Source organism: Cuculus canorus, unplaced genomic scaffold (assembly GCF_017976375.1).
Source record: "Cuculus canorus isolate bCucCan1 unplaced genomic scaffold, bCucCan1.pri scaffold_79_arrow_ctg1, whole genome shotgun sequence".
Lineage (NCBI taxonomy): Eukaryota > Metazoa > Chordata > Aves > Cuculiformes > Cuculidae > Cuculus > Cuculus canorus.
Window position 1 is genome coordinate 93,522 of NW_026527852.1, and position 69,310 is coordinate 162,831.

The following is a 69,310-nucleotide window of genomic DNA, read 5'->3' on the forward strand; positions in this document are numbered from 1 at the left end:
TTGGCCCTGAAAAGTCACGGTTCTGGCCCAAAAGCCAGATACTGTCAACTCCGAGTGATTATATAATTGCAGATCCTCTTTAGATTTTTCAATATAGACATTTAAGTCTCCAGGAAAGTTCAGCTGAGTGTAGTTCAGATCCAGACAGTGCTCTTCTATGGGAGAACATAGAAGAAGGTAATTCTCAACAGTGGGATCGGAACTAAGTTTCGCAACAAGGAAATGCTGCTGATTCTAGTCGTGACTTCACCACATGTATTTTTGAGATCAGCGGGGGAATTCCTTCATAGGTAAATCATATAACTTCTTTTTTAAAGAGAAAACATTATCAAGAAGAACAAAATCTATTAAAATCCAATCCAAAGCACCCCCTCCCAATCTCTTTTTGTCCAAACAGCAGTAAAAAAAGCCCTAATAAGGGTAGAATAGCTGAAGAATACTTTTTCCACATTAAGCTGTATGTTTATAGTCCTCCTTCGTCAGCACTAATCACAAAAATACTATCTGGAATCTGAAGTCTAATTTGAGATGGCACCGATAAAGCATCTAACATGGCTTTGAATTTTCATTACTTCATCTGTTCAAAGTTTAATTTAAAATCTGTATCTATCTTCAGGTTTTTAAAATATGCCCTATCTGGGCATACTTTTAAATTTTCTGACATGTAAGACTCTTGCGAGATTATAAGGTGAAGGTGAATCGCTCTTATACTATATATCACTTACTACATCTTTTATATAACTTGAAACAGTAAATGTCATGTTGCCCGTGACCGTCATATTTTTACCTTCACATTATCAATAACAAGTCTTATAATGAAGGAATTAAAAAAAAAGAAGAAAAGGAAATTCTGTGAATATTATTATGAGAGTTTTTACACAGCATAGTTCAATTATTTGGTTCAGTAATGTTCAATAATTATTTCAACGTGGAAAGACCTCACAATCCTATCCCTTCAAAACCTAAATGGTTTCATTACCAGTCACTAATTTACAAGGCAATTTCAAAATCTCATGACTCCTTGTCTGTCTGAGATTTACAGTCTCTAAGAAAAGGCCCTGGCTAGAAGATATGAATTAACAACTCATTAAGATGAGAGCACATATTCAGTCTCTTCGTTTCGCGTCCTCTCTCTCACTGCTGCCTCACAGCCGTGTTACTCATTCCCCTGTTGAGGGAGACGGTGATGTGATTCCTTTTGTCATCCTATGTAAAAGTGGTTTGGAGTACAAACCTGTGGCAGGGTTTGGTTTAGTTTTGTTCTTTAATGCCCAGAAATAGTTTATATTACAAAACACTTTCCATGGGTACTAAACTTATCTTTCTGCTTGATATGCCTGAGGACAAAATCTTTCTCCTGGCTAGATGTAAGCTACTTCAACATTTTTATTTTTGATCCTAGGAAGATGAATATTCCCTCTTGAGACTCGTTTGGGCCTTTGGGCTTTACTGTGTTTCTTCCTTAAGGGACTGAGTCCTCTTTGGAGACCCAGCATCTCTTTCTGGCTTCAGGTGTAACTTTATTTATGTAATTATTTATTTCATCCTTTAGAAGAGATCTAAAATCAGATTTCTGACAGCTTCAAAAATCCTATTTAGCTTCAGAAACGGAACCAGTAACCGTGGTGATTTTGACCTTTTCCAGTGTTCAAGTAGTATGTTCTGTCCACCTCTGCAATTTGTCTGCAGTTTTAAGCAGACATTTAGTTATGCTCTTCTTGGCAAAACTGCGGTAATAGTGTGATCTTTAATCCCTTTCACATCCCCAAATCTACGCTTAAAAAGCCAACTCACCCCCCCAAAAAACAACCAACCAACCAACCCCTGGTTTGATCTTTTAAGAGATTTGTCAGTTCTCAGTGATCCTAATTTTCTATTTCATCTGCCTTTGGGAGAATATCTTCCTTGGGAATATCTTCAAATGTATAACAGACTAAGGCCTTTGTTGTACTTTACTGTGTGGATCAAAAACTGTCTGAACAGCTGGACCTGGAGGATGATGAAGAGCAGAAAGCCACTTTGCAGTAAACGTCCTGGGGTTTCGTGTGGACTCCAGGTTGAAGGTGACCGTGCAGCGCGCCCCTGCCGCAGAGGCGCCAGCGGCATCCTGCGCTGCATGAGGGCAGCTGCTGCCAGCAGGTCGAGGGATGTGAGCCTTTGTTTCTCTCAGCATCATTGAGGCGACAGCTGGAGTGCTGAGTCCAGTTCTTATTTTAATTTCTAAGATTCATAACGCTGAAGGAGAGAATTTTTTGAAAGAAAATAAGGAATTAACAGAACTGTCACCATAGGGGACTTCTCTTCTGCTATGCCTATTCCACCAACCCTTCAGAGATGCTCTCACACCCCTCCTAGTATGTGAGTACATCTGTGAATGCACCGACTTGCCAAAAAATCGCTCAGTTCACTTGTTTTAGATCAAATAGAATCAAAGCTCTTTAGTGATTTAACAAAACAATTGTCTGACAATCAGTGAACTATACATTCAGGGTCAATATCAGTAACACAACAGAGCAAATGGAACACTAGTCACTTACAAAACATTAATAAAATCCTGCAGAGTTTGAAACACCCTCTATAATGTCAGAAAACCGCTCGTGCCGCTTGCCCACGCTCACCTTCACCGGTACAGCCCGCGCCTCATCCAGCCGAGGGTGTTACAGCCCCCCCGGCAGTGCTGGTTCCTCTCCAGTGGGAGGTGGTGGGCTCTCGCTTTACATGTACCCCCACTGCTTCCCGCCCCCAGTGACCCTCATCCTGTGTGGCTCTGCACCCCGTGATGCAGCCCCCTCCTGGCTGCACTCCCAGCCTTGGAGCGCAGCCCTCTTCACGCTTTAGTCAAGTCATAGAATCATAGAATAGTTTGGGTTCAAAGAGACCTTAAAGATCACCCAGTTCCAACCCCTACCCCCCGCCATGGGCAGGGACACCTCCCACTGGATCAGGGGCTCAAATCCCCATCCAGCCTGGCCCTGAACACCTCCAGGGATGGGGCAGCCACCACTGCCCTGGGCAGCCTGTGCCAGGGCCTCACCACTCTCATGGGGAAGAAATTCCTCCTTATGTCTGGTCTAAACCTGCCCTTCTCCCGTTTATCCCCATTGCCCCTCGTCCTATCCCCACGAGCCTTTGTGAACAGCCCCTCCCCAGCTTTGCTGTAGCCCCTTCAGGTACTGGAGGGTCGCTCTAAGGGCTCCTGGGAGCCTTCTCTTCTCCAGGCTGAACAACGCCAACTCTCTCGGCCTATTGTTCCTTAAGCCTCTCATTCCTCTGCCGTCTTTTGTGAATCCTTTGGTTACTGTTTATATGGTGGTTGCTTTAACCAGACTTCATAAGTGTTGAGTTCCTCTCAGTGATTCAAGTTTCTGGTCCAAGAGGGTCTTTGCCACTTTCGGTTGTTCCCATACTCTGGTGACAGAATCCCATCACATCCATGGATGCTTCCTGGGCCATATACCCCCAAGAGGTGACGTGAATCCCTTCCCACACTCCCGCTGAGTCCTTTATATCGTTGTATCCTCACTGACAGTCAGGTCTGAGCTCAAGAGCAGCTGCATTAACTCAGCCCACTGTCTGTTATGATTAATTTAGGGATGCTTGCAGAGCTACACAAATCCACTGGAAAACCACACTGCTGGCAGGAATGGGGTTTTTGATTCTTGGAGAGCTCTTTGCTTTACCATATGTAAGTGAGAACAATGACAGCCCAGCCGCCAGTTCCCTTGGCTTTCGGAAGGGGGAATTTGTGAGCGTGCCTGGCAATTCATTCTTGCTACCGTCTGGTAAGTTGTCTTATTTACAGAGAAATATCCAAAGCATCTGGAACAATGACAATAAAAAAGTATCAGCTCTCTGTACGTGCTAACGTAAGATGACTTTTAACTTTTTAGTGGACACTAGCACAACATCAAATAACTTCATCCTCTCAAACTGACTGAAGGATGAATTTCAAACCCATAATGGCATTAAAATGCATCAGAAATAAAACCAACATAAGGTTTTATCTTTGGTCAGAAAACAAAAGTGCTTTTAAACTATCAAGAGCACAGTGTATGCTATTCTCATTCTTTTTCCACTTCCAGTTTCTGAAATATTTATTAAGTAATAATCTGTAAAACAATGAATATTGCTTTCCTATAGAAGTACAGTATGTGTGCTATATTTCTGCTACAGCATCTTATTAAATATGGATGCTATGATTTTCTAGTCATTTGGGGGCCAGAGTTGTCTTTTAGCAACAAAGCTAGCTCAGTTCTATGTTTTGGTTATTTGGGTGTATTAGAAAGCTACATATCCGATAGGGTTGTTAAGAATTTCAATATTTCATAGATTCCACTGGTTTAGCACATCGCACTGTCCAAATAAAACATAGACTTAATGTTTAAAAATATTAAGTGTTTAAGCAGAAAGATCTTGTGGTTCTGTCAATAATTAAGCTTATCATTCCTTAATACAAAAGATGTATAACCAAGAACAATAAATGAAAGCATTTAGGATGTGTTCAGATAATATAAAACCATGACTTTTAATGAGCATCACTAAATTTCTGACTACAAAATTATAGGAGCAGCTACTTCAAAAAAAAAGAGAAAAAAGTGAATATTTGTTGTGTATCTGGGTATTTATGACTTTCTTCTGTCCTCTGAATGATACGCATTCTTCTCCAAGAAGGTAAATTGTGAAGTAACTCAAATGAAACAAAAATGCTTTTGAATAAGTGGTTTTACCCATCTACTGTCGATTGTCTGACCCACACCTGTTTATAGTTTTAATTCACTCTGAGGTTTCCAGGTTGCCATTTGGCAATAATAATGCCATTTAAAGTCATAATTAGAATACATAAAAAGCAAATGGTCCCCAGGATGACTGAGAACACTTTAAATTTGGATCGAGGCATGGAAACATTCTCAGTAGCGGTGACTCTTGCAGGTGGCCTGGCCGCGTCAGCCTGCGTTTGCCAGTCATGCAATGCAGTCTGTAGCCGGGGAAGATCCTGTGTGTTAGAGCATCAGTTAGTATTTTTATTTTGAGAAAACCATTATATGAATAGAAGAAATCATTCTTGGCAATGCAGTTGTCCATCTGTGCCAGGTCTGGTTTGTTCTGCCTTTTCCCTGGGTGTTACAAAGCCGTCTGCCCTCCCAAGCTGCGGGGAAGCACGGGCCACCTGCTGACCTGCACAAAGTGCCATTATTGTTACTCGGAGGGAGGAAATCACAAGATCTGGGAGTGTGCAACACTTTTGCTGGGTCGTCCCAAGACTGTTTTCCTCGTCGAGCCCCTCCGCTGTTTGCGCCGCTGCCTGAAGGCGTGTCAGGATTTTCCTACCCGGGGATGGTTACTTGTGTCCGTGGTGTCTGTGTGCTCTTAGCATCACTTTTAGGATCTGGAGCTGAACTAATTCTCATTCGGTTGTTCTTGGCCGCCTTGAATATCACATTCAGACTGCGGAAGGGTTAGTCTGTACCTTCAAATATTGCTGCCACGTCCTGCTGCCTGTCCACAGAATCACAGAATCACAGAATCACAAGGTTGGAAAGGATCCATTGGATCATCAAGTCCAACCATTCCTAACACTCCCTAAACCATGTCCCTAAGCACTTCATCCACCCGTTCCTTAAACACCTCCAGGGAAGGCGACTCGACCCCCTCCCTGGGCAGCTGTTCCAGTGCCCAATGACTCTTACTGTGAAGAATTTTTTTCTGATATCCAACCTGAACCTCCCCTGACGGAGCTTCAGGCCATTCCCTCTTGTCCTGGCCCCTGTCACTTGGGACAAGAGGCCAGCTCCCTCCTCTCCACAACCTCCTTTCAGGTAGTTGTAGAGAGTAATAAGGTCTCCCCTCAGCCTCCTCTTCTCCAGGCTAAACAACCCCAGCTCTCTCAGCCGCTCCTTGTAAGACTTGTTCTCCAGCCCCCTCACCAGCTTTGTTGCTCTTCTCTGGACACGCTCCAGAGCCTCAACATCCTTCTTGTGGTGAGGGGTCCAGAACTGAACACAGTACTCAAGGTGCGGTCTCACCAGCGCGGAGTACAGAGGGAGAAGCACCTCCCTGGACCTGCTGGTGACCCCATTTCTGATACAAGCCAAGATGCCGTTGGCCTTCTTGGCCACCTGGGCACACTGCTGGCTCATGTTCAGTCGGCTGTCAACCAGCACCCCCAGGTCCTTCTCTTCCGTACAGCTCTCCAGCCATTCTTCCCCAGTCTGTAGCGCTTGCATAGGGTTGTTGTGCCCCAAGTGCAGGACCCGGCATTTGGCCTTGTTAAACCTCATCCCATTGGTCTCGGCCCAGCGGTCCAGCCTGTTCAGATCCCTTTGCAGAGCCTCCCTACCCTCCAGCAGATCGACACTTCCTCCCAGCTTAGTGTCATCTGCAAACTTGCTAAGGGTGCACTCGATGCCTTCATCCAGGTCATTGATAAAGACATTGAACAGAGCTGGACCCAGTACTGAGCCCTGAGGAACTCCACTTGTGACTGGCCTCCAGCTGGAGTTAACTCCGTTGACCACCACTCTCTGGGCTCGGCCATCCAACCAGTTTTCAACCCAGGAGAGTGTGCGCCTGTCCAGGCCAGAGGCTGACAGTGTCTGAAGCAGAATGCTGTGAGAAACTGTGTCAAAGGCTTTACCAAAGTCCAAGAAGACTACATCCACAGCCTTTCCCCCATCGAGTCGAGTGATTTTGTCATAGAAGGTGATCAGGTTAGTTTGGCAAGATCTGCCTTTTGTAAACCCATGTTGACTGGGCCTGATCACCCGGTTCTCTTGCATGTGCTTCATGATAGCACTCAAGATCACCTGTTCCATGACTTTCCCTGGCACTGAGGTGAGACTGACAGGCCTGTAGTTCCCCGGATCCTCTCTGCAACCCTTCTTGTATATGGGCACAACATCAGCCAGCCTCCAGTCTAGTGGAACTTCCCCAGTCAGCCAGGACTGCTGGAAGATGATGGATAGGGGTTTGGAAAGGACATCCGCCAGTTCCTTCAATACTCTTGGGTGGATCCCATCCGGCCCCATAGACTTGTGGGCGTCTAGCTGGGCAAGCAAGTCTCTAACCGCCTCCTCTTGGATCACGGGAGCCTCAATCTGCCCCTCTAACTCTTGGATTTGTAAACAGAAGGAACAACTTTCTTTGCTATTAAAGACTGTCCAGCGTGTTCTCTGCATCTCTTTGCCATTTGGATAATCTCATTTGTGAGTTTTAGTCTCGATGGTAGTAGTCAAGTTAATGATTTCCTTATTTTAATAGTCTGGGGTTTATTATTTGGATTCTTAAACTGATATCAAAGCAAGTACTGCTAAGTGCTAACGCTAACTGCGTGCCTAAAAATGAATGCAAAATTAAGGACTTTGGATAAATCAAAGTGGTTTAAGTTGAATTTTGTGTTTTCCAAAATACCTGAGGGCTGCAGAAGGCTTGCAGATTCTTTTGGGAGCCTCAGGGCTACCATCCTTCTGAATCATACCTTCTGAAGAAAGATGATTGAACTCTGAAGCTACCCTGTGTCTGAGGATCAGGCGTGTGGAACGTGCAGCAGCTCCAGAGCGTGTCACGGCTCTATGCCCATAGTGGGATCTAATAATTCCTGTTAGGATTGGCAGATAACGTCCCCAGGGATTTCTAGGTACCAAAATATTCTCACAGATATGTCAGTAAGGTCTGTCTCCCTGAAGTCATGGTTATACCTCTCAGAACGTTGGTAGTAAAACACTAAAAATAGATATGGCCTTCTTTTTTCCAATTATTTCTTGCATAGACGGGGCATGTGTTGACTGACATTTGAAAACCTAAAATAAATGTTTGCTTCTATTTATGATTTAAATTTTTCATTATAATATATTTCATTTTTCCAAATGATAAACAGCTAAAGGAAGAAAGCAACCAATATATTACTTGGTATTTTTAAATTAACAGACTGGCTTATAGAAAGCATTATTAATGATGTAATTGGTCTAAGTAGATGCAAATATGGATCAAATAAGTCATTACGGCAGAGATGGGGATTTTGCTGTTTGTATTAAAGGTTCATTTTAGATCTGTGCCCATCAAGGCATTTTTAACTGCGTAGTTTTATATTGCTAAATTGGGTAAACACAGTTTCTATAGTTCTTTAGACAGCCCCTCCTTTTTTTTTTACCAGATGCAAATGTCTGATAGTTTGGAAAATCTGAATTAATGGTCCTGGTTTATCTACATATACTGTGGGAACATTGTAATTTAGAGCTGATTATGTTAAATCACGGTGTTATTCTTGTGGTAAATGCAGTTCGTTAAAGGGGTACTTCTATCAGTGCAAAATCCTCACTTGGTGTTATTCAGGGCCATCTTTAAATTGTCTTCATAAGTATCTGCTGTAAGAATGCTGCATCTGAGTGTGAGATATAGATAAGGACATCTCACAATGGTTTGTAGCCGACAGCTGAACTGCACTATAAATAATTTATGAAAGGCATTATTATTGCCCAGCAGTATTTTCAGGAAATTTCTGCAGTTATCACCTATTTAAAACCACCACCTTGTGGTCTCACCTCCAGTTTTTGAGTAGCACTTATAAAGAAAGGAGGGAATTCGAATACAGTTCAAATCTCCACATCTTTAGTTTTCAATAGTGGAAAACTATCTTTTTTTTTTCAATAGGATTTTTTCCTATACCATATTTTTTCAAACCGAGCTGCTTCTCGGCTCGGCTGTGAGGAGCTCCACCATTCCATTACATGGCCTTATTTGGCATTGGTTCCTGGCGAGAAGCCAACCATTCTTCCCCGTTTTCCACAACCACCTTCCAACGAGACCTTGGAGAGTACTACACAGCCCCCATGCCGAGGCTCCGCCCTTCCCTCGAGCTTCAGTCCCCTTTAGGCCCCGCCCCCGAGCCCCGCTACTCCTCCCGAGGCTCCGCCCCCGAGCCCCCTCCCCATACGAGGCACCATCCCCTCCACGAGGCCCCGCCCCCTCTCCCTGGTGGCTCAGTCACATTTAGGCCCCGCCCTCTCCTCGAGCCCCTTCCTCCTCCTCACGAGGCCCCGCCCCCTCCTCGCAGGCCCCTGGGCCGGTGGGGTGGGCGGGGTCTCCTGGAGGCCACGCCCCGGCCCACGCTGGCCATTGCACGAGGCCGCGTGGCCCTCGGTCCAGAGCGCAGTGCAACGCAGGGCGGCAGGAGGGGGGCAACGCCCGGCACCGGTAAGCGGGGAGCGCGGCTGCCGGGTGCCCTGGGAGCTCAGTGGCTGCGCCCTCACGGGCCCCGCAGGGTCACCGTCCCCCCAGCCCTGCTCCCCCCTCCCTCCTGCCTGTCCCCATCCCTCAGCTCCCCCTCGTCCCTCTCATCCCCCGGCATCTCCCTCATTTCCCCCACCCCCTTCCCTTTGTGCTCCCTCATCCCCGTCCACCCTTCATTCCACTCTTCCCCCATCACCCTCTTCATCCCCCTCTTATTCTCCCTCATACCCTCCCGTGTTCTTTTTAATTCCCTTCCTCATCCCCCTCCCCCCCTCCGGCATTCCCTTCCTTCCCTCCCCCCCCCCCCCCCCCCCCCCCCCGCATTCCCCTCCTCCTCTCTCCTCCCCACCCCCGGCATTCCCCTCCTCTCCCCCCCCCTCACCAGCATTCCCCTCCTCTCCCCCCCCCCCCCCCGTCACCGGCATTCCCCTCCTCTCCTCCCCCCACCCCCGGCATTCCCCCTCCTCCCCCCCCCGGGATTCCCCTCCTTGACTTTTGCCTTAGATTTTTATCTCCGTTTCTTTCCTCGAAAGAAAATTAGCTTAGAAACAGCTTCATCCTGCGTGGGGCTTTCGGGCCTCTGGTATTGAGAGCACCTTTTCCCATGCTTGTCTGTCACGTGCCTGCTGCCGGAATACCTGGATGTACCTGGCAGATCTCAGTTTGTAGGAGGGCATAAGCTCCTCTTTTACTTTCAGCAGTCTAGGCTTGAAGTGTTCCTAAAATGCCTGATTTCCCCCCTGAGCTGAGGTTCTAGATTTCAGAAACCACACTGTAGAGAGTTTCCTGCTCTTTGCTGGAATTTCCTGCCATTTCCTGGTGCACCGGGGAGAGGTTAGGATGCTGCAGCTACAGCTGAGGTGCAGGAGAAAAATGGACAACACGCAGATCAATGTGATCAAGTTGTTGAGGGTTTATTTGAGTTCAGATAGCATCTTATATATCTTCCCTGGGGTCATGCAGCTAGTTCTTACAGTGATTGGTACACATTTACATATCCTAAACAACTAAGCCATAGCGACTGGATAATGAATACTGTCACGTGAAGATCAAATGCTTGCTTGGTTAGTTAGCTTTGCATATTTTACATGCTTTTCCCCTAAGTTATCATGATTTCTACTTTTCTAGCTTACACCTCCCTCTCAGCTTCTGGGCATACAGCCATAGCTTACTGTTGCTCTCCGTTGTTTCCTCTTACCTCACTGTTCATGGTCCTTCAAGGGCATCGTGGTCTTCGTTAACATAATATGTTTCTACAGTTCCCCCCTTCTTTTCTTCGACAACTAGAGCGTGTAGTTGTTGATACTGGGTTTTTATCATTCCTTGGACACATTGTAGTATGCAAGGAATTATCCTTAAAGTCACCGTGATCACCAGTAAAATGATTCCAATTTTCATATCTAGTTCTTGGAGCCAACCTCTGATGCCCCATCCAGACAACAACTGCCTTAACCAATCTGGATCATTGTTATGTTGTAATTGTTTCATCAAATCCTTTAACTGTTTCAATTGACGATGTATTGATTCAGGGTGATCAGATAAATTAATTGTGCAAACATTTTTACTCTTGTTACAATCATCTTTGATGGCTGATTAGATAAAAATTGCCATTTTATAATTTAATTTGTCCAAATTGATTTCAACCTATTGCATTATTAACCTAACAGGCTGATAAGCGTTATTGATGATCAAAAAATCGACAGGCCACCCATATACTACACGATGTGCGTGTCTGTTGCTTACTGCATTTTCTATTTTTCCCAACATTTGTTCTGCTTCCTTTGTTGGTTTCCTTGGTGCTAATATATCCATATCTCCTTTTAACAACTCAAACAAAGGTAACAACGTTTGATTTTCTACCCCTATCAAATTCCTTATCTAATTGATATTACCCAGCAAGATCTGCACATCGTTAAGTGTTTGGATGTTAATTCTAAATGATACCCTTTGTGGTTTGATGGTTTTATTCAAAATTTTTCACCTCAAATACATCCATGGTGCAACACTGCACCTTTTCTGGTGCGATTTGCAGTTGATGTTTTTGCGACATGTCACATTATTCCTTTTTATACCTTTCCAAATTATCTTTCCCTGCCACTATTATATTATCCATATAATGATACGCTAATAGCTGTGGATATTTTTTCCGAAAACCTTGTAGGGCTTGGTCAACATAAAGTGAACACATTGTTGGCGCGTTTTTCATCCCTTGTGGTAACACCACCCATTGATATCTCTACACCAGTCCCTGTCTGTTTGTTGTTGCACCCGAAAAGGCAAATTTTTCACTGTTGCTGGGGTTGATAGGTATAGTAAAAAAACCAGTCCTTTAAGTCAATAACTAAAATGTTCCAGTCTCTGTAAACCCTTGAGGACTGACCAGTGGCCACCCTTCAGGCCAGTCTTTTTCTGCCATGACAGTGACATCCGCACCGGTATCCACCAACATAGTTATTTGGATTGTTTGATTTTCTAATATCAATGTCACCTTTAATGGTGGTTTTGGTTTTTGAATTTCTAATGCCCATGTTATCTGCTTTTCTTGTCCTGTCTGTAGATCCAAAGCCTCCACTTGCCCTTTCTTTGTTTTCAGTTTGGGGAGCTTTACTTTTAAAAGGTACTAATTGTGCTATTAGACCGAATGCCTGACACAGAGTAACAAAGCCAAATATACTGGGTGACCATCGAGTCGTCTGTGGGCTTTTCTGTGAGTGATGGCTTTTTCAATTTTGCCCAAAGTTTGTTATGCCTCACTCCTAAGAGTAGTCTGCCTTAAGAAGATCAGATAATGGACTTAGTTCTGCATTAGTAATACCGAGATAAGATTTAACTCCATTGATTGTTCCCAGGAGCTTTTGTAAATCACTTTAACTACTGTTTGCCATTTGACTTGCTGAGGTTCAATTATGGCATTCAAAATTTTCCACTCAAAATATTTCCAGATTTGAATTTTTATTTAGCTACATTATTTCCAGATTTGAACTTAGCTTTAGTTACATATTCATAATGGACGTGTTTTCCCTACAAGTTCTCCACCCCTGGGTTGCGCAGGCATAGTAGTTCTTCTAGAAGCTTCTCCGGTGATCGAGAGATCTTCTGTATAACAACCAAGCCCTTTACTACCTATGTGCAGTAACAGTAATTTTGTGCAACACAAACAGGTTGAACAGAAAAACACAGCAGACCCCTTTTTTCCCAAAATAGGAACCATATACACACCATCCTGCTTTCCCCAAGTCTGCATTGTACAAGGACAAACAGAATGGCTAAAAATTACATGTCACCCTGTGGTCCCAGCATTGCTCCACATTGACACGAATCAGGTGAACACATCTCACAATCCTCCATTTTCTTTTCTGTAGTATTGATTCATGTCTTTGCCTCTAATTGAGTCAATATTTGTCTAATCGGTGTCAACTCTGGATCTTCTTTTGCCTTTAATATCATCAGGGAATGAGTTCCCTCTTTCCTTGATTCTGGATCAATGGTATTGCAGTTATCTGCATTCCTTGTATAACCGAGTGTATTAGTCTAGTAAAACAAGGTATTAAACATGGAATTATTAACAGTCCTCCACATATCCCCAATACTATTATTTCGATTTTAGTAAGCCAGTTATCACTTATAAAGCTTTCCCATATCCTCCTAGATTGATTCCATTCCAAGTCTGAACTGGGACATGTGCAGTTTTCTTCATTTCTCTTATTAGTTCATGTACAGCTTCTCCTTCATCATTAATTTCTAAACAACAATTACTAAGGTTAAATTTTCTACAAACACCCCCTTCTCGTGCTAACAAATAATCTAAAGCTAAGCGATTTTGATACAAAGCAGTCCTCATCTTGGTGTTTTGTCTTGCAATTAGTCCAAGTGCATCTCCAGTTTTATTTACAACTATTTCTACTACAGCTTGTAATCTAATTATTCTATTTAACATATATATTGGTGTCCTATAGCCCCAGGACCCATCTTCTGCCCATGTAGCTGGATCATAGTAGGCAATAATTCTTTCAGGAGGCCATTCATTGTCTTTCCGATTTCCAATTTGTAGGCTTCGTTTATGGCGCCTTCTTAACTCGTCAGCTTCAGTATATACTTGGACCCCCAATCGCTTTCCCCGATTTATAGGTAACAGGAAAAAACTTGGCCTTATAGTTCCTAATACACAGGGTCCCACCCAATTTTTTGGCAAATATGCATAGGCTAGTTTACCACAAATCCAATAATGTCCTTCGGGAGTTGGCCAGCCCTTTGGTATGTTTTTCCCATTGGTCCAATTTTTAAATTGCCCATTCATTTTCAGTGGGTTTCCCCACTCATCCCATTTATTCTGAGTTTCATTCCATAGGTAACCTCCTTCACACTCCAGATTACCTCCTTGTTTTCCGTCTTCTTTTAAATTTTGCCAACAACTCCTCCCAATTATACTTGTTTGGAGTATCCATTGTTGTTTCCTATTACCTTTTCCCATTGTTTTCCATACTCGGGGATCACTAATGTTACTTTCCATAGCCTCCCGTGGCCATCGTTCACCTTGATTTGTCCCACCACAAACATAACAATTAGTGACATTCAATGACTTAGCAATGTTTTCAGCCAGATTTACAAATAAATTCTTAGCAACCGTGGGGATTTCATATTTTACTCCTGTCTCTATTTCATGATAAAATGGATTAAACAATAACCGATGTTGTATTGACTCTCTAGATTCTTCTCTAATTATTATCTGTAAGACAGCTCCTGGATCTTCTCCAGGTCCATAAATCAATAGTCCAATTCTTACATCTTGCTGTTTCCATTGTTCTGGATTCCAAATAGTCAGATTAACAGGGTTACAAGAATGAGCTGTGCAGTTGGAGAGGGCCAATCCCTTTTTTATCTCTGCTTTTAATTCGGTACCCCTGCATTATTGAGGCCATCCCCATCTAGGAGCTGTACTCCAACAGGCGCAATTCCATCCAGTCCCTCCACAATAGTAATAGCTCCTGGCAATCTCACCTAAATCACTGATATAACAATTGGAGGGTGGTGACAACTTAGGCCTGGGGCATATATACTTCTCACTTTTGCTATAATATTTTCTCCAGCCCATGTTTCCGCAATTAGAATATGGATCATCATCAATAGCGTCACATGCGTCAAAAGTCACTGACACTGGGGTATTTAAATTGGCTATAACTTTACTTGTTCCAATCAATCTACCTCCTTCAGAATTTGTCCTTATTTCTATCCAATACTGATAGGGGAGTTCTTTTGGATCATAACATACAGTTCTGTTCCCTTCTCTACACAGAGCATATTGGGTTAGGTTATGAATACAACTTCCCATTTTTTGGCCCTTACTATCATAAATAGTGTGATAAACCAAGGTCTGAGAGCTTACTCGTCCCCTCCTAGTAGTTACTACGCATTGACTACAGTTGTTTGCCATAACCCGAGTCCAGGAGCTTACCCCAAGTAGGACTAGAAGAGTCCATAGTGATCGGCGGTCACAGCCCGAAGGGGTTGCAGCCCTTGGCAGACCCTTTTTGAGCCACACCACCAGCACCCCTCCGGTCTTGCCCTCTTCCTTAACTTCTCAAGGAGTAATCTTTAATCAAAAAACACTCTCTGGTTAAGCTGACAACAATAAAACCTAACCCACAGCAGGTTACATAGGAGGGTGTTGGTTCCCACAGTGAATATACAAAAAAACTAAACCATTTCTTGGATTAGTACACTTTGCCCTTAAATCACTGGCCCTCCTCCCATTCACTACATATTACTCCAAAAATATTCCTGTCCATTAATTCTACAGGAGTAGTCAGTTCTAGCTTAGCTCCTATCCTTTCCAATTTTGCCTGTTCCTGAGGAGTAAACTTCTTCCCTGTCTCCTGTCGCCTTTCTTTGCTTATGTCTTCTTGCGTTTGTACTACATTAATTTTAGCGACTTGAGTCCTCAGGGCTGCTTCCTGAGCCTCTTTAACTGCTAGGTTATTTCCTCTGATTCGGTAATCTAGTCCCTTTTGATGTCCTCTCACATGTACCACTGCTATGGTTCTCTTAACGCCTTTAAAATTTTCACTATTAATTCTTGATGTATTAGATTTCTCCCTTGAGTATTAATTAAGCCTCTTTCTTCCCAACTTTTTCCAAAAGTGTGGACCACTCCATAAGCATATTTAGAGTCTGTAAAGATAGTCCCGTTTTTTTCCTTTTAATAATTCCAGAGCCCTCCAAAGGGCATACAGCTCACAAGCTTGAGCTGACCATGAGGGATTTAAAGGTCCTGATTCTGCAAGCTCTAGATCCTTATTAACTATGGCATATCCCGATTTTCTCCTCCCTTCCACCACTCGAGAGGAGCCATCTATAAACAGCGCTTCTCCCTTTTCCAATTCAGTATCTCTTAAGTCTGGCCTCACCTTAGTCTGAGTTTCAATTACCTCTAAGCAATTATGTTGTACCTCCTCCGATGGTTCTCCAAACAGAAACTGTGCTGGACTCTGAGCAGAAGGCACCCTCAGTTCTAAATCAGGGGAGTCTATCAGTATTGCTTCATATTTTAAGATCCGGCTGTCCGTTAACCATTTTTCTGCCTTCTGTTGTAACACATTTCTAACATGTGTGTGGGGTATACACCTTTAAAGGAGCACTAAAGGTAATTTTCCGAGCTTCCTCTATTAATAATGCTGTAGCAACCAAAGCTTGGAGACAAGCAGGGCATCCTCTACTGACTGGATCAAGTAACTTAGAACAATACCCCACAGGTTTTTTCACTCCTGCCCAATCTTGAGTAAGAACTCCATATGCTGTCTGGTTCGAAGTGTTCACAAAAAGATAAAAAGGTTTTTCTAGGTCTGGGAGGCTCAATACAGGGGCTTGTATTAATGTCTTTTTTATTTCCTCGAATTTCCAGTCATCTTCTACGAACCACCTGAGTTGGTTATTCGTTAGCTTTTCATAAAGGAATTTTACCTTTTCACTATAATTTTCAAGCCAGGGCCTACAATATCCTAATAATCCCAATATTTGCCGAACTTCTTTTTTAGTTTTTTGGAGGTCTTAAGGATAAAATTCCAGATACCCTGTCAGCATCTAACTTCTTCCTTCCCTTACTCAGCCAATGTCCTAAGTATTTTACCTCCTGTTCTACAAACTGTAGCTTTGATCGGGACACCTTCAATCCCTTCTCCCCTACAAAGTTTAAGAGTTTAACGGTGGCTCCTCGAGTCTCCCCCTCAGTTTCTCCTGCTATTAATAAATCATCTACATATTGCAATAATTTTACCCCCTGAGGTAATGTAAAATCCTGTAAAATTTTCTCTAAAGCCTGCCCAAATAGATTGGGTGACTCTGTAAACCCCTGTGGCAATACCGTCCATCTTAATTGCTGTTTTCGTCCTGTTTCAGGGTCCTCCCACTCAAAAGCAAAATAATCTCTGGATCTCTCCTCTAAAGGACAGGCCCAAAAAGCATCCTTCAAATCTATTACACTATACCAAGTATGCCTGGGAGAAATATGACTCAATAAAGTGTAAGGAATTGCCACTACAGGGAATTTAGTAATCGTCCGCTGATTTACAGCCCTTAAATCCTGTACCATTCTGTAGGACCCATCTGGTTTCTTTACAGGGAGTATGGGTGTATTATGAGGAGACATACATGGTTCCAAAGTTCCTTTTTCCAAAAGTCTGTCAACCACAGGTTTTAATCCTTTTCGACCCTTCATGGGTATAGGGTACTGCTTGATTCTAATCAGGCGATGTGTATCTATTATTTGAACACTTATGGGTTCCATTTTTAGTTTTCTAGTTTCCCCTTCTTTATACCATACCAAGGGGTTAATGGCTTCTTCATCTTCCTGTGTTAAAGTATACAATTTAATCTGCAGTTTGTTCCCCTGACTCTGGATGCTCAAGTTTAACTTCGAAATTAAGTCCCTTCCCAATAAATTGTATTCTGCTTCAGGAAGCAAAAGTAAATCATTGAAACAAATCTTCTCTTTTGTTTCTACTTCTACATCCTTTAGGATGGGTACTTTAAAGGGTTCTCCCTTTGCCCCAACTACTGACATATAACTCCTCCCTATCTCTATTCCTTTTGGAAGTGTTTGGATGGTTGATTTTTCAGCTCCTGTATCCACTAAAAATAAAACTTCCTCCTTATGGGGACCTATTAATAATTTTATCAAGGGCTCTGTTGATGTTGGAGTCCCCAAAAGATACAGCCCCTGACACCCCTATTCTTCTTTGAACATTTTCTCATCTTCTTCTCGCTTACAACAGTTCCTCTGAACATGTCCCCTCTTATTACAGTAGTAACAGATGGGAATTGTGAATCTCTCTCTCTGAGGCTGTCCCCTGGGTGCCTGTTCTATTCTTTTTTCCCTTTTCTCCCCAACCACAGTCTTAATTTCCTGACTTTCTGTCACAGCTGCTACAAAAATTTTTGCTTTCGCTTTTTGTTTTCCTTCATCCCTCCTAACATAGACCTTCTGGGCCTCTCTGAGTAACTCCTCTAATCCTCTTTCTTGTCAGTCTTCAAGTTTTTCTAATTTCCTTCTTATATCTCCCCAGGATTTGGCTCCCTCATATTTTGCCTTCCTAGGGGTTGTTGGTGATCCCAGTGAGGATCCACATTGGGCCATTTCTGATCTCCTGGGGGTCCCGCCTGATTCTGTCTTTCCCAAATTCTCATTCTAGCTTGTCTAATCATTCCCGTTCCTCGGCAGTAAATAAAATCCCTAAAATGGATTGTATTTCTTCCCAGGTATAAGTATTGGGACCTCAGAATTGGTGTAATTTTTCAGCTACTCCTAGGGGATCATCTAGTAGGGTCCCCATTTCTTTCTTGAAATTCCTTACATCTGTGGTATTTAATGGGACTGCCACAAACCCGATGCCTCCCTGATTACCTCCAAGGGGTACCTCTCGTAAGGGATATAGAGAAGCTCCCTCAGATGCAGCAGTCCTACTCTTGTACATAAAGCTGGAGGTTGATCTCATTCTGGTGCTGTTGGTGGTGGAGGCAGGGGTAGCGGTGACTCTGGTGGAGATACTACAGCCGCTGGAGGAGGTGGAAAGTTATCCAGTGGCTCCCATTTATCCTCTTTTTCCCTTCCTTTTTCATTCCTATCTCCCTCTTCTTCCTCAAACTTTTCATCTGTTTTTAATGTAAGTATTGAGGCTGGAAAGGGACGTGAAGTCCTAATCCATAATCCTGCATAATCACTTTCCTCCTGACTAAAAGGTTCCTTTGAATTAACATGTATATTTAAAGCCTGACAAATCCAGTCTTCAAAAGATCCAAAAATAGGCCAAAAACCATGTGGTTTTAAAGGTTCCTTTGGCCACTCAGTCATACAATATTGAATCAATTTTAATTTACTTTTTCCTTTTCTGGGGCCCCTTTTATTCCAATTCCTAATCATTATTCCTAATGGACTTTCTGGGGGTATATCTGGTAATTTGCTCCCTTTCTTCTGGTCCTGGGTCTTCGATTTTGTCTGACCCATCCAGGAATTTTATTGTGGCAATTCCTACAGCCCTTGGTTACCCGTAAGAGTGTCTTGCAGGGGGTTTAGGACCTATCACCCACCCACGAATCCTATAGGAATCGCTTCGGGGCAGTCAAGGGGAGAATTAAAACCTATGGCACTTCTTGGTACTCGCTGGCAAGGGTACTGCTCATCCTGGGCTGAGATGCTGTCCTGTTCCAGAGCATCTTTGCTGCAGGAGTCCCCAGGACAACAGCACTGAGAACCAGGCAGGATCAAGCCACAACAGCGGGTGCAGCAGGATACCCAGGCCACGTGCAAGGCAGGGCTGTCACACAGTTGTTTTAACCCTTGGGAGCAGAGAAGACCAAGGGAAAAGGACCTGCCCCCCCAGGGCAGGGTGGACATCCAGAGAGTTGCCACTGCCCCACTCCCCATCCCGGTATGCTCTGCTTTGTAGCAAATACCCAACGCTTCACTTCCTCCTCACTCCTCCTTTCTACTTAATGAGAGAGACTTTTGCATACAAACAGGTTCATTGCTGAGTGTTCAGAATTCCAGCTTTCCTGGCATTTTTTTCTGATCCAGCTTTAATTCCTAGAGTGAAGCTGGCCAGATTTGTTCACAACTTCCAACTCTTCCACACTATTAAACCACTTTTCTTTTCAGGAAAGACTGGAGTCTTTTCAAAATATTTAATTTCATTAAAGCCGTCGTGGTTCCTGAATGCTTTTTACATGCTCACAGAACACTAGAACATCTTCACCTTCTCCTAACACCCTGGAAAAACAAGGCAAACTGGAAATTCTCCAGCTGAACCTCTCCGAGGCCAAACTCACCACCCATGCAGGAGCACAAAGGACAAGTTCCGATTTGTGCTCCAGAGCTCTTTGGAGGAAATACCTTGAAAGCACCCGGCTTCCTGGACATGGTCTCTGCGGGCCGCACACCGCAACACTGTGCCCAAGGCAGGAGTGGCAGCCCTCAGCTCTGCCCAGGATGCTGAGCTGCAGAGAGGCCAATGGTGCTGCTGTCTTGCTGCCACTGTCCTCATCCTGCTCCCTCTGAACAGCTCCTGACTGCTGCTCCCAGCCCAGGATCTATGAGCTTACCCACAAGTGCCCTCAACCCCAACTGCTCATCTTATCAGCTCCTTATCATCACTCTGCTGCTCTCCACTGGCAGGGGTTCCCTGCAGGGGGGGGAGACCTGATGGGGGTGTAAATGGGGCAGGGATGGACGGGAGCAAATGTGGTGGAGAGGGCAGTGGCAGCTGCGGGGTTTAATGGGGACTGAGCTACCAGGGCCACCACAGGGCTTGATGGGGACTGAATCTCCTTCCTATGGGGCTTAGCGGGGATGAGACCCCCCCTCTAACACGGGACTTAACAGGGACTGCTCCACCAGGGCCACTGTGAAGCTTAACGGGGTCCCAGTCCCCCCCCTCAACGGGGCTTAACGGGGACTGGGCCGCCAGGGCCACCACGGGGCTAAACAGGACGGAGTCACCCCCACCACAGGGCTTAGTGGGGACCACCCCACACTGCGGGGCTGGCGCCACAAAGCACACAAATGGGTGATGATTTTCAGACAAAATGTTTAAGGGTTAGGGTCATTGTTAGGGTTAGGGTTAGGCAGAGAGAATAGAGACAGGGTGAGATATGGGCAGAGAGAACGGGAACAGGTGAAACACAGGCAGAGAGATCAGATACAGGGTGAGATATGGGCAGCAACAATCGGGACGGGTTGAGATATGGGCAGAGAGGACAGGGACAGGGTGAGGTACAGGCGGAGAGATCGCAGACAGGGTGAGATACAGGCAGAGAGAATGGGGACAGGTTCAGAGACAGGCAAAAAGATTGGATACAGGGTGAGGGCAGCGGGAGCTGCTGCCGCCGCTACAGGACGGGCTTGAGGAGGTGGCGGGCGAAGCGGCAGCCGCTCTCCCGGCACACGGCGCCCGGGAACGGCACCCGCCCCGGAGGACACGCCGCCCCCGGCTCGCTTCTGCTTCGCCCCGCCGCGGCCATCCAGGGCCGGGGAGAAGCCGCCTCCTGCTCGGCGCGGGGCGGGCGCCGCCGCTCGAACGGGCGCCACCGCGGGGCATCACGGGAGCGACGGGAAGGCTTCCGGGGCGGCTTCCGGCGCCGCGGCCGCCATGTCCGGTGCGGGCAGCGGCGCTTTCGGCCGGCTCGGCAGGAGGAGGGGCCGCCCCCTGCTCCGGTCCTGGGCCGGGCCGCCGGCTCCGCTCCCCGGCAGAGGCGCCGCCCGCGCTCTCCTCGCCCCGCGGCGAGCGGGACCCGCCGCGTTCGCGAACAGCGCGGGCGCCGCCTCCCGCGGAGGGAGCCGGGCAGCGGGGCCGGAGCGCGGTGCACACGGCCGGCAGGGGGCGCCCCCGGGCTCGGACTGCAGCTGCCATGGGCCCCAGCGGGAGGGCGCGCCTTGAGGGGGCGGGGGGGAGGGGCGGCGCGCGGCACGCCGGGAGCTGTAGTTCTGCGCCGTCGGGGCGCGCTGGGGGGACTCCATTTCCCGTGGCGCCGCGCGGCGGCCGCTGCCTCAGGGCATCTCCCGGAGTCCTGGAATGGTTTGGGTCAGGAGGAACCATCCAGTTCTCACCTCTCCACCGTGGGAGGCAGCGTTAGGGACACCTGCATGGCTCACGTTGCTCAAAGCCGCATCCAGCCTGGCCTTGAGCTCCTCCAGGGCTGAGGCATCCATGACTTCTCTGAGCAACCCGTGCTAGTGCCTCACCACCCTCCCGGGAAAGAATTTCCTCCTCTCTATAATCCAAATCTCCCCTCTTTCAGCTTCAAACCGTTCCCCCTTGTCCTATCCCTGTGCTCCCTGCTAAAGAGTCCCTTCCCATCTTCCCCGTAGCCCCTTCAGGTACAGGAAGGTCGCTCTACCGTTTCCTTGCAGAGAGAATGTTTACCAATGTTTGGCCTTCTATGATGTGATAAATACTTTAGACCAAAGCAGGATTCCAATCAAAGTCCACGATTTATTAAGTAAAGGCAAGCAAACAGCGCTGGGTGCGCCGGGAGTCTCTGCTCAACCACGACGCACACCCGACAATACAAGGCAACTTCTTTTATGACTTAGCTTTAGTTACATATTCCTAATGGACGTGTTTCCCCTACAAGTTCTCCACCCCTGGGTTGCGCAGGCGTAGTAGTTCTTCTAGAAGCTTCTCCGGTGATCGAGAGATCTTCTATATAACAACCAAGCCCTTTACTACCCATGTGCAGTAACAGTAATTTTGTGCAACACAAAGAGGTTGAACAGAAAAACACAGCAGACCCCTTTTTTCCCCAAATAGGAACCATATACACCCCATCCTGCTCTCCCCAAGTCTGCATTGTACAAGGACAAACAGAATGGCTAAAAATTACACGTCACCCTGTGGTCCCAGCATTGCTCCACACTGACACGAATCAGGTGAACACATCTCACGTGCTGTTTGCCATTTGACTTGCTGAGGTTCAATGATGGCATTCAAAATTTTCCACTCAAAATAGTTCCAGGTTTGAATTTTTTCAGGTGCAACTTGAAGGCCTATTTTCGCTAATACAATCTTTGAAATGGTATTAATTGAGCAACACAACTGCTTTGGATGACATACACAGCTGGGAAAGGCATATAAACCATAGCTTATATTTGTCCAGTAAAATCAGAATTGATAACACCAGGTTACACAAAAAGACTTTGCAAAGTAACACTCGAATGACCCACTAACCAAGCACTTAAAACCATTACTGACAGGACCAAACGCTTGGAGCGATACCTTGTGAGCGTATTAATCCCTTACTGTGATTGAGGAGGCTGTGAGCATTGGTTGGGAGGAGATGTGGATGTGACCCGGGTGAAGGAGAGCAAGGGTGGTGAGTTTGGCATTGGAGAGGTTCAGCTGGTGCCTGACCGGCAGCATGGACAGCCTCTGCTCTGCTGGAGCTAGGACAGGAGCTGGAGAATTTCCAGTTTGCCTTGTTTTTCCAGGGTGTTAGGAGGAAGTGAAGATGTTCGAGTGTTCTGTGAGCATGTAAAAAGCATTCAGGGACCACGATGGCTTTAATGAAATTAAATATCTTGAAAAGACTCCAATCTTTCCTGAAAAGAAAAGTGGCTTTAATAGTGTGGAAGAGTTGGAAGTTGTGAACAAATCTGGCCAGCTTCACTCTAGGAATTAAAGCTGGGTCAGAAAAAAATGTGAGGAAAGCCGGAATTCATCACTCTCCTGCTCTGCACTGGCAGGGGGGAGACCTGATGGGGCTGTAGATGTGGGGAGGGATGGACGGGAGCCAACGCGGTGGGGAGGGCAGTGGCAGCTGCGGGGTTTAATGGGGACTGAGCTACCAGGGCCACCACAGGGCTCGATGGGGACTGAACCCCCTCCTGTGGGGCTTACTGGGATGAGACCCCCCTCTAACACAGGGCTCAACAGGGACTGCGCTGCCGGGGCCACCGTGAAGCTTAACGGGGTCCCAGTCCCCCACCACGGGGATTAACGGGGACCACCACGATCATAGGGCTTAATGAGAACCGGGCTGCCAGGGCCACTATGGGGATGAAGGGACGCTGGATGTCCGCCCCTCCCCCCCCCACCCCGTGCTTAACGGGTCCCGATGGGTACGAACAGCCTCGCCTGGACCCGCCCCCCTCCGCACAACAGCCAATGGGAAGACCAGACTCGGCATCCTGGCCACGCCCCCTCGGCCTCTCAGCCAATGGGCAGTCGCGGCCACGCCCACTCGCTGCCCTGGCGACGGGGACGCGCTCAACCGTCTCTCACTCTGCCTCTCGAGGTGGAGCGTCCCGGACGCAGGAGTGCTGAGCTCCCGCTCTCGGACGGCCTTTGGCGAATTTGCGAGAGATACGCGGAAGCGCTGAGGTTCAACCCTCAATCGACGACAAAAGGAGTGCAGAGGATCCGCAGCTGCCGCCCTCGTTCCGTCCCAGAGGAGGAGCGACGAGGCGCGGGGGCTCTGCCCCCGTTCCGCCCCCGTTCCGCCCTCGAGAGGAGGAGCGAGGAGGCTCTGCCCTCTGTTCCTCCCTCTGTTCCCACCCCAGCGGAGGAGCGAGGGAGGCTCCGCCCTCGTTCCGCCCTCGTTCCCCCCTGAGCGGAGGAGCGAGGAGACAGCGCGCTCTGTCCCTCCCCCCGTTCCACCCCGGGAGGCGGAGGAGCGCGGAGGCTCTGCCCTCGTTCTCCCTTTGTTCCTCCCTCTGTCCCACCCCGGCAGGAGGAGCACGAGGGCTCCGCCCCGGGAGGCGGAGGAGCGCGGAGGCTGTGCCCTCGTTGGAGCGAGGGAGGAGCGCGATGCCGCCCCCTGTGAGCCCTCGTTCCGCCCCCGTTCCACCCCGGGAGGCGGAGCGCGGGGACACGGGGCGGGTCCGGTGGCGCCGGTCTCCCGTGCGGAGCGGCGACACGTGCGCGGAGCGGCGGCGACGCGGATCGGTGAGCGTAGCGGGGCGGTCCGGGACGGCCGGGACGGCGCCGCGGCGGCAGGGGCGGGGGGGGGCGGGGCGGGAGGCGCTCGGGGACCGCGGAGGGGACCGGATGGGGCGTCCGGGGGGCGCGGGGGAAGGCGAGAGGTCGGGTCCGTTGCCGTGGCCACGGGACGCAGCGCCCCGGAGCGGAACGCTCTGGCGCCCACCCCGCCCGCTCGACCGACCCCTCCGTTCCCCGCAGCCGCCGGGCAGCGCCATCGCCATCGAGGAGCATCTGGAGTTCGGCAAGGATGGGCGAGAGCTGCACCAGGAGCTGGCCACGCCGTTCCAGGCGCCGCAGCAGAAGAAGATGGAGGTGGAACCCATCGAGCACAGCACCTCCGAGCAGCTGAACCGTCTGCAGGGTAAGGACGAGCTGCTCAGCCCCTGCAAGGAGGCTGCTGACAGCCCTGAGCCTGCCCAGCAACGTATGTAGAGAGGGCGAGGGGAGCCCTCCCTGCAGCCCACACCTCGCCGCTCACCACCCATCTCTCCCCACAGGCAGCGAACATGTCCCAGGGATGCAAGGCGACGGGATCCCTCTGCCAAAGAAGGTGCTTTTCCCCGTGGAGCGCCTCTCCATGCAGTGGCAGCGGACCCACCAGATCGGCGCTGGGCTGAAAAACTTGGGGAACACGTGTTTCCTCAACTCCACCGTGCAGTGCCTCACCTACACGCCTCCGCTCGCGAACTACCTGCTGTCCAGGGAGCACAGCCGGACCTGTGAGTGGGGAGGAGTGGCTCTGGCGAGGGTGTGTGGGTGTCAGGACGTGCCTTGTCTGCTCCCTCCTGCCTCGTTTCTCCATCAAGAGGTCGTTCCTGTGTCCATCTGACTTTTCGCAGCCACAGCAGCATTGCCAAGCTGTGCCTCCTTTTGTCTGGGAAGGCGTTGACTCTGCTGGGCATACCCAGGACTAAGACTGGTCCAATGGGACCTGCTGGCTTTGTGGGGGCTGAGCAGTCTCTGCCTGTGGGGACTGCGTGAAGTCACCCACAGGGCAGAAGACGGCGCACCGACAGGCGCCGCTGGTTCTGGGGGACTTTGCCAGGGGGTGTCCTGGTGCGCACTGCTCCAAGCTGTGACAAAGGGGAGCCTGCGGCGCTCCAGCCCTGTCCTTAAGGCTCTGGTGGGATTGGCCCTGGGATCTGTTTTCCATCCACATGGATGTTGTCCCGCCTGGGATGTTGCAGCAGCCGGTGCTGCGACTGGGGCTGCGTCAGCTGGGGGTGGCATGTGCTGCTCCCTGCAAAGCCAGGATGGCCCCGAACTGCACCACAGCACCAAGCTCATTGGGAAGACGGAGTGTGGCTGAGCTGTACTGGACCAGAGATCCTCCGTCCCGTGGACTGCCTCCATCTCTCCTGGCTCTGTCCCCAACGTCTTCTCTCCTGCTTCAGGCCAGCAAGGGGAGTTTTGCATGCTGTGCACTATGGAGAAGCACATACTGCAGGTTTTCAGTAGCAGCGGCAGCGCAATACAGCCCACGTCCTTCGTCAGAAACATCAAGAGTAAGGATAGCTGTGCTCCCCTTTCATAGCCATGCAGGGCAACAGTGAGCGATGCAGGAGCAGAACCTTTGAGATCAGGACAGGTCTTGGCAGACTGCTCTTCAGAGCTGACGCTTGGAGCCTGCCAGAGGCTGCGTGGGGCTTCTCCCGTGGCCAGCCTGAGTCTGACATCTGGTTTGGGTTGAGGGGGCTCAAGCCCCATGTTCCCTGCCCTGAGGGAGGGAGAGAGGGAGGAAGGGAAGGAGGGAGGGAGAAAAGGAAGGCCTGCCTGTGTTGGAGCGCGTGCTGGGACTGAATCCTCCCTCTCCTACAGAGATTGCCACGCACATCCGCTTAGGCCGCCAGGAGGATGCACATGAGTTCCTGAGTTTCACCATCAATGCCATGCAGAGGGCCTGCCTGGATGGCTGTACCGAGTACGTGGGGCCCCTTGACAGCCCATGCTGCTGTTCTCTGCTGTCCCCTCACTGTTCCCGTGTGCCTGTGGGAGGGGACTGTGGGGTGAACGTGTCCCCCGGCTTGGCTTGGAGTGAGGTGCTGCCTCCGGGGCGCAGCTCTGCCCCACGGTGACACAGCTCTGGGCTGCTGTCTGCCTGCTCCCTTGCCCTGACTCCTCTGGCCCAGCATAGCTGAGCTCCTCTCACCAAATCCTAAGGGTGCGTTGGGTTTAGGATCCTGTCCCAGGTGCCAAGCAATCCAGGTGTGATTCCTAGTTGAGCCCCGTCTCTGTGGCTGCGGGTGGGAGGGCTTCCTGGGAGGCCTGTGTCGCGGGAAGCTGCGTTGCCTTTGCCTGCAGTGCCCAGCGCAGAGCTCCAGGCAGGGGTTTGTGCTGCTTTGAGCAGCCTGGTGCCACCCCTTGAGCTGTGCCACGCGGGGAGCAGAGTGACAGGGGCTGTGACTCGCCTGCTGCCAGCTCTCTGCTGGCCAGAACACAGCGGGGAGGTGTCCTGAGGGCACAGCGGTGGCCCGTGGGGTGGCCGTTGCGGAGGGGCGGTGTGAGATACGGTGCTGCTGTCTCTAGGTTGGATCAGCAGAGCCAGACCACAACGCTGGTTCACCAGATCTTTGGTGGCTTCCTGCGGTCGCGTGGTGAGTGCTGGCTGCCGGGGCCTGTAGCTGTCGGGGCTGCTGCTTCCCCGAGAGCCTTGCAGGAAAAATCTTTTGGGAAAATTACTAAGTATGTGTAAGTTATCTGGAGCTGCAGCTGGTCCATCGTGCAATCCCTGCGGGCCGTGATGCCTGTGGTGGAGATGGCAAAAGCTGTTGGCTGTGGGTCCCCAGCTCCTTGCCACCAGCAAAGGAACCCGTGTTGCCAGCTCTCTGGCAACTCTTGCTGCCCCTACACAAAGTGGAATTGCCGGCCTTCGTCCTTGCCAGGTGGTGAATCCTGGTGCCCAAAGGCGGAGAGGGGGAATCCTGCACTGCCTGCGCTGTGCTGAGATGGTGGTGGGTGCTGGCGTTGTGTCAGGGAGTGCTCATGGCTTTTTCTTTTGCAGTGATGTGCAAAGCGTGCAATTGGCCCTCGGACACCTATGAACCCTTCCTGGACCTGGCGGTGGAGATTGAGGTACTGTGTCAGGGTGGCGATGGGGAGGAGCTCAGCTCTCGGAGGGGCTGTTGTGGCAGCTGCACCGTTAGTGCCTCAGGGTTCCTTAACCTGCTGCTGTCAAGTCCCAGTGCAGGCAGCAGGGAAGCAGATGCTGTTGTTACGCTGCCTCCTACTGTGTGTTGTCTCTTGGGCCAGTGTCTGGGAAGGGAGCCAGGCTGTCGCGTGGACAGGCCGCTCGTGCCCTGACCTCTCCTCTGTCCTTGCAGGAAGCTGAAAGCATCGAGCAGGCACTGAAGTTGTTTGTGAGGCCAGAGATGCTGTGCGAGGAGAACGCCTACATGTGTGACAAGTGAGTGTGTGGGCCTGTGCCAGGGGGAAGCAGGCAGGGCTTCTCTACCTGCTCCATGGCTAAACCGGGAGGTACGTGGCCATGGAAGCGTTCACTGGAGCCGCTTGGCCAGGGCTGGCAACCACCTGGCAATCACAGTTCCATCTGCCGTGGAACAGCTGGAATAGCTCGAGCTCTTTCTGTGCAGGTGCAAGACCAAAGTGCAAGCCATCAAACGCTTCAGCATCCACCGAGCCTCCAGTGTTCTTATAGTCTCGCTGAAGCGCTTTTCCATCTTCAGTGGAGGCAAAATCAAGAAGGTGAGTACTTGGCACTGCAGAGCTGGGGCTGTCTCCTGGCCCAAGGCCCTGTGGCCCAGAGCAGGGTGGGAGGTGCACGGTGTGAGCTCTGCTGCAGCCCTTCTCCAGCTGTGCAGTGGTAGTTGAGCTGGTCCTGGTGTCTTGCTCACTGTGACCTCTGCCCGGGGAGAGCGAGCCCTCCTCTCTCAAGACAGGGGACTCGGAGGACAGCTGAGCTGTTGCTCCGGCAAGAAAGCGGTCTGTTGTGCGGGCTCCTGAGATGTCGTCTCTCCACAGGAAGTGACATACCCTGAGGTCTTGGACATCCGACCTTACTTGTCAGAGGACAAAGGGGACCCGATGAATTACGAGCTCTACGCCGTGCTGGTGCACTCTGGGTACTCCTGCCGCTCAGGGCACTACTACTGCTACGTGAAGGTGAGCCCAGTGCGCTCTCTTGGCACCTGCTCTGGGCTGGGTGCCGGTGGGTTCTCTTTCGCCAAATCCCCTTTCCTAGCCCTGAGCCACCTGTGGGTTTTGTGGAGCAGAGCTCTGCCACTGGGCGCCGTTCCTGCTGCTCTTCAGGCCAGGAAGGTCCCCAAATGCAACCCAACCCCGTTCTCTCTTCTTCTGCAGGCCAGCGATGGGCAGTGGTACCAAATGAATGATGCTGTTGTCTGCCTCACCAACCTCAAGGTGGTCCTGAACCAGCAGGCCTATGTGCTTTTCTACGTGAGGTGAGAGCACCCGGTGTCTCCCAGCCCCACTGGCCACTGCTCTCGGCATTTGGGACAGGGCTGGTAGCACGAGCCAGGGTGTGGGACGGAGCTGGCTCAGAGCAGGGAGGCAGGGAGAGGTCCAGCCCTTGTGGATCAAGCACTCTAGGTCAAGAGCAGCTCACCTCCTTGTTTCTTTTGTGCATCTCTGAGGAGAGTGTTGCAGGCGCCCCCCTCACACTTAACACATGCGCTTCTCTGCTTTCACCAGAACACCCGGCACCAGCAAGAGCTTTGAGGAACCCATTGCCGAGGCTGTGTCCATCGCGCCCAGCCAGCCAGTGATGGGCCAGGTGAGTCCCGGAGCTCGCTTCCTGGGAGCTGCTGCCACTCTGTCCACTCTGCAAGGGCAGGGGTTGCAGCTTTGGAGGAAGGTGGGCACAAGGGAGGACCGTTTGCAGGAGAGACCCTGCTGAGCCAAGGGTTCCTGGGTGAGCCGTGCCCCTTGAATTCCCTCCTCACTGAACTTCTGTCTGTCTTTCTCTTTGTCTAGAAACCCGAGATGCAGCCTGCAAACAAGCTGTCTGGGCAGGAGGAGGTTGGGGTGTCTGTGCCCTGTAGAACATGCAGTACAGGGCCAAAGCTTCCCACTGCCTCCAAGCTGCTGCAGGAGCTCCGAAAGTACCTCTCTGCTGTGCCTGGGGTCAAGCCACCTGCTCCAGAAGACTCCAGGCGGGCTAAATTGAAGAGGTCCCTGTTGGCCGTCAGTGCTGTGGAGCAGAGCAGCTCCACATCACCACCAGCAGCCAAGAAGCTGGCACTCTCTGCTGAAAAGGTGAGTCTGAGTTTCTGCCCAGTCTTCAGTAGGCACCTTCTGATTCTTCTTCTGCCACCTCTCACTTCCTTCCCCAGGCTGCCTGTCCCCCTCCCCTTTCTCTGGGCTCCCCTTTTTCATTTTCTCCTCTTGGCTTACAGAATCTCTTCTTTAGACCACCAAGTTTTTATTCATGTCCATAACTACAGGGCAGCACTCCGGAGGCGGTGAGCAGAGATGACCGTTGCACACAACTTCAGCTGCAGCTTCCAGAGCAGATGCACCCCACGGACACCACCCACCCTGACTCCACTTCCCAGCCTTCTGGCAAGTTGAGGTGAGTTGTGCCAGCTGCTCCCAGGCAGCAAGGCCAGTAGCAATCTTCCGATAGTCCATGAAGCAACTGCCTGGCCTGGCAGCTGGCTCCAGGAGTGATCTTGGCAGCCGGCTCTTCTGTTCTCCTGGGCTGTCAGGGCTCGCTCTGGATCCCGGAAGCAGGGCGGTGCCTCTGACTGTTAGCACAGGGTGGGAGGGAGTTTTGCAAGCCCTCGCCATGTTCTGGTGTCCCCTGGGATGAGGAGGCACCAGCCTGGTCTAGATCTTCCTCTGGGTCTCCCTTGTAACCTTTGCCATCGGCACGTGCTGCAGCAACACTTGCTCCTTCCCTGTCCCCCGTGGGACAGCGTGTGCTCTGTGTGGGGCTGGCGTGGGGCAGGTCATCGTGTGCGCTTGCAGCTGCTGCCCTAGAGCAGGGTCTAATTCAGGTTTTGTGGCTGTGATGGCAGCAGTTGAGTGCTGTGCTCGTGCATCTCGAGATGGTGAGGAAGGGAGGGGCTCCCACTCGGGGCCTGGCTTTCAGACCGTGTCCGCATCTTTTCCTGTCTTTCAGCACATCTTCATCTGCGCTGAAACTGCCGAATGCAGAAAAGCCTCCTTTGAAAATCATCATCAAATTATCAGCCCTTGGGGACCTCAGCTCCCCTCTGAAAAAGCGCCACCATAGGGCAGACGGCAGCCCTCAATCTCAATCTATTAATGGCGAAGATGACACCTCCAGCCCGCCCAGAAAGAAGAGTCGCACGCCCGGGAACTCGGTGTCCATCACGGGGGAGGAGGCAGGCAAGAGTGCCAGTGGTGGCCAGAAGGAGCCAGGCTGCCAGGAGTTGGGTGCAGAGCAAAAGAAGCACAAGAAAAAGAAGAAGGACAAGAAGAAGAAGGACAAGAAGAAGAAGAGGGAGAGGAAGAAGAAGGAGAAGAGGGAGAAGAAGAAGAAGAAGAAGAAGAAGAAGAAGAAGAAGAAGAAGGAGAAGAAGAAGAAGAAGGACAAGAAGAAGAAGAAAGAGAAGAAGAAGAAGAAGAGGAGGAGAAGGGCTCTGTCTTCCGGCAGGTGAGGGGCTAGAGTCTTTTCTGTTTGTACAGCAGCTTGTAGCTGCTGCCCTAGAGTAGGGTGTTATTTAGATTCTGTGGCTGAGATGGCAGCAGTTGAGTGCTGTGCTCGTGCATCTCGGGATGGTGAGGAAGGGAGGGGCTCCTACTCAGGGCCTGGCTTTCAGACCATGTCTGCATCTTTTCTTGTCTTTCAGCACATCTTCATCTGAGCTGAAACTGCCGAATCCGTAAAAGCCTCCCTTGAAAATCATCATCAAATTATCAGCCCTTGGGGACCTCAGCTCCCTGCTGAAAAAGCGCCACCATAGGGCAGACGGCAGCCCTCCAGCTCAGTCTGTTAATGGCGAAGATGACACCTCCAGCCCGCCCAGAAAGAAGAGCTGCACGCCCGGGAACTCGGTGTCCATCACGGGGGAGGAGGAGGCAGGCAAGAGTGCCAGTGGTGGCCAGAAGGAGCCAGGCTGCCAGGAGTTGGGTGCAGAGCTCAAGAAGAAGGAGGGGAAGAAGAAGAAAAGGAGGAGAATGGAGTCAAAAGAGTGCTTTTCGGGCAGGTGAGGGGCTAGCGTCTCTTCTGTTTATGCAGCAGCAATATGTGCCTGGCAACACCAGGCTGGCGATGGAGCCAGGCTCTCCACAGCTGTCCAGAGCCCCCAGCCAGACCATGAGGCCAGCACACCACCTGGGAGTTGCAAAGCATCCCACGTAGCGAAGGAACTACTTAAGGACTCCATGAACAAAGTATATGGCTGTGCCATCCCTGAAGCGAGGCGGCCTCGTCAGCCTTCTCGGGGCAGCGCATCCCCTGGGGCGAGTGGGAGAGGCGATGCCAAAGCTGGAGAGATGCGGAGTTGCCTCCTCCCTGAACAGCAGCGCGGGTCCAGCCCTCTGGCTGCAGGGAGACAGAAAACCCTGTGCTCTGACCCCAGGACACCTCCTGCCTTTGCACGCCTAAAGAAGACTAAAGGAATGATGAAATGGACTAGGAAAAGAACATCTCCCTGCCAGCAACTGAAAAACCAGCGGTGGTTCTGAAGCAGTACTCCCCTGCCAAGGGAGCCAGCCAGAGACGTCAGATTTGAGCTCCCTGCGCGGTTCTGTCCATTGTTCGTTCTCTCCACCTCCCATCTGGACAGGGCTGGTACCCACCGCCCTCCCCCCCTTTGAGTGTCAATGGAGTTTTTATTTACCTACTCCCCTCCCCACCCCCTCCCCTCTGCCTTTCCTCCTCGTTCCCTGGCTCTCCCACCCTCCTTTTCCCTTCACCCTCCCGCTTTGCCCCTCGCTGTCGTTTTCCCCTCGCCGTGTCATTTTGCCCTTCACTGCATCCTTTTGCCCTCTGCCATGTCATTTCTCCCCTCGCCATCTCCTTTCTCCCGTCTCCATGTCATTTTGCCCCTCACTGTGTCCTTTCAGCCCGGCTGTGTCCTTTTGCCCCTCGCCCTCTCATTTCATGCTCGCCATTTCCTTTCCCCCTGCCATGCCCTTCCCCTCGCTGTATCCTTTCCCCTCGCCGTGTCCTTTTGCCCCTCGATGTGTCCTTTCCCCTTGCCATGTCATTTCATGCTCGCCATCTGCCTTTCCCTTCACAGTGTCCTTTCTCCCCTCGCCATCTCCGTTCCCCCTCGCCGTGGCCTTTTGACCCTCGCCCTGTCCCTTTCCCCTCTCCATGTCATTTTGCGCTTGCCATATCCTCTCCTCTCACCCTGTCCTTTCCCCTCACCATCTCCCTCTCCCCTCGCATTTCCCCTGCACTCTCCCCTCTCCCCTCTCTCTCGTCCCTCTCCCCCCTCTCCCCTCTCACACCCCGGGGGTGGTGGATCCCATCTGGACGCGCCCCTCGCCCATCACGATGCGGGCAGGGACGGAGGAGCTCTGCGGCTGCGCTCGGGGCGGCCACGGGGGAGCGCGGGGGGAAGACGGGACACCCCGCACCGACTCGTCCTGCCCCGGGGCTCGGACACAGCGCTCAGGGGGGACACCGACCTGCTGAGCGCCACATCGGGGCCGCGCGGCTCGGGGAGCTGCGGGCTCGGGGACTGCTGCCTGCAGCATCGGGGCTGCGGGTCATGGGCCGGGGATCTGCCGCCTGCCCGGGGATCTGCCGCCTGCCCCGGGATCTGCCGCCTGCCCGGGGATCTGCTCCCTGCCCGGGGATCTGCTCCCTGCCCGGGGATCTGCCGCCTGCCCAGGGATCTGCCGCCTGCCTGGGATCTGCCGCCTGTCCCGGGATCTGCTGCCTGCCCGGGGATCTGCTCCCTGCCCGGGGATCTGCCGCCTGCCCGGGGCCCTTTCTGGCTGTCAGCGTGTCTGCCTGGTGCAGGAGCACCCGGGCTGTGCCCAGGGGCTGCTCCCGGGGGGGCTGAGCAGGGCCGGGCGGCTCAGGGGCTGCAGGTGCCCTCTCTCATGCAGGTGCACTTTGCTTTCCCGCTTTCCTGCCTCCTCTGTGCCTGCAGAGCATTCCCTCCCGTTGCTGAGGAGCAGGACTGGGCAGGAAGGCACTGCTGAGCCAAGAGCTTTGAGGGCCCCATTGCCCAGGCTGTGTCCCTCCCGCCCGGGCAGCCAGAGATGGGCCTGGTGAGTCCCGACGGGCGCTTCCCGGGAGCTGCTGCCCGTTTTTGTTGATTGCAAAGGGGATCCCTTAGATCCCGCAGAAGCGGTGAGTGAATGCTGGTGTGGAAGGGGGTGTGTGTGCTGGATGCATTGCTGTTATCAGTAGGATTGTGCTGGGCTCTTCCTAATAGAGAAGAGTGTGAAAAACTGTTTCATTATCAGTAGAACTGTGCTCCCTGAAAAAGAGGAGCTGGGCAGGAATGTTGCATCTCTACAGCCCCTTAGCTTAAAGATAACAGGTATCCAGCTGCTTCCTCCCCTCCCTCTCCCTCTCCTGGGACCCTGGCCATATTCTAGGGGGAGGAGGGGCAGTGAGCAGCTGGGGATAGGCTCGGCATTTTGAAGTGATGTAATTTGTTAGTTCAATGATATAAAAGCTAAGTCCCTCACAGCAGTGGCTGGGAGACCTCATCCACGAGTTGACACACTGCGTGGGCTTCCCAATTGCCTCTCCAAATCCTTGCTGTGATAAAGAAAATGCTCCCCCTCAGCAACTGCAGATCTGGATGATGATAATAAAAGCAGTTGGTGATGTACCTTTCTTAATCGCCATACTTATTCTCTTACGGTAATGATCAGACACCTTGCCTTTACAGGCTGTTGCTGTTAACTTGTTGTTGATCACTACTCCTCACTTGTTTTCTTTCTTGCTGTGATAATATGACTAATACTTGATTTTACAGAGTATTCGAGGGTCTGGGCTTTTATGATGATTTTGTCTAAAACCTCCTTTATTTCACAGAGTTTGGGCTTTTATGATGATTTTTGCTCAAAGCCCCTTTTGCCGTGTCCTACTCCCAGTCACTTGTCCCTGGAAAGACTCCTGTGTCATCAGGTGGTTCATCATTGGACACCTCTTCAACAAAATTCGAGGGGACGAATCCTCTGGTGCCGTCAGACAACTCTCCCACATACCAACCGTCTTCATCCACATCTCCAAAGACGTAAACACATTGTCCAGCAACAAGAGGCAGCTCCAATTCAGGCCGCTCATTGGGACCATAGAAAGGATCGTAGCTGTATCGAGCTATGAATGCTCGAAGCTTTGCTGGCTGTTTTCTCATAGCCTCCAGGAGGATGGACTCTTTGTCTGCTGCCAGGGTAGCATCGGGCAGCCTGGAAGCGATACGGTTGGATCTTTCCAGCTGTTCCAGTTCCTGAAAGAGCTGCGGGCATTGTTCATTATGCTCCAGAAAGCAATCGTTCCGTTCACTCGGCTGGGCTTCAGTCACTTGCAGGGCTCCGTGCTGTTCCGTGTGTTCTTCTGTCTGAGCCCTCTGCAAACAGTCGCCTTCTGATGTCCCCTGGAGCACTAACTTTGCCTCCTAATGCTCCTTCTCCAGTTGTCGGTTCCTTTCTGCCCTTTCTCTCATGGCTTTAAAATCCTGCTCTGCCTCTTCCAGCACCTCTGCCACACACGCGAGTTGCCTTTTCAGGTCAGCATTTTCAGCTTGAACCTTTTCTGTCAAATCCATCAGCCTACAGAGGAGAGCATTTTTTTCAGCCAGGTGGATGTTTGCAGTTTTCATCTCCATGAGCTGCATCTTCAACACCACACACATTTGGCAGTGGGGGCTGCCACAGGAGTCCTCTTCATCTGCAGCCACTTGGGCCCAAAGCTCCTCAGCAACCTCCTGTGTGAAATCGCCCTGCTCGTCCTGTGATGCTCCAGTCGCTTCTGCTCCTGCAAGCTAAGGGCAAATATTCTCTTAGATCTCAAGGCCAAGGCTCAGCCTGCATCGTTTGTGCACAGGGGCAGTGGCAGGAGGCCAAGGGTTCAAAGAATCACAGACTCATAGAATCACAGACTCATAGAATCACAGAATAATAGAATAGTTTGGGTTGGAAGGGACCTTAAATATCATCTAGTTGCAACCCCCGTGCGGTGGGCAGGGAAACTGGATCAGGCTGCCCAAGCCCCATCCAGCCTGGCCTTGGACACCTCCAGAGATGGGGCATCCACAACTTCCCTGGGCAACCTGTGCCAGTGCCTCACCACTCTCATAGTGAAGAAATTCCTCCTTATGTCTAATCTAAATCTGCCCCTCTCCAGCTTATACCCACTTCCCCTATCACTCCAAGCCTTTGTAAAGAGTCCCTCCCCAGCTTTCTTGTAGCCCCTTCAGGTACTGGAAGGTCACTACAAGATCTCCTCTGAACCTTTTCTTTTCCAGGCTGAACAACCCCAACTCTCTCAGCCTGTCCTCATATGGAAGGTGCTCCAGCACTCCGATCATCTCTGTAGCCCTTCTCTGGACCCACTCCAACAGCTCCAGATCCTTCTTACATTGAGAATTCCAGAACTGGACACAATCTACCAGATGAGGTCTCACAAGAGAGGAATAGAGGGACAGAATCCCCTCCCTCGACCTACTGGCCATGCTTCTGTTGATGCAGCCTAGGATACGGTTGGCCGCCTGGGCTGCGAGCACACATTGTGGGCTCATGTCGAGCTTCTCATCGAGCAGCACCCCAAAGTCCTTCTCTGCAGGGCTGCTCAATCACATCATCCCCCTTCCTGTATTGGAACAGGGGATTGCCCCGACCCAGGTGTAGGGCCTTGCCCTTGGCCTTGTTGAATGTCATGAGGTTTGCACAGCCCCACTTCTCCAGCTTGTCCAGGTCCTTCTGGATGACATCGTGTCCTTCTGGTGTGGCAACTGCACCACTCAGCTTGGTGTCATCTGCAAACTTGCTGAGGATGCACTCCATCTCTCTGTCTATATCATTGAGGAAGATACTAAAGAGCACCGGTCCCAGTACGGACCCCTGAGGGACACCACTTGTCACGGATCTCCGTCTGGACTTTGAGCCATTGACCACTGCATTCTGAATACGACCATACAACCAATTTCTTATCCACCGAACAGTCCACTCATCAAATCCATATCTCTCCAATTTAGAGAAAAGGATGTTGTGGGGGATCGTGTCAGAGGCTTTATAGAAGTCCAGATAGATGCCATCCGTTGGTTTTCGTGTCCACTGCTGTGATTACCCCATCACAGAAAGCCACTAGCTTGCTCCTACAGGCCTTTCCCCTGGTGAAGCCGTGCTGGCTGCCATTAATCACCTCTCCGTCCTGCACGTGCTTTAGCATAGCTTCTAGGAGGATCTGTTCCATGGTTTCCCAGGCACAGAGGTGAGGCTGACAGGTCGGTAGTTCCCAGGGCCGTCTTTTCTACCCTTTTTAAAAATGGGTTACCCTTCTTCCAGTCACCAGGGACTTCTCCTGATTGCCATGAGTTTCCAAATACCGTGGAGAGTGGCTTGGCAACGACACTGGCCAGTTCCCAAAGCCCAACAATGCCTCACCCAGACCTCTATTAACAGCTCTGCAACGTCAGGAAGGTCCTTCAGGGCTCCCTTCTCCTCATCCTCCAGGCCTCACTGTTGTTTCCCCACTCAGCCTCTCCCATAGCATCCATGCCCCTCGCATGGCTCCGGCTGCTCGATGCTGCAACAGCTTCACCGGGAGCTCGGGAAACCTCTGGCCTGACCAGGAAGCGGGCTGGGAGGGAGCCAGTCTTGCCCGGTGGATTTGCTTCCCAGAGCTCACTGCTCAGCTCTGCACTGAGTCCATTAAAGCACCCAAAAGCATTTCCAGGCCACGATCCTACATCTCTTAACTAAGTTTTCTACAGCTCTAAGACAATTCCATTCAGAATGAGTGAGGTAGAAACACACCAACAAATCAACAACAGGCCTGAGGATGCCCTTCAGCCCACGTTTTGCCAGGGAACACTTGCTCTCCTCAGCCAGAGAGCGCACAGGCCTAAAACCAAAACCACCTTGCTGAAAATTGCACTGAGCACGGTCTGTGTGGGGCTGTTTCTTCTGGCTGTGGACAACAGCCTTCTTTTTAGTAGATCTCGAGGATGCTTTTAGAGATTGGATGGCAGTGTACAAACTGCCTTTCCCTGCCATTATCAGCCTCGCAAGTGTCTTCTGTGGCAGCCGGAGGGTGCCAGTAACTCACAAGGCTCAGGCTGTTTCTGAGAACGATGCCTCATCTGCCTGAGCGCTCCCCAGAGCTCAGCGCCCGTGGGCTGAAGGCCAACATCAAAGGCTACATCAACCTCCTTGGTGGCCTTGGGCATCTTCTCTGGGAGCCAGTCCCCTCCGCTCTGCTGTCTGTTAGCACACAGTGCAGAGAAGCGGGCAGAGCTCAGGCTGTTGGAACCCTTTGCTGCCAGAGCTGAGCACTGGCAATGCTTCGGCAGCTCTGGAGGAGCGACAAACACAGCCCGGCACATCCCGTGCAAGGGAAGAGCCAGGAACAGCAACCCCCAACTGTCTGGGGCCGGGCTGGCGTCAGTCGGTCGCTGCTGGCCTGCAGCTGCCCAGGAGTGCCCAGGAGTTCCCTGCAGGGCACGGCATCCCCAGCAGCCCAGCCCTGAGCGGTATTTACCTGGCTGTAAAGTTTCTCTCTCCTCTCTCTGAGGGTACCGGGCATCATCGATTCTGCCGACAGCAGGGAGGTCGAGGTTTCATTATCTGGGCATTTCTCTTCCAAGGAGAGCGGCAGGCTCTGAGGAACGCCTGATGCTGATTCAGGTGATGAATCCTTCTTATTCACTTTGTCCTGGTTCTCCTCTTTAGGGCCGGTTGCTCTTTTTTTGTGGCCATTTGCCTGCTTCTTTCTATGGGAATAGATCCAGCAGCAGCCAAGAAGTCCCACTGCTGCAGGTATGGCATCGAGCATAATATCGTGGAAACAGAAATGCATTTTACAGACCCTCAGCCAATCCCTAGAAAGAGAAACAGAAACCATGGTCAAACAGTCCCAGGGAAGGTTAAAGTTGAGAAATGCCGTCAGGTATTTCTGTTTGCATGAACAGGCTGGTTTTCCAGCCGCTCTGGAAATTCCCATCTGCTCTGGCAGCAGAGCACACAACAAGAGCCCCAGGGATCCCCAGACACTGGTCACCAGGGTACTCATCACTTTCACCTCACCCTGATGCCTGAACCAATTTCCCCTTCTTTCTGTGAGTGCTCTGGATGTTCAGGCATTCCTACACTCAGGAAGGTCTCTTCTGGGCACGGGCTGCTTCATGTCTCCCCAAGAAGAGAGAGGAGGACAACTCCCAAGTGACTGAGCCCCCGTGCTCTGCAGGGCCAGACCCGACCGCACTGCTGCTCCCTGCCCTCTCCACCTCCCCACGGCAAAGCTTACGCTGCCAAATCTCAGAAGCAGTGGCAGTCGAGGCTGGAGTTGAAGACCATCCTGAAGGATCACAGAGCAAACGAGCAGGCAGCTAAATTGGAATGGAGCTTCAGCTGCCAGGCCAGGATGCCTCCCTACAAACCCTGGAGTCAGCGATACAGGGCTCGGGCAATAAATGTGATCGGGGAGACAGAGCACTGGGCAAGGCTGGCAGAGTTAAACCAAAAGGGGAAACCTCTGGGCTCTGGACATTTCCCAGCAGAATTTATCCAGAAGGCATGAGAAGAGGAGCTGACAATATTGTGAAGAACGGGAGGCCCTACCATGGAGATTAAAATCCGAGTAATGACTGCACAGAAGCAGAGACAGGCAGACTTTACCTACCCTCCACGCAGACAAATTCTCTGCTCCGGCGGATCTGGCACCGGGTACTGCAACATCCAAATCACAGCCAAAACGCTTTGGTTTTCACACCCTGAGAAAACCGCAGGCAGCTCCCAGTGGAGAGCCCACCTGCCTTCCTCCAGATAGTCCTGGAGAGTGAATCCAGAGTGTGCTTTGCCCTGGACACCAGAGACGTCTCCGAGGCAACAGGTCAGCATCACAAAGGAGGCCACGGCCAGTGGCCAGCGTGTCACTGGCCCACAAGCCCGTGCATCCCACACTCCGGATCAGGAGTTGCTGCAGAGGGGACCAGAGCCCCACAGCTCCGAGTCTGCGGGCGTAGAGGCACAGAACAGGCACCGCGTGGCCCTGACCATGCCGTGCATCCATTACAAGTTCTTCTCCAGGCTGAACTATGATACCGTCAGCTTCAGCGGCCTTGACATCTCCCTGGGAGACCTCAAGCACCAGATCATGTCTCGGGAGAAGCTGAAGGCGTCCAGGTGTGAGCTGCAGATCTCCAACGCCCAGACTGGAGAAGGTGCGTTGGGCGGTGGGTGCGGGGCTCAGGGACCCCCGGCTGGCAGCATTGCAGATGCCGCGCAGCAGCCACGGCTCTGGGAGCCACACTCTGCTCTTTGCTGTCGTCCCCAGACAGCGTGAGTCAGCCTGGGGCCCATCCCACCGGCGGGCAGAGGGACGGGAGGGCAAGTGGTGCTGGGGATTAAGTGCGGTGGGAAGCGATGATGGGATTGGGCCACGACCAGGAGCTGTGACTCGTGCTGGGGCCTCGCAGAGCTGTTCTTTCCTGGCTGCTCTTCTGATCTCCAGATCTTTCCGTTACACACAGGACCGGGCATAGAAGAACACATGGATGCTGTGCGACAGGGATTGCTCACAAAAGTTTTTATCTCCTGGCATTTTTTAGGTGAAATGATAAGGAAAAGTTGGACAATATAACAGCAAACTTGCCAGGTTTCTTTGAAATCTTGTGCAGAAGGCAGGAAGCGATGGAAATAGAAGAGATGGCTGCTTGGAGGCAAAACAAAAGTGGTTTTGGTGACTTAATTTTGTTTTCCACTTGTTCTACTCCTCTGCATGGGAACCTGGCTGTGTAGCTGTTGCAGACACTGCTCCCCGGCCCCTTCAGAAGATAAAGGGAAAAAACTAGACCAGGAATTTTACCTCAATGGGATGTTTGGAATTCTTACATGTGGACATAAAGTGTTGGTTCTATAGAACTTTGACTCTGCAGCAGACCTCATGAAATGTTGCGATGATTTTGGAAACCCAGTGGATCTTGGGCAGCGGAGGCCAATTTGTTCTGATTGTTGGGAGTCCTTTAACCTGCTCCTGTTCCCATCAGTTGCCGTCCTTTCTCCTAGAGTTTGTGACTGCTCTGTAGTCCAGAGGGAGCTGGCGTGCGGTTCCCGAGGGGGAAGAGCAGGAATTGGTTTCAGCTCAATGATTTCTCTGTTTTGTGAAGAAGCACTCTGTCATATGGAAATGACAGTGAAATGTGCATTTCAGTGTTGAGACGGTGTCTTCTGGGGGGGGTGTTTTGGTCTAAGAGGGGTTCCTGCTTGTAAGAACAATGTACTGAAAAATGGGGTACAAATTGTGAAATGTTCCTGTTTTGTGTGTAATCCCTGAGCAAAGCCACCCCGACAGCTCGGCTTGAGAGACAGTGCCTTTGGTTTTCAGCCCCTCGTTCTGATTCAGTTTGTGAAGGTCAGGGCTTGCAATATTTCTGACTGTGAGCCGATCCCAGGAAATGACTGCTGACGGTGCTTTCAAATATTCCATCGTATCCAGCCTGTGGGATTGCAGCATAAAAGGCGTTCTTCTGGAGAGAGCTCGGCATTTGAAGCAAATGCAATTTCAAGCCCAAGGCTCTCAGGCTGTTGTTTTCTTTGTTTGGGCTGTGTGTAAATAAGGTCAGAAGGCTTTCCGCCTGCTGAGATGAAGATGGTGTAAGCCAAGGCAAAGCCTGCAGAGCTTCAGGCCCACACTGTTCCCTAAAGGCTTTTACAGACTCATCATCAGTGATTGCGTTTGAGTCTCTCTGCTCTGCAAACTGTGAATGGGAAGAACTCACGGTGTTTAACTGGGACAGATGATTGGCTGAAGAGGGGAAATGCCACTTCAGTCTGAGCAAGTGTTGCCCACCTTGTCGAAGCAGGCTCAGAAACCTGCAGAGTTGCTGAGATCCAAAGTGCAGCTCTGCCAGTTCCGTTTCCACAGAAATGCAAAGCCCTGAGCAGCGGAGCAGTGCGGCTGTTGATGGATGAAGCTCCAAGGAGTCGCCCGAGGCGGCAGGCTTTCTGCTGTGTTCTGCCAGCCTCGGGTGCTTGCAGCACGGCTGAATCGGGTTTAGTTGTCAGCTGGGGAAGCCAGGGCACAGAGTTTTCAGGCTTTGGGCCAGGGCTGGTTCTGCTGCAGGGCAAGCTGGCCGGGCTTTAGAGTCTGCTTTGTGCAGGTGAGACTTTGAGGGGTTTCTTTTTCTCCAAAGATCTGTTGGGTGTATAGACGAACCAAAGCGAAAGCACCTTCAGGCGGATCAGGAGAGAACCTCCTGTGCTCACAGACTCCTTCGTGGCCTCTGAGTCTGTCCTGCTGCTGGCGTTCAACTCTTTCACACATTACAAAGCTTTTGCTGCTGGTGTTCATTCAACGTGAAGATCTCTTGAGAGTCTCTGTCCGTGTGCTGAGATGATGAGAGCGTGACGTGACATCAGATTGTGCTTCTCTGTCTGAAAAGAGGTTCTTTGCTGTGCTCTGGAATTACACAGTAATAGACATTCTTACAACCTGACTGATTTTTTTCTCTGTATTTATGTTGTTTTCAGAATACACAGATGAGAACACCCTGGTTCCCAGGAACTCATCGGTCATCGTTAGAAGAATCCCTGCTGCAGGAGTTAAAGTTGCCAGGAAACGCTGTGTTCCGTGAGTTTCGGACAGGATTCCCTTGGGTTCTTTGTGAGGGGTTTCTGTGTTACCTTTCTGTATGGAGATGAGTTTCCAGAGGTGCTCCCACTGTGTCTTTCTTGCTAAAGCTGCTGTTAATCGTTGCTGTCGTGGAGAAGATTGTAATGGATCTCTCCCAAAGCAGACTTACATTTTCAGTCCTGCTGGGGCATGGGGTGCAAACTCCAACAGTGGTAACTTTTAAGATGGTTGTGTTGGGTTTGTTCTTGGGATTGGTTGTTCTGAGACCCAATTGGTAGATCCCGTTTCCTCTGCGTGGAGAGATTCCTTATTATGTGTCTTGGCTTTCTTGCTTTTATAGTACAGACAGGTGGGCATTGGAGAGTCACCCTGCCATTCGTTCCCATCTCGGAAGAGTCTCATTCTCGTGTTTGGCTGTTTCTGCTCGTGGGGGAGGGGGCAGGGTTTGGCAGGTATCCCTACACCCCAAAGCAGGGGGGTTGCATAGTGACTGTAGAGGAAAGACCAAGGGCTGCCAGCTGGCGAACCACGCAAACAGGAACTTTCATTTGTGAGGCATTCCTGTGAGTTCCCTAAAGACAATGTGATTCAGACAAGAGAAACAGCAGCCCGAAGCGTTCTGCCTTTTGTGCCCGTACGATGGAGGAATAGGGCATCCTGTCTGAACTTGAAACTCACTGAGCAGTTTAGCACCTTGCCAAGTGCTCCTGGTTATCTTCCTCAGCTGTTTGTACCCTGAGCTGATAGCTGTGCTCCAGGTTTTAGCTCTGTATTCCTGAGATTTATAGAGGACAGAGGATCGTGTTCTTGACTGGAATTACATATATTCAGTGCTGAGTACCAGATTGCTGCTGTCAGTGATACTTTCACGCAGCCTGGTTCTACATCAGCAACACCAGCAGGGTTTGTACGGTGCTGTTTTCCAGACTTCTGACAGATCTCCCCTTTCCAACACAGCCAGGAGATATTTTTGGCGTGCGGTTTTGCCAGGTCTTAGTGAGGTGGGTTCTCAGTCAATGAAGCCTCGAGATGTGGGTCTCTGAATGTAAACTGAGGGCCTGTCACTGCAGTGGTTGTTGCAGTGCTTTCAGGCACTCCCTAGGAAGTCTCGACACCACCGCGTTGTGCTTACAAAGAGAGCGTGGCTCTGGGGGTTAATTTCAATCGGCGTGCTCAGCGCTGTCCTGTCAGTGCATCCTCTGGGGCTGTTGGATGGCCCCTCTCCAGGCACTGCAGCGCTGCCCTGAAATGCGAGGAGAGGCGCTGCTGCCGTCAAAGGTGCCTTTGTTCCCTTAGGCAAACCTGCGTTTGGAAATGTCCAGACCACCACTGCTCTTTCTTGGGAACTGAAGGGCCCTGCCTGGTACCTCTTTGTAATGGTTGATGATTTGAGAACACAAACTGTCGTACAGACTTTGTGGGTTTGATACGAACGTGGCAGAGACAAAATATCGGAGGGCTTCCTCTTGCACTGTCGTCTTCCGAGTCTGTCAGTCTCAGAGTCATTGGTGAAAAACCAGTAATGGCATTTGGGTTTGTTTTGTTTTTCAGTTGCACTGAATGCACCAAGAGAGAACAGTTTCTGTATGCGAATGAATTTCCACATTCACTGCCCTATCAGAACACCATGTTTGATGCTTAGGCTTTGTAATCGCTTTTCTCTGCTTTACGTTGGGTACGAGTGGGGACTGTATTTTCAGATCTGATTGCCTTTCTTTCTTCTTTTTAGACGTGGAACGGAGGCAGTACGTGGAACACCAAAAGCGGTATGTAAAAACACAGCCTCACACTTCTCTCTGCACTCGGCACTTATTTCTAAATAATGAAGGCATTCTCCAAGCGTGAACTTAATCTGTTTTCCAGTAAAACACAGAATATGTTGTAAATAGAATAGATTTGATTCAGCACCATAGACACGGAGAAATGGCATCATTTGCACCGTTCTCATGGGAACAGTGGTGTTTGTGCCTGGCAGTGCATTGTATTTCACCCAGAATATGCTGGAACATTCCCTGCATGGCTCTGTGTCGCACAGGCAATGTGCGATTGTGTTTAGCTCCTGCGGGTTCAAGGTTTGCACAGCTGAACAGTGCCGTGCTCTGCATCTGTCTGTCTGCATCTGTCTGTACAGCTTCTGCTGTGCTTTTTGTTTCTGGCCATTCAAATGGTTTGGAGTGGACTTTTGCCCTTTGCACACTGTATCACTCCGCTCTTGGTTTTCAAGACTACTTTTGCAGGATGCTTTTTGAAAAGGATAACAGACCCCACAGAGGAGCAGTTCTTGTTGAACTCAGTGCCGTTTCCTCTTAGTTCCTCAGCGTGTGTTGGAACACCGATGCCATGTTCGTAAACAAATAAACTGAAATATTTTTAAAAATACTTTTTAGCTGAGAATTGGCAGCTGCCTCTCCCCTTCGACTCCAAAGCTGTTGTGAGTGTTTGACTGGGTTCCTTCTTTGAGCTGTTCTGGAGCAATGAGCTGATCTCAATCCGGTGTGGTTGTTTCCACCTCTTCTCATTAACCTCACGGCACTCTTACGCTGCCGTAGGTTTGGGCTTTGTTGTGAGCAAATAGAAATCACACCAGGCTGGAAATGCCTCTTTCAGTCCCACACGGAGGACACGGTGCAGACTTTCAGAGTACAGCAGAGGTTCACTGTGGCTGCGTTTGGGTTGTAGAACTTGACTCTGTGTTTGATTTTCTCGGCACAGGTTGATGACTCCTCTGCACCGATGACTCTGGCCCAACTTATTAAGGTAAATAGAGAATATTCTCATTAACAACTCAAACCAGTGTTTGCTTAATATTTTTAGATCTTATAGTGTGCTCTGTCACTGAGAACTGCTGCAATGTGCACAAAACTTTATATTTTTTATGATTTAAGTTATGTGTTTTAACTTTACAACGAGTGTCTGTTCTGAGCCGGCCCTGTAAGGAGCAGTTCCAAGGCTGGGAAGAGAGAAGGGGAGCACCTTCTCAGCCTCAGTGTCTGTTGCAGCATTCCTTATCTCCAGGACACAAAGCAGCAGCACTGCAGAAGCTCTTCATTAGTTTCATTACTTTTGCATTGCAGAAGAACCCAATTTTTACAGCAGAATTGAATTGGCTGTGAGTGATGGACATTTCCGGGGCGGGGACACTGCCCAGCCCGAAAAGAAGCGTTGCTGGAGCTTGGACAATGGCATGGCTATTTCTGAACTTCTAGTCATGACAGTTCTAGATCCCTTCTTGGAATGCTGCACGGTTTCGTCAGCTGTAGGACACAAACTGCGGACAAGGCAATAGGATTTGTTTGGCCACGCACTCTTTGAATTGTGTCCCTGTCCCTCATGGTTCTCAGGAATGCGCCTGTGTGTGTGTGTGTGTGTGTGTGTGGCGCGTGAGCAGATGTGACTGCTGAAACTGCTGTGGCGCCGTGTTTTGCTGTGCCACCGATTGTGGTTTTTGCTCTGCAATGTGTAACTTTGTCTGGGGCAGCCCCAGTGATCACTCGGCGAGAGCAGGCACAGGGCTGGCGCGTTAAATGACGACTCCGTCCGGTTGCAGAGATGAGAGAGGGCAGAGCTCAATGCAGAGGAGCGTTCCTCCTGCTGAATAGAAAGGCTGAGGTTCTTTTCCAAGACTGAGAAATCTCTTCCCAGTGGAAACTTCTTCCCTCTCTCACTGCAGAAATGAGATCGGGTCCATTCTGGGGAGACAAACAAAATTAAGTATTTCAGACAAATACAGGGGCAGAAGATAAAGCGGCTGAAACCTGTGAGTGCCTTTGCCCTCTCAAGCACGAGCTGGCTCAGCGAGAAGGCAATGGGTTGTAAAAGTTTTCTGTTTCTTATTCTTATGTATTCAATGCCATCTTTCAATTTGGGTCTATTCCCAGTGATGTTTTATGGGTTTGGATGTGTTTTGCAAAGCGATTGTGTTCAAACAGATCAGTCAAGCACCTGTAAGGATTTCTGTCAGTGTTATTGGAATGATTTCCTAGATGTTGATCTGGGTTCTGTTACTGCTGAGGAAAAACGGTGTCTATGAAACCACAAGGTATAAAATGTTGAAAGGCGTTGCTTGCTTTTGTGAGTGAAGGCAGACAGAAACCAAACCCAGAGTGGTGGGTGTGAAGGAGCGGTGCTTGAAGGTCCAACTAATACGCAGTCGTGCCCTCAGCCCCTGCTTGTACCTGGCCTGGTGTGTAATAAAAGCAGCTGTTGAACACAGAAGCCTTTAAAGAACCAGCTGGCTTCAACAACTGGAAGACCCAGATCTGCGTAAGGTTTCTGTTCCACTTTGTGTGTCAGAAGGACACAGTCAGCTGGAAACAGCACAGGTTCTGTGGTCTGTAGTTAAATGGCTGAATAGGATGAAGTTTGTAGAGGAGAACGTGCCCTGTGGGCCGCCTGCAGCACCTGGTGGGCAAATTGCTACTGAGAGGAACTTTTGTCTTGCTGAGAGGTTGTAAAAAGTGTGATTCCTTTTAATGCTGCTGTGTCTGAAGCTGAATTCCAGCAAGGAAAACAACTCCCCCGACTCCTCAGTTGGATCCTTTGAATGCTGCAAAGTGTAAACACTGACAGTTGCACACGTCTTTCTGGGTTAAATGCGCAGTGGGTATCTGCTCCCTCAGACAGTCCGGAGCTGAACGATCAGTGTGAAAGTACTGGATCGTATCATGCTCTCCACATGTGGCTCCAGTCCTCTTGGAAGAAGCCAGAGTTGGTCACACAAGTCTTTATGGAAAGGGCAAACCCGGCCTGAGGTTCTGAGTGCCCAACGATGCTCTTTGCTCGTAGGTGAGCAGGAATAGAACCATCATGAAATGGTGTGAGGGCTCCCAGAACCTCTTCAGGACATCTCTCTTTCGTGTCAGCAGCTGTTTTCACACAACTTCAGCCCACGCTGTGCTGCTCTTTACAGGATGGGGTGAATGGTGCTGTCTTTGTCCGGGTATGTCTAACGTGCGTGTCCAATGATTCCCTGTTACACAGATCGCCGATCTAGCCGGAGCCGATGTGCCTGAAGCAGATAAAATAAAAGCGATGATGATCCAGTCTTCCCAGGACTATGACCCCATCAAGTAAGTGTTGATAAGATCCAACCCATCCTTTGAAGATGAGGGGAAAATGGTGGAGATGTTTGTTTGAAGAGGACAGACATATAGACATCTTTTCTTTTTTTCCCCAAACCTTTTAGTTACGTGAAGACACCTCCGTCGCCATATACTTGGTTACGTGATGGAAAACCTGGCCACTACGTAAGGAACGGCCCAGACAATGGGGTAAGGCTGTGGGGCACTTATGGGGTCACCGAGCTTTGGATATTCTTACCTGGGCAGGGAGGTAACAAATCCACAGCCTGTCCTGGTAAGAACTGTGTCTCCTGGGGTTGAGGATGGAGGTTACACAGCGATGCTGCAGAGCCCTTCAAAATTCAGGGGAAACCTTGAACCTGGAAGCGTCAATTTTTCTTTATTCCACAGGTCTTCCTGTGAGCTTTCATGGGGTTCTTAATCTATTTCCGTATTCCTGGGAATTGGTCTGGTTTTAACTCTTTAATGACAGTTCAGGGTATTAGTATTTCTTGTAAAGCCAAGATGTTTCTGTTGACCCCGTGTACTGAATATTTGTATGTTTTAATTACCCAAGTCCTCAGTTGAGTATCGGTGCCATTGCACATCAGTCACTGACTGCAGATGCACGAGGTACGACCTCAACCTTCGTACAGAGACGGGGGATATCAGTCCCTCCCGGGGCCGAGTTAGAGCCTTGGTTTCAGCTCTTGCTCTGAACTGCGCAGTGGAGGAGGCGCAGGTTTGTGTCTCTGCTCTGAGGGGATGATGAGCTGAGGGATATTTCACCCTTAAGAACATGACGTTAAGCCAAGGAACTCGATTGAGTTCAAAACACTGCTCAGGGCTTGGGCACATCCTGTCTGTATTCATTCAGGAAAATAGGTCTTTCAGTGGCGCAACCCCTTGCGCTGGGTAAAAGGAGAGGATTAAGGGCTTTTGCTGCTGGCAGATATGATTGAAATATCATTTGCAGTGTGAGTCTTAAGACGAGATCTGTCTGCATTTCTGTTCTGAACAGGGCAGACATTTTGGATCTGTTCCCAGAATTAGAAAGTGCACAGGAATTCCGAAGAGTTTCCTGAAGGAGGTGGAGGATCCCAACACAAAGGGGGCTATGCTGGCAAACACTGGGAAATACGTCATCCCAATCCTTAATGCGTAAGTATGGACTTGATTGGACTGAGCAAACAGGGAAGGAGAGAAACCATGTGCGGATGTCTGAGTGGCAGCGCAACCGATTGTGCCAGCGTCTGTAACTGCAGGGGAGGAAGCATTGGCGTTGTATCTTAACCTGGGAACCCGGGACACCTTCTGATCTTACAGGCGCGGGGGCTGCTGGGGCTGCCCTGGGTGCTGGGTAAACTCGTGGGGTGCTGAGAACTATTTCTGCAAAACATGCCAGTGATGCTCACAGTGGAGTCGCTCTCTGGGAAAGCACATTTTGCTTCTGGTTTGTGTTTCAAAGGCGTCTTGCAAAATGTAACAAACAGCTACGGGACTGAGATTTCCTCCCCCTCCGGCTTCTGTCAAATCCCACACTGAAACAGGCAGAACTGCTGTTGCTTCTACTCTGTGCTAATTTCTCCGTTGATCCTCTGAGTGGGAGAGTTCTGCAGAGGGAAAATTGTTTTCTGCTCCCTCTTCTAGTGCTGTGGCTCTACAAAAGGAGGAGAAGCTGCCTGCCTGTGTTTTCACAGGCTGATGTAGAGAGAGAAGAATCCCATCTATTCTCTTCCTTTGGTAAATCCAGAGCTTGAAGAAGTTTTCCTTTACGTATCTTGAACCTTTTTCCTTTTCCTCCCCGACCCTCTCCAGGGAAGTTTATGCCAGAGAGAAGAAGAAAAAGCCTCCCTTGTTAGCGGTGGAGCCATCGTCCAGCTCCTCAGATCCTGTTCCAGAGGAACAGCTGCCACTGACACCTCCTCCCGCTGCTTTCATGGCTGTCAGCCCTCCTGCTGCTCCGGTGAGTGCCCCTGGACTTTCTCCACCTTCCTCTCGGTCAGTCAGACATTCGTTGGATGACAGTGGAAGTTTTATTTCAACACATGCAGTGATTCTTGTATTTCAGCAGAGCTTCTTTTCCAACTCTTTGCATTTATTCCCAAGGGCTGTCCTGTCCAAAGCCAACCGGCCGCGGCGGCACCAGTTCTCCCGGGCCCCCAAGGACAATCCATGCCCACAGCTGGTGAGTAACCATCACTGCAGGATTGCTGTAAAAACATTCTCTTCAGTTCAACTGAATGCGATCTTTTTCCTCTCCCCAAAGCTCATCCCAAGCGAGGCGGGAAAAGGCCCTCAGCGGGTGGAAGAGCAGACTGGGAACTGTGAGTACCTCCAGCCCCTCACTCTGTTACTGCTTGTGAGCTGTGACAGGAGGCCGTAAGACAGAGCCTCCACCGCAGCTGAGTTAGAAGGGTATAATTGTGCACAGAGGGTTGTGGAGAACGCAAGCGGTGATTAATTTTTAAATGGCTTGATTGGAATTGGCTTTTACAAAGGGGAGCTGTGCTTGCAGTAAGAGTATTCAAAGTAAACCTCCGGTGCAGGACCAAGAAAAGGACTCTGAACAATGAAGGCTTTTTGAGGAGACTATCGTTACTTACAAAAACTGCCTAGAATTAAAGGATGAGATGGGAAGCCACGCCTTTGAATATTGGCTCAGTAGGGCTGATGAGATCAATCTCCCGATCAATAACTTGGTTGATACTGATTGAGCAAATAGCTGGAAAAGTCAACGCTGTTCTTTTAGGAATAGTTTGGATTTCTTAAATTCAGCCATTTCCAATGGCCAAGCTGCTTTCTCTCCGCTGGAGACGGAGGGTCTGGTTTATCTGTTTATTGAGGTGTGATCTCCCCTATGCTAAGTACAGGGGGGGATCCTGTCCCTGGTCCTGCTGCCCACACCGCAGCTGATGCAAACCAGGATGCTGTTGCCCTTCCTTATCCAGGGAGAGGACAATGGAGACGTAAAGAGGAGACAATATTTTCCTCGATGAAATGGCATTGTTTTTCATATTCTATTCTGATAACGGGTCGGGCTGCAGTTACAGTAACGTGCGTCTGACATAACCACAAAGGATTCAGTCTTTTTCTCAAAATTATTTTGTTGCAGAGGGTGAAAATGCCAAACTGAAACTGGGTAAATGTCACCCTAAACCTTTCCCTAAAACTGATAGGAATTCTAAACTGGTTTTGCTTAAACAGGATCTTCCCCTTTGGCATTTGCAGGCAGGAGACAGATTCTCCTATTGGCCAGGTTTTGTTGCTTGGTTTTGTTTTTGTAATAAAGGTCCATCTTATTTTAACAGGGAAACAAAGAAGTCCAAACTTGACCAATTGACAAATGAGTTTGCTGAGGAATCGATGGAATAATGAAAGATTCCAAAGGCGCAGAGGCGTTCAGTTTCCAGGTAACTACTCTCTGTGTCCATAAAAGAGAGGCAGAGTTTCTGGAAGAATCAGGAGTCGCCTCACTCTGCCTCTCGATCGTGAGATGGAGTGGATGATCCAAGGGATTAGCAGGGACAGGCGTTTCCTATGGAGGTTGCCAGCTCAAACACGGCAGAGGTGACGGCTGATGGAGAGTTCGAGCATGGCAGCCGTTGTTAAGGAGCAGGCGCCTCTTTTTTCCTGGAGCTTCTCTGTAACAACTGCCAGGAGCTGGAACCGGAATAGGGGCAGTTACTGCATTTGCCGTCTCTCCCTCTTGTGGTTGTAACCATGACCTCAAAGCACTTTGGAGGAATCACGTGAAAGTGTCTTCATTTCCTTTATCTCCTGTGGTTCTCTGCTGCTCTGTCTCGTAAGCAGAAACTGAAACGTTATTGAGTTCTTCAGTTGGCAGCAGCGTTACGTCAGTAGCTGAGAGAAGCTTTGATGGAGAATAAAAACCAAAGGAAACTTGGGAGGCAAAAAAAATGGGGAGAGGGACTGTTTGAAATTAACTTTATTTTTTTGTGTTTTTTTTTTTAAGGTCCAAGTCCCCATCCAGCGCTTCATCTCGCTGCAGAGATTCAGCTCAGTAATACAGGAGACTTCTTTTGGTTTGCATTTAATAAAAGTATTATTATTCAGATATTTTGTTAATTAGGCCCTGATTTCAAACAACAAACAACACACAAGAGAAAGAAACCCGATTTTTTGTGTTTTTAATTAGCTGCGTTGTGGATGACAAGATTTATCATGTCACTGGGAATCAGCTTGATTGGCCAATGCAGTCGACAGCTTCTTGTACCTTTGTTTTCTTTCTCCTATTGGATGCATCAAAAAGCTCAGGGAATGAATGGTGAGGAAAACACTTGGAAGGTAAAAGCAAAAAAGAGGCAATAGTTATTAAAGACATAAAGCTACGAGAATGCACAGCAGCTGAGTTTCAGGAGTGCATCCGCTTGTTCCTTGACTGAGAAATAGCGGGCAGCTGACAAACTCAGGATGCAGCAAGGATATTCCCTCTCCATAGTTTAAGGTTTCTCACTGCTTGAAATGAGCCTTGAGAGTTCTCTATGGTTTGTTCCTCCCAAGGCTCCAAAGTGAGCTCTTTATCACTTCCTCATCGCGTTGTGCTGCAGCGCTTTGAAGAAGGAAGGAAAACTGAGGGCTTTGCAAGGCTCTTTGAAAGGAAAAATAAATTGCTTCTTTGCTCCCATGAGCACAGGAAAGCACCGCGTCCAGGGAGGAACCAACGAGCCTCGGGAACTCTTGGACGCTGCAACTCTGCGTCCTGAGTCGCTAAGGGTTTGGTTGTGGGGGGACAGGGGCTGGGGGAACATCGGCCACGTCCCTTGGGCTGGCAGAGCCAGGTCACCGGTGCAGGCGCAGCCACGACACTCTCGGTGCTCACAAGCGCAGCCACGGTCAAGGATCCCCTGAGTGCTGGCACGGCCCCTCTGTCCCCAGTGCCCCTGCCTGGCTCCCAGCGCTCTCCCCCACCCCACGGGTCCTGCTCGCTGGCAGGGCCGTCCTGCTGCTCCCTGCAAACGAGCAGCCCTCACGCGTTTCTCCCACAGGCACCCCACGCTCGCCCATCTCCCCAGGGGCCGGAACGGACCCTCTGCCCACCTGAGAGTCCAGCGCGGACCCCAGTCCCTCTAGAGCCCAGCTGGGCCAGAGTGAGGTTTGCTGGTGAGTGCACACACTCAGCCCATGCGCACCAGTTCTGGAGAAGGTGCAGACACTCACAGAGCCTCTCACTCCCCTCACTCAGGCCGGGGCCCGGCATTAGGTGGTTTGCAGGGGACACAGACCCCCACTCGCTCCAGGAGCCGCACTGGGACTCACCCCCGTACGTGGCACAACGAGCCAGGGGTCCCTACACACTCTGCTTGACTCCAGCAGCTGGCACCCAGTCCATCCACGCCAGACCCCAGGAGCTGCCTCATAGTCCTTTCACTTCACAGACACACACAGGACAGAGCGAGATTACGCAGGGAGATCATGAAGAAAAGGTTTAATAAGAAGCTGTGAACATCATGAGATTCAACAAAGCCAAGAGCAAGGTCCTATACGTGGGTCGGGTCAGTCAGAGGTTTAACGTGTAGAATCATAGAATGTCCAAAAGAGTTTGAAGGGACCCACAAAGATCATTGAATCCAACTCCTGTCTGAGTGCTTTGGTCAAATGCTTCTTGAATATTGTCAGGTTCGGCACTGTGACCCAGCGGACAAAGAAACACGTGCTGCTACCTGTGGAGTTCCTAAGGTGGTGACTGTCTCTCATCTCTTGGAGCTGGTTTGATGTTAGGTTTGACTCCAGGAAACATTAGGGCTCCGGGTGCTGTTTCAGTTCAGCAGATTGTTCGCGTTGGCAGCGCTGCCATTGACAGGCTGTTCCGGTAACTTTTGTGGCTGCAGCTTTGCCTTCTATGCTCTGTCTCGTTAGGGTTGTTTGATCGTTTGTATCCAGTGATTTAAGGCCATGCATCTTGTTTAATAAAAGATCCAGCGTACACCTCTACCGCTGAGTAATTCTGAATTGCTCTGGCTCTGGGCTGGGATAAAGAACTCCCTTCTTTTAAAGCGGGCCGCGACACTGCTTCCCTGGGGAGCTGTTCCAGGGCTCCACCAGCCTCTGCGAGAAGAACTTTTCCTGATGTCCAACCTAACTCTCCCCTGCCACATCTTCCTGCCATTCCCTTGGGTCCGGACATGGGTCCCCAGAGAGAGGAGCTCAGCGCCTGCCCCTCCTCCTTCCCTTTTGAGGAAGCAGTAACTGTGAGGAGGTCTCCCCTCAGTTTCCTCTTCTCCAGGCTAAACAGATCAAGCGCCTTTAGCTGCTCGACACAGGACTTCCCCCCTAAACCCTTCACCAACTTGGTGAAGCGTCCTCTGGATGCTCTCCAGCAGCTTTAGAGCCTTTGACACCCAAACGTGCGCCCAGTGCTCAAGGTGGGGCCACACCAGTGAGCAGCAGAGCAGGACAATCCCCTCCCTCGCCCGACTGGCGATGTGCTGTGCTGATGCACCCCAAGGCGCTGTCTTCCCTTTTGTTTGGGGAAATGTTCTTCATCGCATCACCAGGCACTGAAGGGACACTGACAGGCCTGTAGTTACCGGGGTCACCTCTAGTGCCCTTCTCAAAGACTGGGACAACATTTGCCAGTTTCCAGTCAAGTGGCGCCTCTCCTGTTTTTCAAGAGATTTCACCCCATCACACCTCTTTGCTCCCCCCAAACAGAGAGGTTCCCTCTCCGGTGCTGATGGCGTCAGAAGTGCCCAGCGTGAGCGTCACCGCCCCAGCTGTGCCACCAGCGGCCACTGCCTGGGTGCTGCCCTCTGTCCGGGGGCTGCCGGTGTCCTGTGAGCCCATCCAGCTCCAACCTGGCACCCACCAGCTGGACCCAGCCGGCACCCAGCAGGGGAAGCCAGGTCCCACGGGGGCCCCGGGACAGCTGGGGCATCTCCTGACCACGGGCCAGGTCCGCTGTGGGGAGCAGCTCCCTGTCGTGGCTGCTCCCTGTCACCCTGCCTCTGACTGGGGACAGCAGGAGTTGGTGGGGACGCCAGTGCCCCCCCAGCTGATGGGGCTGGGGCCATCAGCCGTGGCCGAGGGAGAGGCACTCTGTCCCACAGCCATGGCTGATCAGGGGCCAGGCACCCTCGCCAAAGCCTTTGCACAGCAGGACACCAACACCGACGCTGTGCTCTCCGGACTCAATCCCGCGGGTGGCACAGACTCTGTCCTCGATGATCTCAGCAGCCCCAGTTGATCACCTTTGCAAACAAACTCCCCAACCTCTCTGGGTACGTACTGAAGAACAGCTGCCCCAAGGAGGGAGCGGTGGCTGTGGGCCTGGGGGACGGCAAGGACACCGTCCCTGATGTCCCCAACTTAACCATCACCCTCAACAAGCTCCATCACCTCTCTGAGTCCAGGGCAGACAGCGGCTGCACCGTGGCAGGAGCGGCAGTGTCGATACTGGGAGACATCGACCCCTTCTGCGGTGGGGGCCCATGTCCCCGTTGCAGGGCGGAGTGGCGGCGGTCCTCCCCTCCCTGCTGCCAGCGGGTCCCGTGGAGCCTTCTCGGGAGAGTCCTACGGAGACTCCAAAGGAGACTCCTGCAGAGGGACCCCGGAAGGCTCCCCTGGAGGCTCCCCTGCAGTGGCCCCGGCTGAGCCCCCTGTGCGTCCCGCTGCCGAGTCCCCTGGCCAGCCCCCCGGCTGCCCCTCAGCCTCTTCCACCACGCATGGACCAACTGGGAGAGGAGGAGCTGTGGAGGCAGCCCCGGGTGGGTTTGTCCTGCGTGCCACTGCCTCCAGCTGTCACCTCCAGCCAAGGGGAGCCCAGACTGGGCAAGGCGGGTGGCAAACAGGGCAAGCGTCCCGCGCCAGCCGTCAGCCGTGAGATGCAGGAGACCTCTCCACAGGAAAACATCCAGTTTTGCCAGGTGGCAAAGCACCCCCAGACCCTGCAGGAGGGGAAGGCAGGCAGGGACGGGGCAGCGCTGGGCGGCAGTGGGCAGCCAACGGGCAGCAGAAAGCAACAAGCAAGTGGCAGCAAGTGCGGGACATCTGAGGACACCAATGTGCCCTACGTGGCCCTCAAGCGAGTCAGAAGCTCAGAGGACAACGGGGGACAAAATGCTGGGAGGCGTGCTGTTCCAGGGCACAATTCAGGGCAGGCCCAGGCAGAGACTTGGCACCTACATGGGGCTGAAGGACCATGGAGGAGCGAACTTGAGCAGACAACAGGAACAGCAGTTCTGGAGGAGCTGGGGAGGGGTGTAGCTGATCTTCCTCCATGCTGGGTGCCCTGATGGCCAGAGCCACGGGCTGCTTCCAGCCTGAAGGTGACTTGGGGCAACTTGTGTCTGCCGTCCACAACTCAGTTTCAGCACCTATGAAGTTAACTTTCTGGTGACTTTTTAAAGGACTTTGAGCTCTACAGGTAGACGGAACGAGCAATTGCTCTGCTGATGCTTTGTAAACCATTAATTAATCTGTAATATTAGCAACACTTTATGATGTGATGTACCGTTGTGTTGGTGGGGGGACCTGCAGAGGAATCCAAATGAGAGTTATGTTTTCCTGATCCTCACTGCTGCATAAAGTCTGCCTGAAAAAGTCGTCATTGCAGCTGCTGGCAGATTTCTGGTTTTGAATTTGCTCTTCTTTTATTTGTTTCATATTGGAAGCACAGTTCTTGTCAGCACGGGAGCTGAGGAGAGCTGGTGGCATTTGGACCTCTCAAGGAAATTAAATCCAAACAGTTTAAAAAGCAAAAGAGGATCTTTAGCCGGGCTGATGGATGGTCTGGGGGGTTCTGTTTGCTTTTTAACCCCTGAACTCCAAATTCTTTTTCAGGCCTGAGAGAAGGGACATTTAGTAAATTTAGCATTCCTTTTGAGAATTCCTCCCCTGAAACTCTGAGCTCCCCCATGAAATACAGGGCAATCTCATGACCTTTTTTGAAAGAGATAAGGTAAACTCTTTTTAAAACCTCTTTTCAAAAGTGTTTCTTTATGCCCTGCAGGGAAGGGCACTAAACAAAGAGGGGGAAAGAAGCCATGTGCCTGGTGTACTTGAGTTTTTCCAAGGTCCTTTGTATTTGTATTTTGCAAACCATCTGTTAAGTGCTTGTGCATCATCATGCTTCTGGGCTGGAGGCACCAAGGGAAGGGGCGCACATTAAAGTAATGCAAGGATGAACCCACACATGCAATGTCCTCCACAAAAGGATCCTTGTTCTTAGCCTGCTTGTTAGCCCTTGGTTTCCCGATGCAGCCTCCCACAGAGGAGGAGAGGCTCTGTGGTTCCCAGCTCGCATGGGGCCCAGCTTTGGCCCCAGCTCACCTTTGGATCCCGTTCCCATTCATGCTGGCACCATCATCCCAATCCCAGCCCCCTCTCAGGCGGGGCAGAGCCCTACCCGGTGCTCCGTGTGCAGCAGCTGCCAGAGGAGAGCTGGGACATGAGGAGGGGGTACCTGAGGGGTGTCCCACCACTCCCTTTGGCTGTCCCAGGCCCCTCACACCAGTGCCGTGAGTGCAGCTCTGCAGCCGGGGGCTCTGGCACTGCATAGTCCCGCTTGCAGAGCCTTGTGGGTGGGAAGACCCCCCCTGCCCAGTAGAGCTTGGTGCCAGCCCTGCTGCACACCAGGCAGGGGGACACGCAGGATGCAGGACCGGGAGCCATCCCACCCAGCCCAGCTTCCCCCTGCCAGGGGGGCAAATGAGAGGAGTTGGTGAGGCCACAGGGCATGCAAACACCTCCCAGCACATCAAGAAATCAGAGGCTTTGGATGGGAAAACGTAGAAACTCAATCCAGGCCACATTGGACACAGAGCTGACAGTTTATTCCATCGTGGCATCACTGTGGCACCAGGCATCAAAACTTCCTCTTGGTGGAGGACACCTTCTTCTTGGCAGCATCTCGGAGAAAGGGTCCCGGCTGATTGCTGCCCTGGCAGAAGGGAACGAGGGCTCGGATCCGCTTTACAGCCAGGGGAAACTGTAGAGTTGTTTTTCTCCTTCCTGGCGGGGCGTCGGGCGAGTACCTTTGTGCCCCTGGAAAGCCTGTTCCCCCCAGTCCTTGCAGGGTGCCCTGGGAAGCACAGACCCCTCAAGCCCCGCAGATGGGTCCCTGCTGTGCCCCTGCCCCTAGAAGGAGGCTTTGCTGAGGGATCCGGACAGGCTGGATCCATGGGCTGAGGCCAATGGGATGAGGTTCAACACGGCCGAGTGCCGAGTCCTGCACTTGGGACACAACAACCCCAGGCAGCACTACAGGCTTGGGAAGAGTGGCTGGGAAGCTGCCTGGTGGAGAAGGACTGGGGGTTTGGTTGACAGGTGACGGAACATGAGCCAGCAGTGGCCCAGGTGGCCAAGAAGGCCAATTGCATCTTGCAGCAGCAATCTATGTGTATGTTGTACATTGGAAGATATCAGTAGGAGTGAGCTGAGCTCTAGAAGAAGGGGTGAATGTTCTGCTTTGAACTAAGGCAGAATTACTTTTCTAACTTTTCAGCCTCCTCTAAGGAACCTCATTTTCTGAAAGTTATCCACATGGCTTTTCAGAGAGTCTGTCTCCAGAAGGGATAACACTTGGAATTCATGATTCTCACCAAAGTCACAGGCCATTGCAATGCAGAAAGGCCATTCTTCAGGTTTATTTCCTACGGAAAACAGGCTTGCATGCAGGAGTTGGAGTCCTCCACCCACAGCACGCTGGGAACTGGTGGTGTTCACTCTATGGCATGCTGGGAACTGGTGTCCTTCACCCCTCAACATTCTTAGAGCTGGACATGGTCACCCAATAAAAGCTAGGATCAGGAGTATCTCTCCCCATGGCACGCTGGGAGCTTGACTCCAGCACCTGCAGACACAGACAGCTTGAGACCCTCACCCCAAAGCACAGTGGGAGCTGGATCCCTCCCTTGAAGCATGGTGGGAGCTTGAGACCCTCACCCCAAAGCACGGTGGGAGCTGGATCCCTCCCTTGAAGCATGGTGGGAGCTTGAGACCCTCACCCCAAAGCACGGTGGGAGCTGGATCCCTCCCTTGAAGCATGGTGGGAGCTGAAGTCTCTCACCCCAGCAGAAGGCGGGCGAGGGGCAGGTTTGTGAGTGGTTTGATGGAAAGGAGCTTGGTCACCTATCAGAGATTAAAAGCCGTGTCCTCATTGATGGGAGATGGCCGGCTGGGTCCAGAATGTGGTTCCGTGGCACCACAGAGCTGGGCAGGAGCTGGAGGAGCCAGGGATGTGTGGTACAGCAGCCCCGTGGCAGGAGGGAGGGCATTCGGTCCTTTGGGTTTAGCTCCGAAACTGAAGCCTGCAGCGTAACATCCTGTACTGGGGTTTGGCCGTTAGCAGTGGTTATCCAGCTGGTCAAAACCAGACTTTTTCTCCAGCTGTTGTTGGCAGCTGGAAAACAGATGCTCAGAAGTCCTCACTTTTTAAACCTCTCCCAGACCCGAAGGCTTCTCCTGGTGCCTGCGTTGTCTGTGACTGCTCTTTCTCATCTCTGAGAGAAGAGGTGTTTGGCTCCTGGTTTGTAGCACTGATTGTCAGATTAAAACACACTTTGTAATCACGGAAGAGAACTGGACAGGGACAAGCAAACGCTTCAGGCAATTGCAAAGAAGAGATGGGGCAGTCTGTAATATTCCTGTCAGGATCAGGATCTAATGTTAAAGGATGTTTTCGTTTGAAGAGCTGAGTCTATGGGGAGCTCCAGTCTCCAGAATTCCAAACCCCTCGGTTTAAACAGAGATCAGCCCTAATGTTTCTTTCTGCTCCTCTCTAAAAGAGTTTCTCTGGTCTCTTTCTTTGGTTGAGTTTTAATCTCTGATGGGTGACCAGCTCCTTCCCATGAAACCACTCACAAACCTGATTCCTATTGGCCTTCTTGGCCTTCTTGGCCACCTGGGCACACAATGCTGTGGGTCCCTGTGGAGCGGGATGCTTTTCCTGGCTTTGGGCAGCACAGCGAGGGTTTTGGGCAGCAAGGCTGGCAGCCAGGGGTGTGTGAGCAGCTCCTCCCGAGCACAGAGACGGCTCCAGGAGCAGGGCTGCTGGTCAGCCACATCGGCCTCAGGACCAGCAGGGATCAAGGGGGATGAAATGATGTGTGATGGCTCTGCCAGGGATGCTGGAATGCCCCGAGTGCTACAGGGGGGATTTCTGATCTGTAGCAGCAGATCTAATCATTGGGGAAGACCGATCCTCCCCAGGTGGCATCTTCTGCTGACTCTGTGTCACCCTGTCACTGGCATTTTGGGGCCCTGGATGGAGGGACCCATAGGACATGTGATGAGAATTCCATTCGCAATTTAATCAACCCGTCTTTGTAGTTTGAATGTGCACTACCTTGGTTTGTAGCTATCAAAATGATAAATTCACACAATATTCTTGAATGTGATGAGGCAGTGGGGTTTTCCTGGACACTCCACTCTTGTTCCTGCTGAAGTAAAACAAACACAAGGACAGCCCAGTCCTGGAAAGCAGGACTTGTCTTCTGGGAATCTCAGAGCTGTCCCTGAAGGAGAAAGGATACCCCTGTAATTCTGTACTTTGCATCCTCTCACCTCAGTGGGGAAGGCTCTGAAATCTTTGTGGGCATGTCAGCCCTGGCCAGTGGTGCCCACTCCGTTCTGGGTGTGAGTTGAGTTTTCTGCTCTCAGCCAGCCCCAACTTCGCCTCCCGGGGTGGCCGCGGTTCCTTCCCAGGGCCAGATCCAGCTCGCCGGTAGTGATGCTGGTGTTGGGCAGTGATGGTGATGCCGGTAATGGGGCAGTGATGTGTAGAAACATTTTCTATTAACGAAGGCCACGATGCCCTTGAAGGGCCGTGAACGGTGCAGTAAGAGGAACCAACAGATAGCAACAGTAAGCTATGGCTGTATGCCCAGGAGCTGAGAGGGAGGTCTAAGTTAGAAAAGTAGAAATCATGATAACTTAGGGGAAAAGCATGTAAAATATGCAAAGCTAACTAACCAAGTAAGCATTTGATCTAGGCGTGTGGACAGTAGCAACTAACCCATAGTAGTATAAACTTACCCGCGTGAACAGTTGTTTGTAACCAATCAAATGATGCCAAGTTTTAGATGCAACATAACATTGTGTATATAAGGAGCTCGCTAAGAGCAATAAAGGTCTTTGATCCAAGATATCGGAATCCGTGTCATCAATCTCCTCAACTTAACAATTTGCCCTGCTATGTCCTGGCTCTTTTATGACATCACAATTCTCCCTTCAATGTCCCTGCACTTCAATGACTTCACAATTGGCCCTTCTACAACCCAGTCTTACTATGAAATAAACAATTTGCCCTGCTGTCACCTTTCCCTTCTATGACATCACAATCCGCTCTTCAATTTCCCTGCATTTTGATGACTTCACAATAGGCCCTTTTGCTACCCACTCTCATTATGACTTAACAATTTCCCCTGTTATGACCTGGCTCTTCTATAGCATCACAGTTCTCTTATCAGTGACTCTGAACTTCGATGACTTCACAATTGGCCCTTCTACTCCCCAGTCTTACTATGACTTAACAATTTGCCCTGCAGTCACCTGGACCTTTTATCACAGTTCTCTCTTCAGTGTCCCTGCATTTCCATGACTTCACATCTGGCATTTATACTACCCAGTCGTATTATGACTTAACAATTTGCCTTGCTATGACCCGGCTCTTCTATGACATCACAGTTCTCTCTTCAGTTTCCTTGTACTTCGATGACTCCACTATTGGCCTTTTACTGCCCACTCTTATCATGACTTATCAATCAGCCCTGCTCTTCCCTGGCCTTTCTATGGCACCACAATGCACCATTCACTGTTCCCGCACTTCCATGTCTTCACAATCGCCCTTCTCCTCCCCAGTCTTATTATGACTCCACACTCTGCTCCACCGCCGCGGGGCCCTTCTCTGCCATCACCGTTCCCTCTCCGGGCCGGTGCCGGGGGGCGGTCCGCGCCGGCGGGGCCGCGGGGGGGCAGCGCGGCTCCGGGGGCTCCGCCCATCGCGGCCGTTCGCCGCGTGCCGGGCGGCCCCGCCGCAGTGGGCTGCCGAGCGCCTCGCCGCCGCCTCCCGCAGCCCCGCCGGCGCGGAAGGGCACCTCGGCCCGCTCCGCCCGCACCTGCGGCGCCGGGAGGGTCCCCGTCCCGCCCGTTCGCCCCCGGGGTCTCGCCGTGCGGGCTCGGGGGCGCGGGGCGCGGCGTGAGGCGCTGAAGGGGCTGCGGCGGCCGGAGGCGCGTCCCACCGCGCGGGAGAGGCGCCGCCACCCCTCGGCTGCCTCTGTATGGTGAGTGGCGGCGGCGTGTGCGGGGCAGCCCGGCTGGGGAAGGGGGAAAGGGGGACCCTCGGTGCGGGGCAGCCCGGCTGGGGAAGGGGGAAAGGGGGACCCTCGGTGCGGGGCAGCCCGGCTGGGGAAGGGGGAAAGGGGGACCCTCGGTGCGGGGTATCCCGGCTGGGGAAAGGGGGACCCTCGGTGAGGGGCACCCCGGCTGGGGAAGGGGATGGGGACGAAGGGGACCCTCAGAGTGGGGTATCTCGGCTGGTGATGGACGAGAAGGGGATCGTCGGTGTGGGGCACCCCGGCTGGGGAGGGGGGCAGAGAGGGTCTTTAGCGTGGGGCATCCTGGCTGGTGATGGAGGATGCAGGGGCCACACGGTGCGGGGCATCCCGGCTGGTGCTGCAGGGCAGCAGGGACCCTCGGTGCGGGGCATCCTGCCTGGTGATGGGGGGGCAGCTCGGTGCGGGGCATCCCGGCCGTTGATGGGGGAAGAAGGCGATCTTTGGTGCGGGGCATCCCGGCTGTTGATGGGGGCAGAAGGAGATCTTTGGTGCGGGGCATTCCGGCCGTTGATGGGGGGGAAAGGGGATCTTTGGTGCGGGGCATCCCGGCCGTTGATGGCGGGGAAAGGGGATCTTTGATGCGGGGCATCCCGGCCAGGGCTGGGGAGATGGCGAGGACCCTTAGTGCGGGGCATTCCGGCGGGGCTGGCCCGAAAGCCGGTGTTCCTCTGCAAAAACTCAGTGTTCTTGCCCCAAAAGATCAGTGTTCTGACCTCAACCAGGGGTCTGTGGGCACGGAAAAAAAGCAGGGATCAAAGCCAGGGCTCTGGGAATGGGGTCTCGGGCTCCCAAATGGGTGTTCTGTCCCCCAAAACGGGAGTTCCCATCCTAAAAATCAGTGTTTTGGCCCTAAAAACCGGTATTCTGTCCCCAAAAATGGGTATTCTGGCCTCAAAAATCAGTGTTGCGTCCCCCCAAAATATGTATTCTGGCCGCAACCAGGAGGCTGTGGACACTGAGTCAAGCAGGGGTCACAGCCAGGGCTCTGGGAGTTGGGGTGTTCTAAGGAGACTCTGGAAACGAAAGTTGCGCGACTCTAAACTCTCTCTTTCTCGTGGAATAAAGTCAGCAGCTGAAGGCATGGGGCGCTGGGCGCAGGGCTGAGGCAGGGCTGGGAATGGGGGCTCTGACCCCAAAAGGGGTCTTCTGGCACAAAGATGGGATTTCTGGACCCCAAAATCCGTGCTCTGTCCCCTAAAATGGCACTTGTGGCACTAAGAGTTAGTGCTCTTGCTCCAAAATGGCAGTTCTGGCCCAAAATAGTGGTCCTAAAAGTGATGTTCTGGCCACAAACAACAGTGTTCTGGCCAAAACAGATATGGGAGTCTGGCCCCTAAAATGGCAGGTTTGGCCCCAAAATGGCAGTTCTGGCCCCACTCAGGGGGCTGTGGGCACTGAGGAAAGGAGAGGTCAAAGCCAGGGGGTCTATCCCGCCAATCCCCCAATCCCCCCCCCCCCCAAAGTGTTCTGCTCCCCAGATCAGTGTTCTGGCGTCAAAAATCAGTGTCCTGGCCACGAAAATAGGAATTCCGGCCTCAAAAATCAGTGTTCCGACTCCAAGGTTTGGTGCTCTTGCCCCTAAATAGGTTTTCTGGCTGTAAAATTGGGGTTCTGGCCCCCAGAGAAAGTGTTCTGGCCCCGAAAAATCGGTGTTCTGGCCCAAAAGTCGGCGCCGGTGCGCAAAAATGGGTGTTCTTGCCCCCCCAAAAATCAGTGGTCTGTGGGCACTGAGCAGAGCAGGGATCCAAGCCAGGGATCTGGGAATGGGGCTGTGTCCCAAAAAGGGGTCTTGTGGCACCAAAGATGGGATTTCTGGACCCCAAAATCTGTGTTCTGGCCTCAGAAACGGCACTTCTGGCCCTAAAAGTTAGTGCACTTGCTCCAAAATTGGTTTTCTGGTCCCCTCAATAGCCATGTGCTGTCCCCAAAAATCGCTGTTCTGGCCACAAAAGTCAGTGTTCTGACTCCAAATATTGGTGCTCTGGACCAGAACTAGGTGTTCTGACCTCAAAAATCAACATCCTGCCCCCCAAAAATGGGAGTTCTGGCCCCCAAATCAGTGTTCTGTCCACCAAAATGGGAGTTTGGGCCCCCAAATCAGTGTCTGTGTACAAAAATGGGAGTTCCAGCCCCAAAAGTCTGTATTCTGGCCCCAAGAATGGGAGTTCTGCTCCCAAGAATTTGAATTCTGGCGCCAAGAATGGCAGTTCTGTCCCAGCCAGAGGGCTGTGGACACTGAGAAAAGCAGAGATCAAAGGCAGGGGTCTGGGAATGGGGGCTGTGTCCCAAACCTGTGCTTTCTGGCCCCCAAAATGGGAGTTCTGATCCCCAAAATCAGTGCTCTAGCCCTAAAAATCCGAGTTCTGGCCCCCCAATCCCCTTCTAGCATCAAAAATTGGATGGGAAACATCTGAGGTCCCTTCCTGAAAGGAGCTGAGAAGAAGTTTCTCAGCTGGAGCTCATGGCCTGAAAGCGCTGAAGATGGGCTCTTGTCCTGTCTCCAGCCCAGCGCTGGCTGGAGAACCTGCTAACTGAAAGGAAGGGGATGCCTAAGGGAGCTGCTGAGAAGAAACAAGTTGTGCCAGAGCAGGGGGGATTGTCTACAGCTCTGACAGCTTTCAAGAGGGTGGAAGGGAGCTGCTGAGAAGGAGCAAGGCCTGCCTGAGGGTGGGCCTTTCTCCTGTCTCCACCGCTGATCCCCACCAGGAAGCAAGCCTGGCTGCTGATTGAGTACACAAAGAGGACTTGGATGGCGGTTGTCAACGTCCAGGCCCTCTTCCAGGCTCTCCTGAAAGGCCTGAAGGAACCAGAACCCCTCTCTGCCCAGCGGGAGGACCCTAGAGAACCAGGACAGAGAAAAGCTGGCCAACTGGGCCACTCTGTCCCTCTGCTCCATCTTGCGTCCATCGCCTCCCGGATCCCTGGCACAGAAGACTCCGTCGCCAGCAAAGAAGAAACTTTGTCACTGGAACTGTGGGGTGGAGAGATCTTTTCTCTGTCTTTTCTCTTTCCCTTTTCCTCATTGACCCAAACGTTCTGCCCTAGTGGAGAGTGGGAGAGCAGGGGAGCAGGAGGGTCCCATCAGCTGCTGCAGCACTAGGGTGGAATGAAATCCTGAGGGCGTCGGAGATCTCCTCCCCTTTGGCCTTTGCACACCCGCAGAGAGCGTTGCAAAGCAATCCCTGCGGTGGCCTGCTCTTTGGTCACAAAACACAGCCTGGAAGGTCTCAAGGGGTTTATTGGAGGTGGAAGAGGGTGATGTCAAGGGCCCACGGCTACGCCGTGCCACTGTGTGGGTGCGGAGAAGGAGCAGGCGCAGCTGTGTGCTGGCTTGAGCTGGATGCTGTTGGATCTTGAGGAGCACTCGGCGGTGTTGGCTCCTGAGAAGCTCTGGGTGCAGGAACGTGTCCGGCGGCGGTGGTGGGGGGCGACGGAGCTGCCCCTTGCCCGTGTGCATGGTTGGCCTCCAACGGCCAGCTTCTGCCACCCGAAGGTTGGTTGCTGGTGGGCCGTGGGCGCAGGTTATAGCGCTGCTGTGGGGAGCGGCTGCGGGCTCTTTCCATGGCCATCGTCCTGCGCCGGCTTCTGCCACCCGAAGGTTGGTTGCTGGTGGGCCGTGGGCGCAGGTTATAGCGCCGCTGTGGGGAGCGGCTGCGGGCTCTTTCCATGGCCATCGTCCTGCGCCGGCTTCTGCCACCCGAAGGTCGGTTGCTGGTGGGCCGTGGGCGCAGGTTATAGCGCTGCTGTGGGGAGCGGCTGCGGGCTCTTTCCATGGCCATCGTCCTGCGCCGGCTTCTGCCACCCGAAGGTCGGTTGCTGGTGGGCCGTGGGCGCAGGTTATAGCGCTGCTGTGGGGAGCGGCTGCGGGCTATTTCCATGGCCATCGTCCTGCGCAGGCGTGCTGGCAAGCCAAGCACGTACTCCTCATAGCTGCCACCTTCCTGCACGGAGTGCAGCAGGACCTCCAAGGGCTGCCGGCAGACGGGGCAAGCATCGCTCGTCCTGGCCCACCTCCGGATACAGGCAAAGCAGAACCTATGGAGGCAGTCGGCCACGTAGGCTGCTTTCTTAATGTCGCTCAGGCAGATGGGGCACTGGGAGTCTTGGGCTGCCTCCAGCAGCCTTGCCTGGAGCCGCTGGCTCCTGCTGCCGTCCCTTGAAGCAGAACTTCTCTCGCCGTGCTCTGTCCCCTAAAATGGCACTTGTGGCACTAAGAGTTAGTGCTCTTGCTCCAAAATGGCAGTTCTGGCCCAAAATAGTGGTCCTAAAAGTGATGTTCTGGCCACAAACAACAGTGTTCTGGCCAAAACAGATATGGGAGTCTGGCCCCTAAAATGGCAGGTTTGGCCCCAAAATGGCAGTTCTGGCCCCACTCAGGGGGCTGTGGGCACTGAGGAAAGGAGAGGTCAAAGCCAGGGGGTCTATCCCGCCAATCCCCCAATCCCCCCCCAAGTGTTCTGCTCCGCAGATCAGTGTTCTGGCGTCAAAAATCAGTGTCCTGGCCACGAAAATAGGAATTCCGGCCTCAAAAATCAGTGTTCCGACTCCAAGGTTTGGTGCTCTTGCCCCTGAATAGGTTTTCTGGCTGTAAAATTGGGGTTCTGGCCCCCAGAGAAAGTGTTCTGGCCCCGAAAAATCGGTGTTCTGGCCCAAAAGTCGGCGCCGGTGCGCAAAAATGGGTGTTCTTGCCCCCCCAAAAATCAGTGGTCTGTGGGCACTGAGCAGAGCAGGGATCCAAGCCAGGGATCTGGGAATGGGGCTGTGTCCCAAAAAGGGGTCTTGTGGCACCAAAGATGGGATTTCTGGACCCCAAAATCTGTGTTCTGGCCTCAGAAACGGCACTTCTGGCCCTAAAAGTTAGTGCACTTGCTCCAAAATTGGTTTTCTGGTCCCCTCAATAGCCATGTGCTGTCCCCAAAAATCACTGTTCTGGCCACAAAAGTCAGTGTTCTGACTCCAAATATTGGTGCTCTGGACCAGAACTAGGTGTTCTGACCTCAAAAATCAACATCCTGCCCCCCAAAAATGGGAGTTCTGGACCCCCAAATCAGTGTTCTGTCCACCAAAATGGGAGTTTGGGCCCCCAAATCAGTGTTCTGTCCACCAAAATGGGAGTTCCAGCCCCAAAAGTCTGTATTCTGGCCCCAAGAATGGGAGTTCTGCTCCCAAGAATTTGAATTCTGGCGCCAAGAATGGCAGTTCTGTCCCAGCCAGAGGGCTGTGGACACTGAGAAAAGCAGAGATCAAAGGCAGGGGTCTGGGAATGGGGGCTGTGTCCCAAACTGTGCTTTCTGCCCCCCAAAATGGGAGTTCTGATCCCCAAAATCAGTGCTCTAGCCCTAAAAATCCGAGTTCTGGCCCCCCAATCCCCTTCTAGCATCAAAAATTGGATGGGAAACATCTGAGGTCCCTTCCTGAAAGGAGCTGAGAAGAAGTTTCTCAGCTGGAGCTCATGGCCTGAAAGCGCTGAAGATGGGCTCTTGTCCTGTCTCCAGCCCAGCGCTGGCTGGAGAACCTGCTAACTGAAAGGAAGGGGATGCCTAAGGGAGCTGCTGAGAAGAAACAAGTTGTGCCAGAGCAGGGGGGATTGTCTACAGCTCTGACAGCTTTCAAGAGGGTGGAAGGGAGCTGCTGAGAAGGAGCAAGGCCTGCCTGAGGGTGGGCCTTTCTCCTGTCTCCACCGCTGATCCCCACCAGGAAGCAAGCCTGGCTGCTGATTGAGTACACAAAGAGGACTTGGATGGCGGTTGTCAACGTCCAGGCCCTCTTCCAGGCTCTCCTGGAAGGCCTGAAGGAACCAGAACCCCTCTCTGCCCAGCGGGAGGACCCTAGAGAACCAGGACAGAGAAAAGCTGGCCAACTGGGCCACTCTGTCCCTCTGCTCCATCTTGCGTCCATCGCCTCCCGGATCCCTGGCACAGAAGACTCCGTCGCCGGCAAAGAAGAAACTTTGTCACTGGAACTGTGGGGTGGAGAGATCTTTTCTCTGTCTTTTCTCTTTCCCTTTTCCTCATTGACCCAAACGTTCTGCCCTAGTGGAGAGTGGGAGAGCAGGGGAGCAGGAGGGTCCCATCAGCTGCTGCAGCACTAGGGTGGAATGAAATCCTGAGGGCGTCGGAGATCTCCTCCCCTTTGGCCTTTGCACACCCGCAGAGAGCGTTGCAAAGCAATCCCTGCGGTGGCCTGCTCTTTGGTCACGAAACACAGCCTGGAAGGTCTCAAGGGGTTTATTGGAGGTGGAAGAGGGTGATGTCAAGGGCCCACGGCTACGCCGTGCCACTGTGTGGGTGCGGAGAAGGAGCAGGCGCAGCTGTGTGCTGGCTTGAGCTGGATGCTGTTGGATCTTGAGGAGCACTCGGCGGTGTTGGCTCCTGAGAAGCTCTGGGTGCAGGAACGTGTCCGGCGGCGGCGGTGGGGGGCGACGGAGCTGCCCCTTGCCCGTGTGCATGGTTGGCCTCCAATGGCCAGCTTCTGCCACCCGAAGGTCGGTTGCTGGTGGGCCGTGGGCGCAGGTTATAGCGCCGCTGTGGGGAGCGGCTGCGGGCTCTTTCCATGGCCATCGTCCTGCGCCGGCTTCTGCCACCCGAAGGTTGGTTGCTGGTGGGCCGTGGGCGCAGGTTATAGCGCTGCTGTGGGGAGCGGCTGCGGGCTCTTTCCATGGCCATCGTCCTGCGCCGGCTTCTGCCACCCGAAGGTCGGTTGCTGGTGGGCCGTGGGCGCAGGTTATAGCGCTGCTGTGGGGAGCGGCTGCGGGCTCTTTCCATGGCCATCGTCCTGCGCAGGCGTGCTGGCAAGCCAAGCACGTACTCCTCATAGCTGCCACCTTCCTGCACGGAGTGCAGCAGGACCTCCAAGGGCTGCCGGCAGACGGGGCAAGCATCGCTCGTCCTGGCCCACCTCCGGATACAGGCAAAGCAGAACCTATGGAGGCAGTCGGCCATGTAGGCTGCTTTCTTAATGTCGCTCAGGCAGATGGGGCACTGGGAGTCTTGGGCTGCCTCCAGCAGCCTTGCCTGGAGCCGCTGGCTCCTGCTGCCGTCCCTTGAAGCAGAACTTCTCTCGCCGTGCTCTGTCCCCTAAAATGGCACTTGTGGCACTAAGAGTTAGTGCTCTTGCTCCAAAATGGCAGTTCTGGCCCAAAATAGTGGTCCTAAAAGTGATGTTCTGGCCACAAACAACAGTGTTCTGGCCAAAACAGATATGGGAGTCTGGCCCCTAAAATGGCAGGTTTGGCCCCAAAATGGCAGTTCTGGCCCCACTCAGGGGGCTGTGGGCACTGAGGAAAGGAGAGGTCAAAGCCAGGGGGTCTATCCCGCCAATCCCCCAATCCCCCCCCAAGTGTTCTGCTCCCCAGATCAGTGTTCTGGCGTCAAAAATCAGTGTCCTGGCCACGAAAATAGGAATTCCGGCCTCAAAAATCAGTGTTCCAACTCCAAGGTTTGGTGCTCTTGCCCCTAAATAGGTTTTCTGGCTGTAAAATTGGGGTTCTGGCCCCCAGAGAAAGTGTTCTGGCCCCGAAAATTCGGTGTTCTGGCCCAAAAGTCGGCGCCGGTGCGCAAAAATGGGTGTTCTTGCCCCCCCAAAAATCAGTGGTCTGTGGGCACTGAGCAGAGCAGGGATCCAAGCCAGGGATCTGGGAATGGGGCTGTGTCCCAAAAAGGGGTCTTGTGGCACCAAAGATGGGATTTCTGGACCCCAAAATCTGTGTTCTGGCCTCAGAAACGGCACTTCTGGCCCTAAAAGTTAGTGCACTTGCTCCAAAATTGGTTTTCTGGTCCCCTCAATAGCCATGTGCTGTCCCCAAAAATCGCTGTTCTGGCCACAAAAGTCAGTGTTCTGACTCCAAATATTGGTGCTCTGGACCAGAACTAGGTGTTCTGACCTCAAAAATCAACATCCTGCCCCCCAAAAATGGGAGTTCTGGACCCCCAAATCAGTGTTCTGTCCACCAAAATGGGAGTTTGGGCCCCCAAATCAGTGTTCTGTGTACAAAAATGGGAGTTCCAGCCCCAAAAGTCTGTATTCTGGCCCCAAGAATGGGAGTTCTGCTCC

The 69,310-nt window shown here is 51.8% G+C and overlaps 2 protein-coding genes across 2 annotated transcripts; both read left to right on the forward strand.

The window, feature by feature from the left end:
* The first annotated feature begins 24,017 nt into the window (after positions 1–24,017).
* On the forward strand, positions 24,018–31,346 carry LOC128850798 (ubiquitin carboxyl-terminal hydrolase 36-like). The gene is made up of 15 exons (XM_054055813.1): positions 24,018–24,615; positions 24,689–24,910; positions 25,586–25,696; positions 26,010–26,112; positions 26,718–26,785; positions 27,193–27,263; positions 27,512–27,594; positions 27,782–27,893; positions 28,170–28,310; positions 28,509–28,609; positions 28,860–28,941; positions 29,142–29,423; positions 29,612–29,739; positions 30,292–30,521; positions 31,057–31,346. The coding sequence occupies exons 1-15, from the start codon at positions 24,018–24,020 to the stop codon at positions 31,344–31,346; spliced, it is 2,622 nt and encodes an 873-aa protein (XP_053911788.1).
* A 7,978-nt stretch (positions 31,347–39,324) lies between these two features.
* Positions 39,325–51,069, forward strand: LOC128850803 (E3 ubiquitin-protein ligase RBBP6-like). The gene is made up of 12 exons (XM_054055818.1): positions 39,325–39,490; positions 41,799–41,898; positions 43,631–43,667; positions 44,614–44,658; positions 46,882–46,970; positions 47,087–47,171; positions 47,983–48,122; positions 48,780–48,927; positions 49,071–49,149; positions 49,231–49,288; positions 50,273–50,374; positions 50,938–51,069. The coding sequence occupies exons 1-11, from the start codon at positions 39,325–39,327 to the stop codon at positions 50,334–50,336; spliced, it is 1,011 nt and encodes a 336-aa protein (XP_053911793.1). The 3' UTR covers positions 50,337–50,374; positions 50,938–51,069.
* Positions 51,070–69,310: the final 18,241 nt, after the last annotated feature.

What these genes read in the sequence shown, in the direction of transcription:
- LOC128850798 (XM_054055813.1), top strand. Translation starts at nt 24,018, where the DNA reads ATGCCGCCCCCTGTGAGCCCTCGTTCCGCCCCCGTTCCACCCCGGGAG. An exon ending in CAGGGAGCACAGCCGGACCT is followed by an intron (nt 24,911 to 25,585) that starts GTGAGTGGGGAG and finishes CTCCTGCTTCAG; the next exon opens with GCCAGCAAGGGGAGTTTTGC. An exon ending in TGGCACTCTCTGCTGAAAAG is followed by an intron (nt 29,424 to 29,611) that starts GTGAGTCTGAGT and finishes CCATAACTACAG; the next exon opens with GGCAGCACTCCGGAGGCGGT.
- LOC128850803 (XM_054055818.1), top strand. Translation starts at nt 39,325, where the DNA reads ATGCCGTGCATCCATTACAAGTTCTTCTCCAGGCTGAACTATGATACC. An exon ending in GCCAGGAAACGCTGTGTTCC is followed by an intron (nt 41,899 to 43,630) that starts GTGAGTTTCGGA and finishes TCTTCTTTTTAG; the next exon opens with ACGTGGAACGGAGGCAGTAC. An exon ending in TCAGCCCTCCTGCTGCTCCG is followed by an intron (nt 48,928 to 49,070) that starts GTGAGTGCCCCT and finishes TTTATTCCCAAG; the next exon opens with GGCTGTCCTGTCCAAAGCCA.